Genomic DNA, 72,089 nt, shown 5'->3' on the forward strand with positions numbered 1-72,089 from the left:
CACAAAACGCATCTTTTGAGGCATTAGAGAACACTTTAGCTGCTGCCCCTGTGTTCACTGTGGCTGATTTCACTGATGATTTTGTTGTCCACACAGACGTCTTCATGTCAGGGTCGGCAGCCGTCGTTTTGCAGGAAGGAGAGACAGCCTATCGCATTCACTTCAGGTGACCTTCACTCCACTGGAAGCCAAGTATTGAGTATATGAGGTCTGGGCAGTAGTGTTCGGTTCTGAAAAAATTAAATTGTGTTTGGAGCAATTCAGTTCAGTTCGATTCGTTGCTACGAATTTTAGAGCAGTTATCTGAAAACTTTAAGCAGGTTGTACATATTCGTTAAGCCTGTTTTAATACATTGTTTTATATTATCTGTGTAGCAGTAAATCGTATTAAATACACCCAATGGTAATATTAATATAGAAATAAAATAGAACGATTTGAGAAATAAGAATTAATTTAATATCATATAAAATACGGGGAATTAGCTCAGGTTCCAAGTGAGTAACTTCTCTCTTAAGTTACTGGATATGTTACTGGTAGCCTCATAAGAACTCGAAATTTGCCGAGTAATTACATCTACACTCCTGGAAATGGAAAAAAGAACACATTGACACCGGTGTGTCAGACCCACCATACTTGCTCCGGACACTGCGAGAGGGCTGTACAAGCAATGATCACACGCACGGCACAGCGGACACACCAGGAACCGCGGTGTTGGCCGTCGAATGGCGCTAGCTGCGCAGCATCTGTGCACCGCCGCCGTCAGTGTCAGCCAGTTTGCCGTGGCATACGGAGCTCCATCGCAGTCTTTAACACTGGTAGCATGCCGCGACAGCGTGGACGTGAACCGTATGTGCAGTTGACGGACTTTGAGCGAGGGCGTATAGTGGGCACGCGGGAGGCCGGGTGGACGTACCGCCGAATTGCTCAACACGTGGGGCGTGAGGTCTCCACAGTACATCGATGTTGTCGCCAGTGGTCGGCGGAAGGTGCACGTGCCCGTCGACCTGGGACCGGACCGCAGCGACGCACGGATGCACGCCAAGACCGTAGGATCCTACGCAGTGCCGTAGGGGACCGCACCGCCACTTCCCAGCAAATTAGGGACACTGTTGCTCCTGGGGTATCGGCGAGGACCATTCGCAACCGTCTCCATGAAGCTGGGCTACGGTCCCGCACACCGTTAGGCCGTCTTCCGCTCACGCCCCAACATCGTGCAGCCCGCCTCCAGTGGTGTCGCGACAGGCGTGAATGGAGGGACGAATGGAGACGTGTCGTCTTCAGCGATGAGAGTCGCTTCTGCCTTGGTGCCAATGATGATCGTATGCGTGTTTGGCGCCGTGCAGGTGAGCGCCACAATCAGGACTGCATACGACCGAGGCACACAGGGCCAACACCCGGCATCATGGTGTGGGGAGCGATCTCCTACACTGGCCATACACCACTGGTGATCGTCGAGGGGACACTGAATAGTGCACGGTACATCCAAACCGTCATCGAACCCATCGTTCTACCATTCCTAGACCGGCAAGGGAACTTGCTGTTCCAACAGGACAATGCACGTCCGCATGTATCCCGTGCCACCCAACGTGCTCTAGAAGGTGTAAGTCAACTACCCTGGCCAGCAAGATCTCCGGATCTGTCCCCCATTGAGCATGTTTGGGACTGGATGAAGCGTCGTCTCACGCGGTCTGCACGTCCAGCACCAACGCTGGTCCAACTGAGGCGCCAGGTGGAAATGGCATGGCAAGCCGTTCCACAGGACTACATCCAGCATCTCTACGGTCGTCTCCATGGGAGAATAGCAGCCCGCATTGCTGCGAAAGGTGGATATACACTGTACTAGTGCCGACATTGTGCATGCTCTGTTGCCTGTGTCTATGTGCCTGTGGTTCTGTCAGTGTGATCATGTGATGTATCTGACCCCAGGAATGTGTCAATAAAGTTTCCCCTTCCTGGGACAATGAATTCACGGTGTTCTTATTTCAATTTCCAGGAGTGTACTTCTAAACCCGTTGTTGCTACAATATTCTGCATCACCCACACTGGCACGTGCGTACCGCGGCAGACCTCGAGTCTACACATTCCCATGAGCGTAGGCATAGCATTCCTTCTCTTCCTTTTATTTTAATTTTTCATTTTTTATTATATACATGAGAAGCTTCTCTTAATTAAATTTATATGTGCCTATCATTACCTACACTTCTTGCGGCGTGCTGACATTGTTTTGATACGTAGATCTTGCACTTGATATTCCAGACAGAAAGTTAAACAGTTGCCTGTCAGATATCCGATGTGCCATCATATTAACTTTAGCCCACAAGTTTTGGTTACTTACAATTGTTTGCAGATAGCAGTTTAGTTGTCTGTTGTCTCTTTCCACCTGAAAAAGGCGGAATCTGAGATCGACCTGATCCGCCGAAACTTCCTCTCTACATACACAGATCTGTCTGTTACTATATCCCATTCGGTGCTGATGCCTGGGATATGGACCGTGACCTATTAATAGATGCACCATACCTCTAGTAAGGGTAATTTCCCGCCATTTGAGCATGTTCCCGATACTTGGGAATATGCTTTAAACATGTCTTGCAGCGCTCCTGTTGTCTATCAGACTGCCATTCATCTAACTCCCTCTCTCATAAATCTCTTTTATCAATAATATGCGTTCCTGTGATCTCTTACACAAGATCATATTGTCCGCACGTCCCAAACAATATAGCGCTGCCCTGTAATGTACCACGATAACCATCAGACATTTCCGGAGGATTACCAGCAAGTCCTCTACAGCCGCAGCGTGGAAAGCACCGGTGAGCCTCAGAAGTGTTCTCCGCTGAATTCGTCGATGTATTGCTTTGTAGATACTTATTCCAAGGCGATGCGCCTAAACGCTGGCAGCGGAACCCACAGTGGCGTAGAAGATACCTTCGTGATATGACATGGAATGCCAGTTTATAGTCGGCAGTACTAGTATGTGCAATCTTATGCGTAATTTTCTCCACTTTCTGGATAATAGATTTTACGTGTTATATGAAATTCTATTCTAGATGAATGGCTAAATATCCACAAACAGTGCTGCGTTCCCGTCAAGCCACAAGGAAGGTATTTCTGGCAAGACAAAGCCTTCCCCTAGAAGTTTGTATGAATTGCTGTAATTAGTTCGTTAAATACCATTCAAAAGCCAAGACCGCATAAAATAATTTTTATTTAAGACAACCGGTTTCGGCAGTCTTAGCAGCCATCTTCAGGTCGTAAAACATGTTAATTTTACGTTGAACCTCATGCACAAGACGTCAAGTGGATTAAACTCAGCACATTACATTTGTTCGTCATCGCTAAACTATTTAGAAGCACATAGCACCATGTCCAGAAGGCCATGTCCATATAGGCTACATATTGCTCACAGATGCTTGTTACATGATATAAATACGGTACACAATAGCACATCTGTTTGCGTAAGAGTATGTGTCCAGAATGTGTAAAGATGTGTTCAAGATTTGAAGATTGCGGCTGAGATTGTGAAACCGGTTATCTTGAATAAAAAATACACTCCTGGAAATTGAAATAAGAACACCGTGAATTCATTGTCCCAGGAAGGGGAAACTTTATTGACACATTCCTGGGGTCAGATACATCACATGATCACACTGACAGAACCACAGGCACATAGACACAGGCAACAGAGCATGCACAATGTCGGCACTAGTACAGTGTATATCCACCTTTCGCAGCAATGCAGGCTGCTATTCTCCCATGGAGACGATCGTAGAGATGCTGGATGTAGTCCTGTGGAACGGCTTGCCATGCCATTTCCACCTGGCGCCTCAGTTGGACCAGCGTTCGTGCTGGACGTGCAGACCGCGTGAGACGACGCTTCATCCAGTCCCAAACATGCTCAATGGTGGACAGATCCGGAGATCTTGCTGGCCAGGGTAGTTGACTTACACCTTCTAGAGCACGTTGGGTGGCACAGGATACATGCAGACGTGCATTGTCCTGTTGGAACAGCAAGTTCCCTTGCCGGTCTAGGAATGGTAGAACGATGGGTTGGATGACGGTTTGGATGTACCATGCACTATTCAGTGTCCCCTCGACGATCACCAGTGGTGTACGGCCAGTGTAGGAGATCGCTCCCCACACCATGATGCCGGGTGTTGGCCCTGTGTGCCTCGGTCGTATACAGTCCTGATTGTGGCGCTCACCTGCACGGCGCCAAACACGCATACGACCATCATTGGCACCAAGGCAGAAGCGACTCTCATCGCTGAAGACGACACGTCTCCATTCGTCCCTCCATTCACGCCTGTCGCGACACCACTGGAGGCGGGCTGCACGATGTTGGGGCGTGAGCGGAAGACGGCCTAACGGTGTGCGGGACCGTAGCCCAGCTTCATGGAGACGGTTGCGAATGGTCCTCGCCGATACCCCAGGAGCAACAGTGTCCCTAATTTGCTGGGAAGTGGCGGTGCGGTCCCCTACGGCACTGCGTAGGATCCTACGGTCTTGGCGTGCATCCGTGCGTCGCTGCGGTCCGGTCCCAGGTCGACGGGCACGTGCACCTTCCGCCAACCACTGGCGACAACATCGATGTACTGTGGAGACCTCACGCCCCACGTGTTGAGCAATTCGGCGGTACGTCCACCCGGCCTCCCGCATGCCCACTATACGCCCTCGCTCAAAGTCCGTCAACTGCACATACGGTTCACGTCCACGCTGTCGCGGCATGCTACCAGTGTTAAAGACTGCGATGGAGCTCCGTATGCCACGGCAAACTGGCTGACACTGACGGCGGCGGTGCACAAATGCTGCGCAGCTAGCGCCATTCGACGGCCAACACCGCGGTTCCTGGTGTGTCCGCTGTGCCGTGCGTGTGATCATTGCTTGTACAGCCCTCTCGCAGTGTCCGGAGCAAGTATGGTGGGTCTGACACACCGGTGTCAATGTGTTCTTTTTTCCATTCCCAGGAGTGTATTTGTACTTTATCGGCTTTTAAATGGTTCTTAACAAGTAAAGCTCCATTCTATACTCTCATACTGATGTTGTTGCTCATGCACCACTGCTACATCTGAGCAAACACACCATTCGTCTTTTCCTCAAGTCTCGCCCTAGATCCGTAGACACAACTACTAGGATGTCATCGGCCTATGCGGCAACACCTTCAGTAGCTTCTTCCACGTCTGAAAGATGTAATACGGATTCAGTACTAAGATCCCAAAACTGTGGACCACTTATGGATCTCTAAGGACAGTCCTTCGTAACCGTTTTGATTACATTGCTTTGTTTAGTAAGCCACTGGACTCTAGGTCCACCACAATAGTCTACAGTTCTCGTAACCAGACACATGGGGACTTTGAGACCTCGAACGCGTGTGAACAACGCATGTCAGCAAAGATTATCGAATGCTCCTGCGATATCAATCATGAGCGCGACTGTATACTTCGTTGGCGAATTTTATACAATCTGGAGAGCTTTAAAAACCGCATTATCTACAGATTTCCTTTATTCAGACGCATCTCATTCAGCGATGTGACGAATTAAGTTGAGTCCTCCACGTGATGGGTGCAGCGTTCCAATATAGGTTTCAAGAGCAAAGTTAGATATTTCGACATTCCAGATATGGTAGCATTCCAGATATGGTAGCATTATCGGATGCAGTGAGACCACTCCTTTGTGCATCTTAGGCAGTCAATACAAGTGGTTTGAGCATTTGTGTTCAGCCACTTCACATCTTCTTTTAGATATCACTCGTGGAGCAAAGCTATTGTTTTTGTTGTAATCTTCAATGTTGGATCCTTCTTCAGATTCTTGTAGGCTAGATCCTGAAATAGAGTGATGACACACAATCGTCATATTCTTGGGAATGGGCAGGTGGTAGCTCATCTGCCGCCAACGGCGTACAAGGACGGGGTGCTAACGCCAGAAAACACGGATAATTCGACCTCAGATTAAGACCCAGTATGCCGATGATATGCAAACAAATGTCAACCTGACGAAGGAAGAACTCGATGCCACTACAACCTCTCCATAGAACTAAACTTCGCTCACCTCCTAAACACAATACCGAAACACGACGTTATTGGGGGTGTTGGAAAAGCCATCGGTGGCCTACCAGCGGAAAAGGCGAAAGAAATCAAGAGAGAAACATGCAGGATAACTGACAAATCACGGCTTCCGGAACCGCATATGACAACAGCAGAACTGAAAGTGCTAAGAGAAGTTGAAAAGACCACAGTTCTTCTTTCTGACAAACTCAGTGCTACAGTTCTATTGTGTCCTGAAGACTATCACCAGGAAATAAGTACCCTGCTGAAGGATCCGGCTTACAGGAAGCTGCAGAAGGATCTAACACCGAAGATGACAAAAAGATCGAAGAATTGGATCCAACGCACTGTATTACCTCACCTTGGTACTTAGGCTCTCTGCTGAAAATTACCGTAAGGGAGTTGCAGTTAATAACCGATATTGGACAACTCCGGTAGGTTGAACGAGGCATCAAAGGTGGAACAAGGCATGAGAGGTGGAATTGGTCATTGTTCCTGCTGATATGCAGTTGCCAAAAACAGTGTCTTGGTCGATTATGATGAAGAAATCGACAAATTTTACATCATTTAATTTTACGTCAATGGCTTACGTACATTGGCGATGTTACAATATCTCCTCATATTTAATGGAAGAAATATCATAAGATTCAAACCTAAGGTAGTAGCTCTTGAATATCTTGAAAGTATTCTCAATTTACGTTTAGATATATCCCTGTGTCTGGAAAAAATGAGCTACCATCAGCTAGAAAAAAGCAAATAAACTGATTCCGGCCTTAAGAAATATAAGTTCATCCATTACAGAACTTCGAAACAATGTTTCAAAAATGTTTTTGTATTAAAATAACTCACCAAAATTTATCGGTTAGCCAAGCTCCCTGAATGAAACCGTATGTTGAGATTAGGGGAGAAAACTTATTGAATGCATGCAATGAGTTTGAGAAGAATTTCTTCAACTTCATGAACAATGTCATTTCAGAAAAGACCATGCAAACTTCGCGGAAGATGCAGGACATTAAACTAGGAACATCGAGGGAGGGCAGATTCAGGGCAGCTGCAATAACTCCAAAAGCCCATTTTGTAGGGAGGGTCATATTAATGAAAATTTTGTCGCTATTTATTATAGCACATTAAGTGTTGTCTTCGATAAACCGATTGCATTGGGAATGGCGATAGCAGATACATTGAAAACGACACTCTTCGATTTCCATTGTGGGCATTTATGGAACAAGATGCGGGCCGAATTATAGAAACGTATGTTGCACAGACATTGATAGCCTCATATACACCTCAAAATTCCAAATATCTATGAGGATATCAGGGATAAGAGGTACGATGCTTCGGAATTATTAGCAAATAACCATGACAATATTCCTCTGGTCGATAAAAATTCGGTTGGATTATTGTAATACGGACTGACCTGGGGGTGTGGGTGGGTGGGTGGGGCTGGGGGCTATCACAGAATTTTTGAGCCTGTGCGCTTAAATGTACACTCTTGAGATGTAGTCTGGGGGGCATAATGCGCAGAGAAAAGGTATAAAATAGTCGTCTGAAAAACAGACTCATCATTGATGTTTATCAGCTGTATGTGCAGGATTCTGAGGTGGAAACCATTGAGCATGTCGTTTCAACTGTTTAACAACTTAAACTTTCTTTATTGTCTCCGAATAACCAGCGATATATACTTCCTGATGAAATAATTACACTGGTCTGGAGACATTACTGCATGAAAAATAATTAATATTATTGTAAGAAATGTTTTATATTCTAAAAATATAAATACTTGTACAAAATGAAAACTCTTGGTTGGGTTCTTATTGCAATAATGTAAATATTTACAAAATTTATAATCAATGTAAATACTTGAAAAATTTGTCATTGGATATAATGGAAACCCCTAATCAAATACTTAGAATAAAGTAATGTCATTATCACAAAAATGTAAATACATAAAAACATTGCATGTAATAAGAGTTGTATGAAATACCCGTTTGTTTTATATTGTACATGCAGGAATGTATTTTTGTGTTTGAGTTTTCTACAGTCTATTTGTGTCACGCAAGACAGTGTTAGCAAGTGTCCATCTGCCTTAGAGTTGCATTGCTTCTTATCAGGACAGCTGAGATGACGGACAACATTTGTCCCTCCTGCTTGGGCTTTTCCTTTTCCTCACAACAGCAAGAGTATACTGTAGTACCATGTGTATCCTACCCGTGTCTTTGATGAAAAGGCTTGAGAGACTGGAGAAATTGTAGTTTCTTTCTGACCATGACAAGAAATACTTCAGCTGTTTTTGTTTAAACGATTGTGAGAAATGGAATCACAAGTTCGTTTACAAATTGCGGTTTCGATCACAGTTCTGTACAGTATTTTTTATGCATAACATACAAGGAGAAACGATTACTTTGAATGAGAGAGACGTTTGTGGGATATAGTATTGCATATATAAAACAAAGAGGGACATCACAAATTTGTAAGGAGAACGTATTAGATGTCTTCAGTCCACAAAGATAGCCACTGATTAGTGATGGCCAAAGGACAATAATAGTCAGCGGACAATAATGGTCAACTGTATATTAATATTATATGGTGTGTGCCTGTGTGTGTGTGTTATTAATGTGAAGGTATGGAACTGTAAGTAAATAATATGTAGCTTTGATATTTGCTTCAAATTTGTAAGTCAAAAGTATGTGACTTCCACATACACAGTGAATATCTGTGGCCTTAAAATGAGGGTCCCGTAACGTTCATAAATCTTTTCGATATTTTGTTGCTCATCGATAAATTTCGATGTGTAAACTGGAAGCAGATATCTTTGTAACTTATGAAAGTAACAAGTTTATGAATATGTATTAGTTCATAAAGAGAAAGAGTTACAGTAATTAATTTAGTAGACGTAGCTTATACTCACCAGGTGGTTTGGAATAAATTTTAGTTCGCCTTTCTCATCTTTGAACTAATCCAGGCAGGGCACATCCACCTCAGCCGAAACGTGGCACAGTTGAAATGTTATTTGGAAGATATTAACAGCGTCGGTAGGCTACTGGGTGAAAGCAAAATTCCGACATATAATAATGGGACGCAGCACAGAGGAGGCCAAGGTAGCCCTCCACAGCAGCTTGGGCTGACAGTAGTGGAGACAAAAAGAAAAGAGTTCAGAGACCGGGTGGCGCAGAATGTGGCTTCTCGTTACAAAAAACACAAGCTTTAACGCGACTTGTTTAGTAAATACGAGATTACCTCGAGCAATGCACAAGATATACGATCTTTTGATCGACAATGAACAGTCATTGTACAACTGTTAAGGCAGGAATCTGATGCGATTTTTTACGCAGTTTGTCGCTTATTTAAAAGCACGGGTTGACGTGAAGTAAAATGATTATCAGAGTTCAGTTGCACACTGTTAAGAGCAGTGATGTTGCTGGTGACGAAGTCTACGTCTTAAGGTAAATGACGTCAGTGCGTCAGTCTCCAATATAAACTGTCCCATAGTTGCTATACGCACAGTATTGTAATTCTGTACATCCATTAGTTTAACTTTTTTGTAAACAAGAGCGATTTTTTGTCCTTTTCTCAAAAAATATCAAGTAAAAAAATGAACTAATTCTGAAGTGTATTGAATGTAAAATGTAAATGAAACTCAATTGGCGTTCAGAGCCCTGTTTGCTTGAAGAAATGTCGATTGTTTAATTGTGTATAGGGGGTACTAAACATCTTTCATTTCTGAGAATATGCGGTAGTATTTTACGGTAGCGTCCTCGAGTTAAATAACCGTTTATGTACGGTATTTACTTCTTCTGCTTTCTGCCTGCTCTTCAGTTTCAATACGAAGGCAACCTATGAGAGACTCAATGGGAAGGGTTGACCTGTTCACATATTAAAGACCACTCGGCGCTAGTTTAATAACAGGCGTTGCGCGAACGTCAATTGCACAACGGCTTCCCAGATATCGGCTCTGATTATCTCAAAAGGTAGTTTACGTGGTACTCGCTTATTTGATTGTGTTCTCAAGTATCTTGTACACGCAGCTGTTACATACCGATGTAATATCACATCACTTTAGAATGAACTACATTTCTGTGACAACCCTCTGCAACAAGTTTTGAATTGATGCTTTCACGATAGTATTCGAAGCCTGAAGCAAAACCAGCGATAAATTACATGAGAAGTATCTGGACCAGAGTGTTAATACCTTATTAACAGGGTTATCATTACATCACATGACAAACGTTATTAACTGTTTTAACATTCCAGGCTTGGGGGTAGATTTAGGGCTTGTCTTCGTCAAAGGCACCATCTCGCTTTTGAGTTAAAGGAAGCCACAGACGAAACATTGTTTTAACGACTGGTGTAAGAGTGGAACTGCAGGCCTCTTTGATGTAAAGCAGAGTGTACTAGTACTGCGCCATTTCGCTGCGTCTCAAAGAAGAGACTATACATCGTAGTCATTCCATGAAGTGGAAAATATAAACTGACGTTGCATGCTAATACAGCAGGTTTTACTTTCGATACCGGTTAAAATTAGTAAACCACTAAGAACATAATTAATATAGTAACGAAGTTATGGAAATATTTTCACACTTTGGAAAGAGGTGGAATTAAAGCTGTGAGGAGAGGTTGCGAGTTGTGTTTGGGTAGCTCAGATAGTAGAGCACTTAGCCCCGAAAGGCAAAGTCTCGAGTACGAGTCCCGGTCCGACACCCAGTTTTAATTAGCCAGGAAGCTCCATTTTCACAGTTGTGAATACTGGTATGTCTATTATTATACGTTTCCTTAACACTGCAATAACAGTACTCAATACGCGTATTCTAATTTTAACTTCTAAATGAAAACGATGCCGATATAATATGTGTAGCTCTTGTCATCGACTAGAAATCCTACTTCTGTAATGAACACACTTAAAACCGGCTTCGACATTTCTGATTTGTGAATCACCCAATTTTAACTGTGTCGTAACTGAATAATAAAATAAAACGGGTAATATTTGCAGAGAGAATATCGTCATCCTGCAGTCCGAAAATATTCTCGGAAATTACTCAACCATGAAAATTTGCTCTTCTGTCGCGTAATTTCCTAACCGACGATAAAACTTTGGTACGGGATACTGCATGGACATGGCTTACGACTGTGTCAACAGTCTAAATGCCACATATCGCAAGTAAAATAAAGACTGGCAAAGAACATGTTGCCCTATGTGACGCAACGTAATGCAGATGAGTCCATATTCAACCACTGTTGGTTTTATCCCTTATTAAAAATACGCGACATGCCATTGTCAAAAAGTACATTGTCCAAAATCTAATTCGTAAAAATAGTCAGTATCAGAATGAATAATTTACGGAAGTAAAATCAGTTACTGAAAAATACAATCATTAATGCGATATATCCCTTGTGATTTACTGCAGCTTTCAGTGTTTCTTCATTTTTTTGGCCATAGTGTCCGTAGTTGATTTATAATTCTTGAGGGAATTTTTGGTCTGTCGTTGGAACTACAAAAATGCGTGACAATTTTCCCCAGACTCGTTTCGCTTTATTGAGGTAAAGCATCGTCAGTGGTCTGTAACCAAGTTATTTACATTTTGATTTGCTTTTTAGAACGAAAAACAGTTTGTTAAGAACAGATTGATTTGTACTTACGGTAATTTTTCGGTCGATTTCTCGCTTTCATCGGAATATGCGGTCTGCTAGCACATCGATGCTTTTCTGTTTTCAACACTGATAATTTTCGTCAAATGTTTAGATGTTCTGCAGCCCTATGTATTTCTCACACCACACTTTCATGCACACCACTGTATTCTGTTTCTTTTTGTACTTCAAGTATGTGTTGTTACTTGTGTTTTGTAGTATTGCCAACAGAATCTTTCCGCTAAAAAAAATGTTGTCGGTCAGTGACAAAGTAGAAGAAAACGGAAATGTTAATTTGGCAACACTGCAAAACAAAAACAACAAAACATACTTGAAGTACAAAAAGAAACAGAATATGGTGGTGTGCATAAAAGTGTGGTGTGAGAAATGGATAGTGCTGCAGAAAGCGAGAAATCACCCGAAAAATCACCGTAAGTACAAATCAAACCATTCCTAACGAACTGTTTTTCGATCTAAAAGTCAAATCAAAATGTAAATAACTTAATTACAGACCATTGATGATCCTTTACCTCAGTAAAGCGAAACGAGTCTGGTCAAAAAATTACGCACTTTTGTTGTTGCAAAGACAGGCCAAAAATAACCTCAAGAATTTCAATGTTACATGTAATCTTCAGCGCATATTCGGTTCCATTGTTCCATATTGCCAAGTTTCACTAAACAAATTTAGTAAAACCAGCTATACCGTGTGTGGTACGTTATATGCTGTTAATGTCTAGGTATATGTTTCTTATAATACTTTATTGTATCAAAAATTATTAGCTGTGGAAGGTGATGGTAGAACAAATTATTTTTCCACGGATTACACATTGATCAGTTTTATTGTTGGTGTTTATTAGAAGCAATTGGTGGTGTGATGATTTTCGTGATGTCCTCAGTTAAAATACGAAGTTATATATAGGGAAGACCCATGAACGCATTTCGTCTTGACCTATCCCGATTCTACTAACGAAGTCTACGATTTTTCGTTATACTCGCAACATTATCCTCTATGGGACAGTTCTGTTAAACTATATTTATTATTTTATCATAGTTCCTTTGCTTGGTAAGGGATGAGCAATGTATTTTGTAAATCTGTTGAAGCACACAAAATTTACATGGGAACTTTTCATCGAAGCGGAAACACGGTCTTATGATAAACAGGGTTAACGAATAAATTTGCCTACGACTGTAAGACTGATCTCCAATTTCATGTTACTGAATTTTGACTTCTAGAGTGATTTTATTAACACTAGTTTTACAATGCAACCTATTATTGGACGGTAGTGACAGCAAGTTGTAGTCCTAAGAAAGACGGACTTTAAGCTCATTCGCTGTATATATACCTGGTAAAGATGTGGATGGGGCTGGTAGCCGAGAATATATAGTGACACGCCGTGAAAAACGCTGATGTCTTTCCAGTCACAGTATAATTTAGTTTCAATCCTAAATTTTTTATAAGTATTTCACTAGCTTTGGTCTTTATATCGTTTTTATTTTTCATTTGAGAAATATTACAAATCACTGGTAGTGTAGTCAGCGAACCATCCTTCATAACGAATGAATAGATTCCCGCAATACATTTAGTACATCCTACTCCCATCGCATAACTTATTTCGCAACACCTAGATGTATGGTGGGTGTTAATATCCTCACATATGAACGAATAGAGCTGTTCACGAAACGTAAATGATTTTGAAAGATTTATGATGGGCTATGAGCAAACTAGGTGAATGTTTTGGACTTTGGGACAATTTTCATTCATCTTCTGGTAAAATATTTATAGAAGTGTAATACATTTTCAAACTCCATTATTAAATCATGGCAATCATTTACATGTGCAGCAGTTTTTTTCTGAAATTACAGAATCTCAGGAAATTAAGGTTCTTCCAAATGTAAAATCATATTACAAGGTAGTCCACGTAATGGCCGTGTATGTAGTATCGCGGCCACATGTAGTACGCATTGCTTCACGCAGTGGAGAATGGAAAAACAGAGGCACGCTGGCAACTGAGGCGTTGCGAGGTAGGCAGGCACAGACAGCCTTGCTGACAGCACCAGTCTACCAGCAGGCTGACGCAAGAACGCACACAGACTGAGTGTCGAACGAAGCATGGAGAGTTCTGAGTAAGGGGAAGTGAGGCCAGCACATTAAGTTACGCTGCAATATACTGCGGGAGTAATAACAAAAAGCTACCACCTAGGGTATAAAACGTCCTCCTGCTGGATATAAATAGTGGAGCAACAGACAGAAGCCATTAGGAAGCAGTTTGTTTCTGAGGACGGACGTGGTCCGAATGTTCAATCTTCGTAGGTGACGATTCTGGAAGTCTGTTCCAGCTCGCAGGAGTCATCCGTTCGCCGCCAGATGTCAACTTCAGCTCTGGAGGTCGGCCCGAGTTCGGTCGGCACCATGGCTGACTAATCACAGCGAGAACTTCCAGCAGGACCAGCCGCAGCATGATCTTGGTCACAGATGCCGCCCAGACTTCACAGCAACCCGGCCCCACGGCGTGTGGTCCGTCAATGACGGCACCTCGCAAACTTCGCGACTGACGGTTTCCCAGCCGCCGGTGCAGCAGCATCAGCAGCTGACCTCACAGCTATGCAGCTCTGTGGGCGTGCTCGTACTGGGGCGACGAGCGGCGACGAGTTCATCTCAACCACAGGGCATCCTGGCTACAGCGGAGCACTGATGGCCTGAGGCTCCCAAGTGCGATCAGGGCACGAATTGCTCTCATTGTCGGAGAATCTATACAGCAGCAGCCAGGCAGAGGGATCCGCATGGCTGGGCAGCGATGATAAGGGAGAAATTGTAACTAAAGTTTAATAAAAAATTGTAAAACTCCACGCTGTCTCAGTCTTTGGCGCAGCCACTATGTGTGCTGCTAACAAATGGTGCAGATGTCGTAACAAGTGGTGTCAGGCGCATCCACGCCACGACTTTGGCTAGCACCATGCGAAGGAACCGAGAAACACCGAATAGGGTGAGACCAGCAACGGCCTTCTCTTTATGTTTTCTGTGTAGATAGACATGACGAGGGTAACGTTAAGAAATGTGAGAGTGTCATTTGAAAGTCCTAGCTGCCCTTTAGACTTTTTGCAGTTTCTTGGGAATGATAGTCACGTTAACTTAGTGTAGTGTGTCGATTAACAGGTCACGTCACTCCTTGCGATAAATTTGTACTAAACACTTGTGATGTGTGTGGCTTCTATGGTCATGTAACAGAGTAATGTGGTAAGTCTAGATGGCTTGCCATAAGACGTGCTAGGAATTAACTTGCTTCTGGGTAATACAATTTTATTTTTGTGGAGTGAGGTATACCACATGGAAAATACCAGATACTCGTGCAACCGGGACAAGTGACGCCGTAGTCGCATTGACAGAGCAAGTTAAGAAACTGATTGAAGAAAATAAGTTGCAAAAGGAGCACATCAGAGGATGGAGCAACAAATGTTGCAAAATACTCAATCAGACTTGGGAAGCGATTGTGTAGAATGCAAGGGTACTGTCTTTTCCAGTGTGGCAAATTGTTCAGCGGCTAATTTGATACCTTCCACCTCAGGTAAAACATCAGAGGATGTGAATGTTTTCATTGGTGACGTACGTAGTACGGCTACACTGTGAGGCTCATCAGATGAAATGTGTTTGCAAATGACGAGGTTATGGTTAGTAGGTGACTGAAAGACTTATGTGGCATACCGCGAAGGGTTAAAGGATGCTGCTACATTCACAGAGTTGGCTGAGGGATTATTGCAAAGGTTTAGGAAACAAATAGAGCCAGATTTTGTAGAGAAAAATTGGGGACGATGATGCAGAAAACGGGTGAAATGGTAAAAGAATTTTCAGACAGAAGTAGGAAAACGAATGCGCACACGTATGAGTTAACGCTAGATGTGAGTGCAAATGAAGTTCTATTGAGCTTTAGACGCATTTTTGTTAGGGGTCTCGCCCGATTTTTCACGCTGGATACGGATGGAAACTCCACGTGACTTAGCAGCAGCATTTCGCGTGGTTACACATTTGCAGGAAGTGGATAGTACCACTAGAAGTCGCAATGACAAGAAAATTTTTCGTCTTCCGAAGAGTGTTACCATTGTGGGAAGCAAGGTCATTTTAAGGGAGAATGTTGGGAACTGCAGTGTTTCAATTGTCAGAAAATAGGGCATAAGGCAAGGCAGTGTATAGGCAAGAAACGGGTTAGTTATACAGCAGGTGAAAAACTATTAAACGAAAAAGGGAGTGTTCCAGCCGTCGGGAGGCATTCCCAGTAAAAAGAGGTACTCAGAGAGTGCATGAAGAGGTGGATTGTAGTTTGATGGTTTGGATAAAAGATAAGTGGTGAAGAGTTTAAGTGGATACTGGAGCGCATGTATCAGTTGTCAGTGTGGACCTCGTGGGCAAGAAAGGATTGGAAGCTCCGAGATACAGATTGCACACAGTAGGAGATAAAAAATTCGATGCACTAGGGACAGCACAGCTCAAGTTTAAGATACGGAACGTGTGGTTCCGGGAGCAAATGGTCAACTGTGGGAAAGGGATTTTCAGCGATACTTGGGTTGGACTTTCTGATTAAACATCACGCCAAAATTGACCTTTCGCCACATACGGTGGAACTCGATGGGGACTTGTTCTCAATGGGTACAGCAATTGCAAATGTTTCAGAGTCGCAAGGTGCACCGATAGCTAAGGTGATACCAACTAAACTGTGTGCTAGTGCATTAAATGTGATTTCGTGTGACAAAGTACGAACAGGTTCAGGGAAGTTGATCTGGGTACCGGTGGATGTCGATGTTCCACAGCAGGGGTTATTCTTGGTAGAGCCGCTACCGAGTAATGAGGTTTTAGACGAAAAGCATTGCTTTATTCGTAGGAGTGTATCACGGGTAACGGACATAAATGGGCAGTTTATGGTTCCGGAGGGTTGGGTGGGATGATGTAGATCTGATGAAGGCATTAGTCATAGCCTCAATAGGGTTAATGGATGAAGAGGACATCGATAGTTCGAGGCTAGACAATGATGTAAAGCAAACCGTCAGCATGTCGGCACTTCATGACAAGGTAAATCATTTGAGAGGAAATGATTGTTCGGGTATGGAAGCATTATTACTGAACTATAAAGCATTGTTTGAAGCACAGGGTACGTTACCAGCTACACCGATAACACAGCATCGTATACCGATAGGGAATCACGTTCCGGTGTATCGTAAGCCATACAGACTACCGAAAAAATTACAGCCAGTAGTGGAGCAATTAATACAGCAACAGCTGGAAGATGGGGTAATCCAGCACAGTAATAGTCCTTGTTCAAGCAGCATGGTCCTAGTTCCGAAGAAGACACCGGATGGGTCGAAAAAATTTCGCTATTGTTGCGATTACAGACATTTGAATGAACAGACAGTGATGGACGTATACCCGATTCCGAATATCACAGAAACGTTAGACAACCTAGGGCAGTGTAAATTTTTCTCTACTATGGATTTGCGAAGCGGTTACCAAAAATGGCTCTGAGCACTATGAGACTTATCATCTATGTTCATCAGTCCCCTAGAACTTAGAACTACTTAAACCTAACTAACCTAAGGATGTCAAACAACACCCAATCATCACGAGGCAGAGAAAATCCCCGACCCCGCCGGGAATCGAACCCGGGAACCTGGGCGCGGGAAGCGAGAACACTACCGCACGACCACGAGCTGCGGACAAGCGGTTATCACCAGATTGACGTATGTCATGAGAAAATGCCAAAAACAGCATTTACGACGCATTGTGGTTACTTCGAGTATAAAAGAATGCCATTTGGACTAAAAAACGCTCCAGCAACATTTCAGAGGATGTTGGATGGAGTCCTTCGCGGGCTGAAATCGAAAAAATGCATGGTGTATCTGGATGACATTATAGTTTTTTTCAAGAGATATAGAGCAGCATATGGAACTGTTAGAGGAGGTGTTGAAGAGATTAGAGGCAGCACGGCTAACATTAAGTTTGGACAAATGCCATTTTGCGCAAGCACAAGTACATTATCTCAGGCATGTTATCAGTCAGGACGGGGTTCGGACAGATCCTCGTTTCACGTCTGCAGTACGAGATTTTCCGGTTCCGCAAACGGCTAAACAACTGCAATCGTATATTGGTCTTGCAAGCTATTACCGAAAATTCGTACAGGGGTAAGTTGCTAAGAAAAGGTGTTCCCTTCCAGTGGATGTCAGCGAGAAAGCATTTGAAGAGTTGAAACGGGGACTGACATCAGATACAGTTTTGAAGTTTCCAGACGTTTCGAAGGATTTTATACTACAATGTGACACATCTAATCACACTCTTGGGGCTGTAGTTGGGCAAGAAACTGATGGCAAAGAACATCCGATTGTGTTTACGTCTCATCAACTTCACAAGGCGGAACAAAATTACTCCAAAGGAGAAGGAACTGTTAGCAGTAATATACAGGATTTCGTACTTTTGATGTTATCTGTACGGTAGAAGGTTTAAGGTTGTGATGGATCATTCAACTCTGAAATGTTTATTAGGTCTGAAAGACCCAGCGAGTAGGCTAGTGAGATGGGCACTGAAACTCAGTGAGTTCCATTATGAGGTAATACACAAACCAGGTCTGAAACTCGCCAATGCTGACGCATTGAGCAGGAATGTGGCAGTATTACAAGTAACAGGTGTGACTAAAGGTGAGTGGAAATGGGCACAAGCTATGGATAGTGATTGCCAATTGTTCTGAAAGTAACCGCAGTTCCTAGTACAGGACGGGTTACTTTGCAGGTTGACGAAATGCGGCCCGCGCATCGTCGTACCAGCAGCGTTAAGATATGAAGTTCTGCAGCAGGCGCATGACCATTTTCTTTCAGGACATGGCAGGAGAAGAGCTACGGATAGGCGGATAGCGGAGAAGTTTTGGTATAGGACACAACGTCAAGACGTGGACGAGTACATCAGGAATTGTGTGCCACGCGCACAGCGTGCAGACTTGAGCCATCAAATGATTCAGCTTCAAAGATTACCAGAGGCAGACAGACCTTTCCAACAAATCGGAATTGATGTATTAGGCCAATTTAATAGGAGTGCAGCAGGGAATAAGTATGTGTTAACAGTGATTGACCGCTTTTCTAGGTATTTAGTCATGGTCGCATTACCAGATCAGAAAGCAAGTATGGTGGCACAAGCTTTAGTTAATAATTGGTTACCCAGGTAGGGGAAACCTCAGTCCTTAATCTCGGATCAAGGTACTAATTTCACGTCTGCTCTGATGAAGCAACTGTGTAAGTTGACCAGAAAGTGGGAGACGAGATACTGGCAGAAGTAAAGCTGTGGGGACGGGGCGTGAGTTGTGTTTGGGTAGCTCGGATGGCCGAGCACTTGCCCATGAAAGGCTAGGTCCCGAGTTCGAGTCTCGTTCCGGCACACAGTTTTTATCTGCCAGGAAGTTTCAACTGTGTAAGTTACTGAAGGTAAAGAAACTACAGACTAGTTGTAATATTAGTAATTTTCACCTCACAGACATTAATATACGCTCAATAGTAAATGCCTGATGGCCTAAAGTTATCGAACAATTGTAAAGTAAAAGAAATGAACCATCGCATAGCAGTGGCAGAGTCTATTATTCTTTATCTTTGCCGTTCTTGCGCGGTGCCTGTAAATCTCTATGTACATGTATCGATTAATGGTATAAAAAAGAATTCTGTTGTTTCAAGACAAATGAGGCTTTTGGCGCCTCACCTTTTACTGTCTGTATTCTACGAAAGGTGGACTCGGACTTGCTGCGTTACACAACTGTATTTTATATTTTATGTGAAAATATTGAGTGAATATGCTAATTGTTATTTTTTCCAATCAGAAAACTTGTAGTTTCTTGTAACTGATGTCAAACAGACAGCGTCAAGAGGACATTTTGGCTGTTATGTATAAAGTATTTAACCATAATGGTCATCTATTGTAATTTAATATGAAAAGATACGTAGCATTAAAAAAACGTGTGTTAAAGATAAGTGTGCTTGTTTTAGTAAATTAACCTTGATGATTCCATCTCCTTATTTGCCTGAATGATAATTATTTTGTGTTACTTCATCACCAGAAATTACGATCACGCTGATGGGCCGAACGCAGCATGAGGCAGAAGGAACATTATCGTTTTCCTATTATTTCTGAACCAACTTTTTTGTGTAGTGTTGCATTTCTTTTAAAGTCTATAAATCTTCTGGTGCCTTAGTGTTGATCCAGGTATGACTACATCGCGACAATAAAAATGCACAGAAATGATAATGTTTCTTCCGAACGATCTCAAATATATATATCAATATGCTGCTCTTATTCAGGTATTTAATGCTCAACATAGGTTATTATAATAGTGTAATCAATCCCTGATTCTGTTGCCAAGTGGCCCACCAAAATATTCACTTTTTCGACATTTTTCAAAAAAAAAAAAATAAAATAACAATTCTTTTTCATTTCGTCCCCCAAGAGCAACGCTACATAGTCCATTCCAACCACAAGCAAACGAACTAACAGAGAGAGTGCATCACACGATTGCTAAGATGTTGAGTCACTATGTAGTAGTCAACACACCAACTGGGGTGTGTACTTGCAATTCGTAACCAGTGCATATAATAGTAAGGTACATACGTGGACAGGATTGTTGCCGTACGAAGTGGTGTATGGGTGGGAGATGCCATCACCTTTTGACGTCCTTCGTCCATGGCTGGGAGCAGAGGGCGAGCCTGTAAGGCAATTTGCGAGAACCATTAAGGATGTATGACAGAGAGTTAGACGAGCTAACACGAAAGCATTGGAATGACAAGAACGGATGGGAAGTACAACGAGGAAGTTGCCACAGTACAGAGTGGGCCAATGGGTGCTACTAGCTACTCCGTATGTTCCGAAAGCGAGAACCAAGAAGTTCACAAACAAGTTAGAGGGACCGTACCATGTAGTGGAAATGACATCACCTGTCAATTTAAAATTACAATTGCCTACCAAGACAACGGTGGTTTACATTAGTAGAGTTAAGCCGTTCCAGGGGGTAGTAGATCCGTGTATATGTACTTATCCTTCTAGCAGAAAGCGAAAAGAAGCGCCAGAAGAATTATTTTTGTGCGCAGACTAGGGTTATTTTATTGGTATTAAGGGGTAGTGATGGGAGTTTTTTCTTTCTGTCTCCATTCTGTAGGTGCCGTAGGAAGTGGTACGGTCGCAAGTTCGAATCCTGCCTCGGGCATGGATGTGTGTGACGTTCTTAGGTTAGTTAGGTTTGAGCAGTTCTAAGTTGTAGGAGACTGATGACCTCAGAAGTTAAGTTCCATAGTGCTTAGAGCCATTTGAGACATTTGAAAAATACTGAAGTCCAGAAGAAAGGAAAAGCCTGTGTGCACAAAAATGTAGCAGGTAAAAGAAATAAAACTACCCATAACCAGAGGAAGAAAACCGCCAAAGAAGCATCTGTTTGAAGACACAATTTCAGAAGAAGGCGATGATGATAATATTTCTCTAGCCAAAGCTTCTCCGATGAATTAACAATAAACGTCGTCTACTTCTGTTTGTATTCAATGTGTAGGCTGTTATAACTGGCTCCATGAATTATGCACTCTCTGTGAGAAGATGTTTTGTTTGTGTGGACGATTAAAAAAATAAATGTGAAAACAAAAATCAAAGTGAATGGCATTTTCAGTGTCTTTTGCAACTGGCGATTTGCCCCTCCATTCTGGAGCAACTTGTCTTCCATTTCATATTTTCCTGAAATTTACAAGCCATTGTATCCCATAAGAACGTTCCTTTCATATGAAGTTTTTTGTAATACGATAATTTCTGGAACCAAATACAATGTTCAGATCACCAATCATGCCTAAGTTATTGCGATTTAAGTGTTAATATATTACTAAAAATTAATTTTAAAAATATGCAGCGCCTGTACCGCCTTTACGTTATAAATTTCTCGGGACCGACATTTGAGACGTTAGGGATTGGCAGATTTAGGTATGGAAGTTCTGCAAGAGCTCCATGTTCCATGCGGGGATGTGGAGTTACGTCAGTAGCTTCCTGAAAGTGTGTCTTACGAGGAGGAGTGGCCATAAGTCGCTTCCTGACACAATTGAAACTTCACTTGGTGAAAGAATGGCTAAAATAAATGGACACTTAAGTGGCAACACTCAATAGTTTCCAAGAAAGCGACCGTCAAAGTTTTGGCGATATTGGATCTGTTCGGACACATGGTGTTGTGGGTTGGCAGGAGAGCCAACACCGGGTACTAGAGGAGGCCGAAAGGCACGCGTTTTAGCTCGCGCAGGCTGGCGTGAGGTCTAGAACAGGACAAGGAAATTAGACTTTAGAAAAACGGACGTAGCTGGTGGAATACTTAACTTTAATCCATTAATGATGAGCGTCGCTCTTGACTGTACATGTTTTACAGTATCAACAGTAACTGGTAATGGCGCCTTGCTAGGTCGTAACAAATGACGTAGCTGAAGGCTATGCTAACTATCGTCTCAGCAAATGAGAGCGTATTCTGTCAGTGAACCATCGCTAGCAAAGTCGGTTGTACAACTGGGGCGAGTGCTAGGACGTCTCTCTAGACCTGCCGTGTGGCGGCGCTCGGTCTGCAATCACTGATAATGGCGACACGCGGGTCCAACGTATACTAACGGACCGCGGCCGATTTAAAGGCTACCACCTAGCAAGTGTGGTGTCTGGCGGTGACACCACACATGGTGTTATGTCAAGTGACGCGGGAGAGTTGTGGCTAACAGCACAGGTTGAAAATTTTGGCTCCTTATTGAAATCCAATCTTTCGATGTCAATGTTTCTCCTTTTGCCGTCGTTGAAGTATGTGAGATCAATGATATCAATGTTTTTGTGACATCGGGAAATACAATAGAATTATTTACAGAAAACTTCAAATATTATTCAAATTAGATTTTATCATCACCTACCTCATATCCATATGTAACTAAGAGTAACCGAAAATAAAAAAAAAACTATAAATTCTGGTATATCAAATTTCATTTTCATTTTAACTTTTTTACTTCAAGAGGACCAGTGTATTCCTCAGGGTGATATCTGTTAGAACAACGTTCAGAACATAGAAAATCAAAGCACCACCTGCACTGTGCTAAGGCACGCATGCCACGGTCAACTTCTTTAGCGTGAATGTCATTAGGAAAACAACTTCGTTACTGTTTTAAATACCTTGCAAACTGGCGTTCAATTTTCGGCAACCTAAACATATCGAAGCTTTACTAAACATATCGAAGCTTTACCTTGAAAGATGGAGCCAGCAAGTGATTACGAATCCCGGGAATACTTAATAAATTTCAACATTTGTGCATTGATTTCCGTTTGCTGTACAATGAGAACAGGGCATTTTTGTAACAGGCGAATGTAATTTATTACCTATCAGTAAAAGTATACGCCGTACGATTGACAGCATTGCATACACGTTGGCGGAATCATTTTTAATGAAAATGTCGATGTTCTGATTTTTTCGAAAGCCAGAAAATTGCCTAAGGTGGGACAGCTTCGCGAACGCCATGACTCAGTGATGTACAGAAACAGCTTCATTTTTATGTAAAGTGCTACTGCGTAAAGTCAAGCTCCGGCACTCCAGTCGGAAACGACAGGGAAGATAAGGCTGTGAGAAGAAGTAAGCCAATTGCACGCTGACCGCACCTCCGTCAAGGATGACAATGCGACAGAAGGGGCCCCTATGTGAAGAGGACATAAGCGCCGTGACCGACTGGTGAAGGCCCAGTTAAGTATCAGTTTCAAGACTAGTGACTTGGACAGCAACATCAACTCTAGTCACTTCGCTTGTACTCTCTATGTAGCATAGACTTGGTATTTTTTATACCGAAGAAAATTATTTTGTATGAAGCCCTTTGCTTGCGACATATCTGCATAACTGTCGAAGTTACGTTTGTGATAAAACTCATTGACTTGATTGTTTGTGAAGTGATCCAAGTTCGCGGGATTCCTAAACACCACATAATTGGCGATGAGGTATAAGAACGAATACTAACACAACAACCTGTCCACATTTCACACCTAGAGCCCAGCTGCCACAATTTCTTTTAGTCATGGATTTTTCTATCTTGCTGGAGCCTTAATTCTACCTTGTCTTTGCTTTGCAGGTTTACTTGTTTTATCAGTGCCTCTTATAGAATTTTATCTATTCAGTGTTTCGAGGTGGGCATTGCAGAAATTTCCTCTCCTTGTGTGCTTAGTTTTATTGCTTGCATTGTCCGGTTATTGTATATGCGTATTCCAGAATCAGCAACCCACTTCTCCCACCCCCTGCTCAGGCACCTTCGCTTCAAGTGATAGATGCAACACAGCTAACACAAATGTTTCAGTTTCAGACGCAGCAGGTAGCCACCCTGCTGAACACAATACAGCACCTACTAACCAATCAAGCGACGAACGCAGCGCAAGATACATCAACTGTAGCTCTGAGTGCCATACCGCCTTTTCACAAGTTTAATGAAAAGAACACATGTGGCTCAAATGGTTATAACAGTATGAAGCCCACATCATTGCTCACAACCTATAAAAAAAAGTTGTTCAAATGGCTCTGAGCACTATGCGACTTAACATATGAGATCATTAGTCCCCTAGAACTTAGAACTACTTAAACCCAACTAACCTAAGGATATCACACACATCCATGCCCGAGGCAGGATTCGAACCTGCGGCCGTAGCGGTCGCGTGGTTCCAGACTGAAGCGCCTAGAACCGCTCGGCCACACCGGCCAGCCACAACTTATCAGGTATTGTGAAACTACATTACCTTTTGTCAACGGTAGGTGGTGCAGTCTTAGGCCTCAGTCAGAAACTGTTCCCTAACGCCACAGACAGTGAAATTAACTATGCTTAGGTTGTAGCTTCTGTAATTAAATGGTATGACCAACAAGTGATTGTGGTGGCAGCTAGGTACCAATTCTGTCATTGCAAAAAAAAGGTCATAACAAACCTATCGCGAGTGGGTAACAGATTTTCAGGGTATGATGAGGAAATGCAAATTAAAATGTGCTTGTGGAGCTTTGTACACAGATTTTATGTTCCATGAAGTGATCGTGTACAATGTAACTGATGTCAGACTTAGAGAACAGACTTTGAAACAGTCAAATCCATAATTTCAGCACGTAGTGCGTACTCTAGATTAGTATGACTCAGATGCCGTAGCGGCTGATAAATTTGAGCAGCCACACTAATTTTTCAGGTTGAGTCGTCCCTTGCTCACGACCGGCCCAGTAGGCAGCAACAGCCAGCGCATGACTCACCACGTACAAAATTCTCTAAACAGGCGAATAGATTTAAGTCATGCATTCAGTGCTATTCATGGCACAAACACCAAAACTGTCTGTCCATACAAGCACAGTGTTACGCTTGTAGAAAGAAAGGTCATGCACAATCCGTATTTTTGAAACATATCAAAAATAAGAATTATGCCCACTCACAAAAATCTATTCACAAGACCCATGGAATCAGTGCAGTGTATTCAAAGCCTTCTGCAGGCATTTGCAAAACTAGCAAGCAAACAGTTTCTGCAATGCTATGCCAGTCAAACAAACATTTTGTTCATTTGCTTATTAGTGGAAAACTGCTGAAATTTCAGATGGACACGGGTGCCTCTGTTACATTGCTGAACCGTAACATCTATCAACTGTTAGGCTCCCCACACCTGTCTCAAACGCACCTGATGGCTTGTAATACACAAGAGATTCCCATTCTCGGAAAGTGTACTTTGCCTGCCATGTATCGCTTGCATACGCGAACTGTGACTTTCACTATGCTACAATCACACAATTGTGGGAACATATTTGGTTTTGATTAGTTTGATTTGTTTGGCTTTCAAATTCAGGACAATGTGTTTCAGTGATTGCGTTCAGTGCCAAAGACAGTTGCTGAAAGAATTCCCTGAATTCTTTTTCGACAGTTTAGGCAACGCTAACAATTTTGCTGGACATATTACACTAAAAGACAATGCTCAGCCGAAATTTTTCTGGGCCAGAAATGTTCCCATGGTATTACGGAACAAAGTGGCTATTGCACTTGAAGAATTGCAAGATAGCAGAACTATTGCTCCCAACAAGCTAGTCAATGGACAAGACCACTGGTTTTGCTCCCCAAACCTTCTTGTCACATTCGCTTCTGTGTTGACTGTAAGTCTACCGTCAACCCACAAGCTGTGATTGATACTTATCCACTGCCACGCCTAAAGGATCTCATTGACAGATTGGGCGTTGGTAGCTACTTTTCAAAAACTGATTTGCGCGACGCATATCTTCAAATACCACTAGATGAAGAATTGCAACCTTGTGTGTTGTGTACACTCATTTGGGCTTGGTTAAATATTTGCGTTTCCCTTTTGGCAGTGCTTCCGCACCCGCCATTTTCCAACAGTATTTGAAGCAGCTGACTGCTCAAGCACCAAACTGTTCAAACTATTTGGGCGATACTGCCGTTGCAGATCGTACGCCTGAAGAATACATTGAAAACTTGCGTGCTTTGTTTCGTGTGTTATCTGATGCAGGCTAAGGTGCACAGTGGACAAGTGTGTTGTTTTTAAACCTGAGTTGCAGTATCTTGGGCATGACATAAACAGTCAAGGTGTACGTCCTGTTGAGTCACATCTGTTAGCCATGGGTAACCTGCTAGTTCTAGGCACTTCAGTCTTGAACCGCGCGACCGCTACGGTCGCAGGTTCGAATCCTGCCTCAGGCATGGATGTGTGTGATCTCCTTAGGTTCGTTAGGTTTAAGTAGTTCTAAGTGCAAGGGGACTGATGACCTCAGAAGTTAAGTCCCATAGTGCTCAGAGCAATTTGAGCAATTTTGGAACCTCTAAATGTCACAGAACTGCAGTCAGCCTTAGGGAAAATGAACTACTGCATTATATTCGGTTGATACCGGATGCTGCATAAATCGCAGCTCCATTGCATAGCATGTGTCTCGAGAATGTCACCTTTATTTGGACAGATGAGTGCCAAGGAGCATTTGAAAAACTTAAAGATGAATTGCTCAGTGATCGATGCTTGGCTGACTTTGATCCTGACAAACCAGATGTATTGCAAGTTGAAGCTTCCTCTTACGGAATCAGTGCAGAGCTTCCGCACAGATCTGGTGATACAGACAGGCTTATTGCTTTCGCATCACAAGTGTTGTCCAAAGGTCAGTGTAACTATTCACAAATAGAGAAAGAGGCATTGACTATTGTGTATGGTTTCACCAAATTCCACCATTATTTTTATAACAGAAAATTCTGCTTGGATTACAAGCCACTGCAGACTTTGCTTCATCCGATGAAGGCGGTCTCTGTACGAACTGCCCAAAAATTGCAAAGATGAGCTTTGTTTTGTCTCAATACCAATACGAGATTGTATATCATTCGACAGCTCAACACGGTAATGCAGACTCACATTTACGTCTTCCATTTGTCCCTGATACAGAGTTTCACTTTGTGCTGCATCTTGTTGTCACATCGATGCTCAGGATTCAGAAGTACTGGAAAATGGCATAGGCCGCGGAAGCTGACTGAGATTTAAATTTTACTAAAATACATTCGCACATCTTGGCCTCGCTCATTGTGTAACATAAAGAACTCTGTAGTGCGTCGATACTTTGCACGTCGGCATAGCCTCGCTATACAGCAAGGTACGACTCTTGTTCAAATTGACAGTGGACAGTCACAGGTGTTGATCCCCATAGCTTTGCTAAAAGAAATGTTGGAGTTATTTCACCAGGGCCAAATGGGGATTGTTCATACGAAACAGTTGGCGCGTCGACACTGTACCGGGTAGGGTGTGGACACCCAAAGAGAACAAATGACCTCACAGTGTCACGCATGTGCGGCAAACCAGTCCGTTCCACCTAAAAAATTTTCTGCTTGGCCTAAATCGCAGTGACCATGGCAACATTTGCACTTAGACTTTGCGGGACCTTTCTGGAACACTCGTTGGTTGATTTGTGGTAGTTTCTTATAACAAGTTTCCTTTTGCGGTACCAATGAACTCGACAACGTCACGTACCACAGTTCAGGCTTTGCCTCTATTTTTTGGCCTCGAAGGTTTGCCTGAAGTCATAGTGTCGGGCAACGGCTCTCAGTTCACGTCAAATGAATTTTAAACATTCTGTGAAAGCAATGGTATAAGCATCTAACTAGTCCACAGTCAAACGGCGAAGCGAAACGTTTTCTCAGAACCTTGAAGCAGCAGATGGCAAAATTTCGCACCACACACAACAGGGATCGAGCACTGCAACCGTTTCTCGCCTCATTGTCCGCACCCACGAGATGGACCATCGCCGGTGGAACTGCTTCACAGCCCCCACCATCGGACACTGCTCCACCTGCTCCCCCTCCTCAGCTACCGGCGCCGAAGGAAGGTCGCAATTACCTTTACGCGCCGCATGATATTATGTTTTTCAGGGTTTTTAGCCGCAGCAGACGGTGGGCGCGAGGCGAGATCCTTCGTCGACTTGGCGCATGCATGTATGTCATCTCAGGCGCAGATGGATTGCAGCGCCGTTATCATAATCAAAATTCGCCACTGTCATGTGCACATTAATCTTTTTCTATTTCTTCCACCAGGTTCGCAGATCTCGAGGACAGTGCGGCATCAGCAGCCGCCAGAGGTGTCATCACGACACTGCGGGACGATTCCATGGGGACGGAGACTTCGTTTCTCCGCCTCCTCTCGTCCTACTGATGGAGATGGACCCGCCCAAGCCGTAGCAGCCGACACCTTCTACATCTTCTTTTGGGCCTCAGGAGGTAGACGTGTACCCTTCTGGGTTCTACCAGGGGACGTTTCCACCAGAGCGAAGACCGGATGGCGGCGTGTGACGGGAAGGCTGGGGTCGACGCTCCTGCCTCCCACGCCGTTGTCGTGCTCCATATACGAAGACGGTCCGTCGTTTTGGGGGGAAGGGAGGGGGAGGAGGAATGTTACCGTGTAAAGTCAAGCGCTGGCACGCCAGTTGGAAACGACAGGGAAGAGAAGGCTGTGAGAAGAAGTCAGCCAATTGCACGCTGACCGGACCTCTGTCCAGGATGACAGTGGGACAGCAGCGTCCCCTACGTGAAGAAGACTTAAGCGCCGCGACCTACTGGTGACGGCGCAGTTCAGTAGCAGCTTCAAGTCTAGTGACTTGGATAGCAGCGTCAACTCTAGTCACTTCGCATGTACTCCCTATGTAGCACGGGCTTATACTGAAGAAGATTATTTTTTATGTCACCCATTGCTGGCGACGTATCTGCGTAATTATCAAAGTTAAGTACTGTAATTTTATTTTTGTAATAAAACTCATTAATTCGTCTGGTTTGATTGTTTATCTATCGATCGGAGTATGCAGGTTTCCTAGACACCACGTAAAGGCGCGGTGAAATACTCGTCCTTCACACTGGAGTCTGCTTTAGTTTTCTGTTTTAATCTCGCTAGAGACAAAATTTTTCCCTCTTCTATGAAAGAGGCAGATTGACAATCGGTAAAGAAATTCTAAGACAACTCCTCCGTCATAAGTTTTGTCACTACCATGATTCTGCACAATGTAGATCTAAAAATGAAAAACTTGCTGTATTGCACACTTGTTAGTGTCTGATTCTTCCGCTTCTGTCAATTGTATGGACATAATTGTGGCACTGAATCACTTCTTAACTGGATCTTGTCATGTCTCTCCTGCTACGTTTGCATACTCTCATGGTAGTCTTGTGACGCTACTTCAGTATGACTGTGAACTGAAGGCAGAGACAGGCCGTTTCGAAGCGGAGACTGCGCATTACCCAACTAATTCGTAACAATTTTGGATACTTAGTTTTATCAAAAACAATATTTTTGTAATGTTATCGTTATAACTTGTAATTCATTTGTATTAGTACACTGTATGCTGATGGTATTTTTTCATTTGTCTCGTGACCACAACAGCTAAACGTAGGAAATAAATAAGTAGCAGCGAGGTCTCTTACATTACGTAAAACAGTTTGACAGTGTTCGGAAGATTTTTCGACTTCACGCCTGTTTACAGTTTGTTGACAGCACTTAGTCTTCTTGCAAGTAATGCTGTTTTTCACAGGCCGTAAAGCTATGCATTTCAGCACAACGATGAGGCGCGGGTTGTCGTAAATTCTGTCACCGAATGTACAAGATAGTGCACGACCTACGAATTGTGGGTGCATCATCCACTCATCATGTAACTTATATTAACGATAAATAAAATGTTATTTGCCAAAAAATTCTGTAACTGAAGAGTGAACAATATATTCAAAATTTCTTTAAGGTACCATATAGCTCTTAAGAGCGTACAAACCTAAATATTCAGAAATGATGCACAAAGAAAAACCTGATGTCTAATTATTACAAAACCTGTAGGTCATAGCGGAAACTGCTTGTGGTGGTCCCTTGTGCCCCTTTCTTCATATGATTCTAAAGTGGGTACAACACGGAAGTGCCAACTATCCTCTATGATTCTAAAGTGGGTACAACACAGAAGTGCCGACTATCCTCTAGGTACAACACTTTCCTCTACTCTGCTTGCAATCCGAGATGAGCAACCACTATTCGAAACATCCGAACACTTATAAAGCTATTTCTCCGGTCTTTAAATGTTATTTTTTTGTATCTATTTGAGTGGTGACTATTCTGTCGGTCATGTCCGTTAGAACAAACACCACTCAAGAAGAAAAATGTGTGTAAGAGCGCGACGGCTCCTTGACTTTCGTTTAGTGGCACATGAACTGTTGTTCGAAATTGTACGGAGATCAATAATTTGCGATCAGGGGATTATGGATTAGCGATGCTGCATTGGTAAGTTGGACATTTATGTCGCTCAGGGGCCGTGTCCGGATGGGAGAAGTGCTAAGGCAGTCCCCGATGACAAGCGGTAAATCCAGCTTCCGTAAGCGCAATGGCCTGGGCGGCTGGATGTCAGGAATTCTCTCCATCCCTTCCCCTTCTTTCCCATTCTTTATTTCATATAAATGTAATTATTTCCCTTCGAATCACCCAAACACATACAATTCATACTTTTCTGTCATGTTTCATTTACTACTCCGAACGTCAGGTGCGAAAGACTTCAGTTATCAGCACGATATTAAAATGTTTTCGTTCAACTATATTAACATCAACATGAAGAACGGCATACGTCATTCGGTACTATACACTCCGGAAAAAGTAAAATGACCCATATCACAACGGCTATTTTTTTGAGGCACTAACAATAGGACCACTAATATCTAACCTTGAAACTACTGTGTCTTTACATGTTGATTTAATAACGAACGAGGAATTCACGGAGCGTGTAACTTTCTTATTCACTGTCTTCACAATAAAATGGCCATTAAATACAAGTGTTTCTTATTGCAATTGACTGAGAAGTGTTTAGGAATCAATATTAGTGGAGACCGCAAACAACTTCACTGTTGTTAATTTTCCTTGGAGTGTGACATTCGTCGTTAAGCGTAGTGTTCATATTCTGTACGTACGTCTATATTGTGTCCAGTTATGGACGAATGCTTCCACTAACTTGTTTTAGACATCCCACCATTCGGCGGACTCCGACACACTCACATACCCGAAAAAATCTGGAGGTGATTTTATTTTGCGGTTATAACAGGTACACCTGGATACTGAGCTTACTGGTGAGGAGGACGACCCGTAAACTGAATGTCGATGACTATTACGAATATCATCAGATGTGTTAAGAAACTGACAGTTGCTTCTCTTGAAATATAACCCTGTTACTGATAGGCCGCTGAGATGCTTATAAGGCTTGTGACACAGCTATGACCTAATCTACAGCGGAAAATTTTAATTGTAGCTCGTCATGATAGTAATTCACTGTCTGCAGCAAAAGAAACATCAACGTCACGTATAACATAATCTGGTTGCCAACAATGAAACTGCAACTTGTGAATGGTTTTTATTGATTGTGTAGGAAGCCAATCCAAGCTATCTTGTATCATTTCACGACTGTAGAAGGGTGATTCCAATAATGTTGTTTTCATGCAATAGTCGGAGTGAAGTAGATCACAAATATTGCCAAACGATAACGAGACTGCGTCAGTAACTGGAGCCAAATTTCTCATCAACTGGGTTGTTTCTGTTCCACACGTCACAACAGACACGTCTGTGCTAACTTATAAGTACGTACGTGAAGTACGTACGTGAAGTACGTAAGTCTCGCCACCTCTGTATCTTTAGTGGCAGTAGAAAATCAGGAGGATCACTTCGATATTGTTGTCAGCTGTTGCTAGTCCATTTAGGAGTCTACCAGCTGTTGACAGCTGATCCATTTCTTCTTGCTGCTGCTGAATGCGTCTTAGTCCTTACAAAGCGTGAAATACGACAATCCCTCGTAGTCAGTAAATTGTTACTCTTCTGTGCCCATTTACACACTATCTCTCTGAAACGATGATGTAACACACAACCTGTGACCAAATCTTTGAATAAAGCGTGGTGTCGTTCCAAGAGCGAGGCGCCGAAGTAAGGTTGGGACCTCGCAATGCAACCGCAAGCCGCATCGACAAATGCGTGACACCGGCATAGCCACGCGTTTCGCTACACCACCGCAAACGGTTTTCCTACCTACGATTGAGCACAGTACAGCTCAGCCCAATTCGCAGTTATTGACTTAGATGGCAGTATTCTCTGTTAGTAGGCCAGCTGTTTCCTCAATGTACTGGGAAGAACTCAACGTGGAAGTAGTTGTTAAGTGTGGTCTCTGTGAGAGACTTGCAATTTTTCTTTCCCGAGTGAGAGATTAATGATCAGAGACAACTATAAATACTAATGATTACCGAGCGAGGTTGCTCAGTGGCTAACACACTGGGCTCACATTCGGGAGGACTACGGTTCAAACCCGCGTCCGACCTTGCTGATTTAGGTTTCCCGTGACCTCTCTAAGTCACTTCAGGCAAATGCCCGGATGGTTCCTTCGGAAGGACACGGTCGACTTCCTTTCCCAGCCGTCCCTAATTCTATGGGACAGATTACATCACTATTTGGTCCCCTCTCCCAAAATCGACCAACGAAATACTGGTGACATTCTTCTGAAAACGGTTTGCACAAAGTTAAGCCATCTGTGATGTAATAAAGTGATGTGATATTTTACATGTTACAGTCCCCACTCGGTCTCCTCTCAGGGTAAACCAAAGAACCCACTGTTGTGCAAGAGAGTGTATCTTCGTCCGGTACTTAAATAGTAAACTGGGGTCTAAAAACCAGGAATGATAGTTGAGTTTGTTAATAAATGAGGTTATAGCGTTAGTGGGCGATTCACCGACGAGTTGAACGGTACATAAACATGGTCGAACCCTATGTGTATCAGTCCTAAATAACTCAGTAGGTGAAATGGCGGACCATGTGTACTTTGCTGGCGACGTTAAATGCAGATATGCAAAAGGGACTGCCGTGAAGTGTTGGAAATGTCCCACAAAATGCGCTGACGCACACCCTGCTGTAGTGGCGGCTACATCTATAACACGCTAAAATATAGTGGGAAGGGACTGAATTCTGCCTGGTGTGATGCGACCCACCAAAACTTCCTCTCTCTGCCAACCTCTTCAAGTCATAGTAACAAACAGATGGTCTCCATATATCGAAATCTCTGTCCTTCCCGAACGTTTTTGTGCCCGACGGCTCCCTCTGCTATCACAAGACTATCTGATCTAACATTTGTCCTATCAGCGTGTCCCATCCAGTCATCGTTTTCTATGTAACTCTTCCCTGATCGATTCTGCGAAGGACATACGAGTACTTTCTTATGTGATCAGTCCACATTACTGACAGCCTCCTTCTGTAACAGCACATCTCAGACGCTTCGTTCTCTTACTTTCCGATATTTTCAGAAACCATGATGCACTTCTTAACAAGGCTGTGTTCAATTATTCTCAAAACTTTCTTTACCAAATTGCGGCATACGTTTGATAGTTATTTTACAGAGGATTTTTCTCTTCGATTGTGGTTACATCTAAACTTCTTGATTCTCCAGTCTTAAGGTATTATTATGCTAAAGAAACAATTTCCATCACCACGTCCACTATATGGTCTCCAATTTAATGTTAAGTATATCGCTAATCAAAATTCTACTACTTCCCATTAATTTCGCCTCTATCTGGTTTACACAAAGTCCTACTTCTCTCCTCATGAGGCTTCATTGAGTTTAAGGTATCCAATAAACTCTCTCCCATTCACTGAGGACAGACTATATACTTGCTTGTGGTCGGGCATTGCGTTCTTATTGTCCCTTCTTCGTTCTTGTTCTAACAGTATTGTATAATACTTGTATTTATCAGCAAATTATAAAAAACAGCTGTGAGGACCTTGAACATGTTGCACCATTTTATGCTGTCGGACGTCTTTTCTTAACCGAGAAACACAGTGATAGAGTCTCAATTTAAATAAGTCTTGTCACCATTACCAAATACCATATAGTACCTCCATATATAGGTACTCTTACCATTTATAAAACAAAACTGATAGTAACCTAACAAATTCTATATGTTATTACAACTTTTTCTATATATTCTTGCGATCAGCAACTAATATAAATGAGCTGTCAAGCTGACTGTGGATGAGTTGTGTAAGTTAATTTCTCTTTTCATCTCTAGGATTGTTTGGGTGTTTGATGTTATTCTTCGGAAAGTCCAGTGGTATGTCTTCAGTCACGTAGATTCTAACCACTGATCAGTACTCCTTTGGCAATTACAAATATTGAAAATCATGCTAAGTACTTACTAAAGCACATTCTATGACACTTGGCATTATAACTACAGTGAAGAAACCCTTTGTAACCCTAAAAGGCAACTGAGCCGTGTGTCGGCTCTCAACATATAACGCGCTGTAAAGATTGTTCTGAGTCCTTCCATTCCATCGTTAATTGACTCTTTCATATTTGTCGTTATGCTTCGTACGATTGTCTTGAGATTCCCCTCTGGTGGTGTGTCTGGTCTTATCGATCTTCGAGTCGTTGTTTCCTGTTAGCCTTGTGTAACGAAATAAGATCTTTGAGGGGGGGGGGGGGGGGGGGTTGGTGGCCGGTCGGTTGCCTACCGGTGACGAGTCGGTCGGACGATTTTTAAAATCGGGATTTAGAGAATGTCGTACGAGGAGACCGCGGCGTGGCGTGAGGTGGAGAGTTGGCTGTTGTTCCGAGAAGCCGCGTGGTCTATCCTGGAGGTGCGAGACGAGTGGGACGAGTCGATGGGACAAGGCTGTAAACTCTTGCTGTGAGCTCCCGGGGGCCACGGCTGTGGCTCCGAGTCACTACTTGGTGGGAGCGGCAACGGAAGTTTAAATTTTCCGTCTGGAGGCGGGAATGATGGACGAGTAGCTCGCCTAACCTGAGGAGTGGTATTTCGCCGCCGTGGGTGCAGAGAAGACGAGGGCTCCGGTGACAGAGCGCGTGGCTGCGTGACTGTGCCCAGTTGGGTACGCTGGCGACGTGGACACGGTCGGCTGTGAGGAACCTTTGCATCGGAGTTCACCTGCTGTTTCTCTGATAAACTGCAGGTTAAGTTGGTTAAAGGTTTAGATGTTAATTGAAGAATTTTGGTTGGTGCAACCAGCGTCTTTTCTGCCTTGTGGCCTCCTGCGTTCGGGTTTCCTGTCCCTATCGCCGGTGTATTTATAGACAGTGATCTTTTCCGCTTCTTATTAGTACTGCCCGGTAGGAAGTGTATTTTTGGGCAGTAATTATTGTATTAGATTACATTTTTTTCTGCCTTGTGGCCTCCTGCGCTCGGATATCCAGTCCCTGTCGCCGGTGTAGTTATAGACAGTGATCTTTTGGCTTCTTATTGGCACTGCCTGGGAGTAAGTGTATTTTTGGGCAGGGATTATAGTTCCTGATTTGATTCCTCCTCCTCCCCTGGCCTCGTGTGAGGTCGATGTGATTGCTGAATGTGAGGCGTTGTGGGTATGTTAGTCCGCTTCTAGCCTGAGCATCCTACGGGAGATAATTGTGGCCGCCCTTACACCCGGTCGGTTAATTATTTCTATCCCAGGACACTATGGTGGCAGGATATGGTATTAAAGATGTTAGTTATTGTAAAAAGTTAAATGATTGTATTTTACTCTGGCTGTTTTTGGCCCCTGTTTAAAAAGGTTAAGTTTGCCTTTCATTGCTGGGTTTTTAAGATTATGTGGCTTTAAAATTGTTAGTTATTGTAAAAGGTGAATGAATGTATCTTTATTTTGATTGTTTTAATCGACTTGGCATCTTTTGAAAATGCTAGTTCTGTCTTAGCGAGCCCTTGTAATTTAATATCTTGTTGTGCCAAAGTTTAAAAAAAGTTGGCTCCCTACCTTTTCGGTAGCGAAACTGTATGCAAATTGGTGTTTTTTGTTTCATTACTTGGGAAGTTTTAATTTTGTTATTAAATGCTTCATCAAAGTCAGTTTTAAGTAAAAGGCACCCATACCTACTAGTTTTTTTGGATCTGTTCCTGGTCAAGTGATAAAGAAATGACGTTTAATGGTTGAAGTAATCAATAAAGAAATTGTAAATCGCAACTCGACAGTAACCAACTAATTTTTGGCCCAGTTTCCCAACTGGGGGTTTTCCTTGATTAATCGTAACTCCCTTCTCAACAATATTCTGTAACAAAGAGAGAAGGAGCAACACTTTTAAGGTTCGTACAATAACAGTAATCCACCCGTCAACAACTACAGCTGCTACAATTCATGGCACACCACTCAGAAGTCTGACAAACCAAACACAGACAAAATCAATAAAAAGTAAGCATCCTGCCACTGGATGCCTCTTTCTCGTTATTTTATAATGGCATTCAAAATTTCTGTTGCTAATTAAGTGAATCGACATGACCCCTTCAACACCTTTTTAACTAAAATACTTGCATATAGGAACCTATATATACGTACAAGTATAAGACTGTTGGAAATGATTTCAAACATTTATTTTCTCTTTATATACTCTGCGTCAATATCACTCCATTTCCATATGAATTTTATGAAATACTCAAAGAATAAATTACTTCCCAATGTGCTCAACGTTAGCAGACTTCTCAAACTGGGGATACAACTTTAACATTGATCCGACGATAGTGAATATTATGAGTGCACAAAATATATGTCATCTCAGTAAATTAATAATTTAAACTCACTGAAAATAAGAGAAACAATGAAAATTAAAAAAAAATAACGTATCTCTGTTGATGCAGGTTCCATAGCTACTCAGTTCCCTGTTCTTCTGATATTACTAAGTGCTTCAAGCAAGCATTGTGTTCATGTAAGAAATCTGTAGATTATCAACGATTTGCCTACGGGAATTATACAATCTTTCCTCGATATTTTTGATGTATGTAATAGCAGTGGTGACTTCCTTCCTTCCTGACAGTTGCCTGACATCCAGCTAAGGCCAGGTTGGGATTGCTATGGTACTTCTATTCCACGGAGAACCGACCACACTCTTATTAAGGCTGGTATTACGATGGGGGTCATCACTAATAAAGATATTTTTAAAGCTAATGGCTCTTCACAAACAGTTGTGTCAAAATATACTCCAAAGTGTAGGTGGTATGCCTGTTCAGACTTCACAATTTAAAACTATCAATACTCCTCAACTCCATTTCCTGGGGACTTGTACTGGCCTTCAGTGGAATGATGTGTTCTTTCAAACATAGAAATCTCCACTTCATTTCACCTTATATTCTTCCACTTTATGATTTTCGTATATTCTTGTTTCCTATCATTTCCCTCCATGAGCAACTTTTGACAAATGTTAGAAATATCAATTCGGTCTATTGTATGCTGCTTATGTCTTCCTTTTTTCGTTTTCTTTTTTTTTTTCAATTCAATATTCACTGCCGTAGAGCAAGACATCCACACATAGACATTATTTTGTAAAACTTTAATTATGTTTTTTCCCTCTACGTGGTCTTGAAGGTTTGACTTATACTCACATTTTTGTTGACATTTATCGATTTTATTTTGTACATAACTGCCGTTAGTGAAGCTGTTATCGCACCCTAATTATTAAAATTGATAACTTGTTCCAGTTCCTGTCTTCATTAAGAATTTGATTTTTCATGTGTCATTAAGACTGTTGCAGAAATTGCTTCAGCAAATTCCACTTTGTTTGTTTGACTACTGTTCTCTATTTGTAACAGGCATGAATATGGCAATAGCCAAATCCGGTAATTGTGAATTGTACGATTTATGCCTTCAAGACGAACCTTTACAAAGTAAGTATCATAAAATTATCGCGGAATCATTTACAGATTTCATGTCTTCAGTTGACAAATCTGCATTGTGCTTCTGTTTTACGATCTTTTTGAGATGTGTGTTTTAGTCTTCTGGGGCATTTTAAACTGCTTTATGTTGTAGGGATTTTCTTTAACCGTTGTGTGTGACAAAGTATTGTGTGTTTGGAAACAAGTGTTAAGTTCATTTCTTAATGTTAAGTTTGCCTGTGAAGAATATTTTATGATGCTGAATTACATAAAGACTTAGAGTATTATTGTTGGGATAAGACTTATATAGGAAAGTTTCTTAGCACTAGTATTTCGTTCGCGTGTTTGGGTTGCAGAATCGAAATACATAATCACCCAAGCGGCTGCATGTGTAGGAAGAAATTAGATGCTGGGAATCAATAGACAGCACAAGAAGAAGGATTCATTGGTATGGAAAAAAATCTCATCAGCTTCAATGAAGAGAATCTTGATAGCAAAGCGGCATGTACTATCGATGCCAGGCGAGCAGTGGAGCGAATGACTGAGCCGGGTTTTACTGGTGTTGTGGAAATGTTTAATTTAGAGTATGGTCAGCGTGCTCCATTTACAGTTGCTTGAAGTTAACGCCACGTGCACAATTTTTTAAATGCGTGATGTCGAGGCTGAAACACCAATAAACGTGCAGAGTTTACCAGTAAGCTTGACTCAGAGTCATGAACGTTCGATGTCGGAAGATTTGTTTGAGATGATTGTAACCTCCCAACAGATAAATAAACAATAAAATCTGACTAATCTCCTAACAAAAGAAATGTGACTCATAGATAACCGTTTCAATAATTGACTGTGAATTTAAACTGATAAGTTATTATTAAGAGATTTTTTTAATTTACATGGGACTTGATATAAAATACTACATATGCGCGAGGCTGCTTTTACCTTGTATTATATCGCTCAGGCTCCACCATCGCTCCCCACGACCGGCCCAGCCAACTTCATACACACCACTGCAAGCTACTACTACTACAACTGCCACACAGTTCCTACTACTGACAACACTGCTCTCTGGTCTGAGATTCTCTTATAGCTTACATATTGCAGGCAGCGCATGAGCAATCCATCGAAATTACATCTGCTCGACTGCGCTAGCAACAAATTCCTTAATCATGGACCTCTTACATAACCCTCCAACTACGAGGCAAAAATTTGGCAGTGATGGTAAGTCAATTGGACTTGCCATGAGCAACAAATTTTTCTATAATCTATTTAGTTTACTGAGTCTACAGTCACAGAATATATATATATATATATATATATATATATATATATATATATATATATATATGTGTGTGTGTGTGTGTGTGTGTGTATGTATGTAACCTTATTGATAAATAATATAAGTACAGAACATATTACGAAATGAAATAGTGTATACGCAAAGAGTACAAAACATAATAACAAATGACATAAAGCGCACACGCACTGTATATGTCTTTAGCATATTTAGGAAAACTGATCATATTAACAAATGAAATGAAGTGCACAAGCACTTAATGAGTCTTTAGCATTTCTTACAAGAACTGAATACATTAAGAAATAAAATAAAGTGCACATGCACTGAAAAAGTCTTTAGCATTTTTTACAAGAACTGAATATATTAAGAGTTGAAATAAAGTGCACATGCACTGTATATGTCTTTAGCATGTTTAGGAGAACTGATCATATTAACAAACGAAATAAAGTGCACACACACTATAAAAGTCTTTAGCATTTTTTAGAAGAACTGAATACATTAAGAGATGAAATAAAGTGCACACGCACTGTAAAAGTCTTTAGCATTTTTTACAATAACTGAATACATTAAGAAATGAAATAAAGTGCACACACACTGTAAAAGTCTTTAGCTTTTTTTTACAAGAACTGAATACATTTAGAGATGAAATAAAGTGCACACACACTGTATAAGTCCTTAGAATATTTAGGAGAACTGATCATATTAACAAATCAAATGAATTGCACATGCACTTAATGAGTCCTTAGCATTTCTTACAGGAACTGAATACATTAAAAAATAAAGTAAAGTGCACATGCACTGAAAAAGTCTTTAGCATTTTTTACAAGAACTGAATACATTAAGAGTTGAAATAAAGTGCACACGCACTGTGAAAGTCTTTAGCATTTTTTACAAGAACTGAATACATTAAGAAATGAAATAAAGTGGACACACACTGTAAAAGGCTTTAGCTTTTTTTTTTACAAGAACTGAATACATTTAGAGATGAAATAAAATGCACACACACTGTATAATTCTTTAGCATATTTAGGAGAACTGATCATATTAACACATGAAATGAAGTGCACACGCACTGTGAAAGTCCTTATCATTTTTACAAGAACTGATCACATTAAGAGATGAAATAAAGTGCACATGCACTGTATAAGTCTCTAACATTTTACAAGAACTAGGAAAGGAATGGGAAGGATAGCATCATGGTTGTAGCACAGTGGGTTGCACATAGGTGCACCAAAAGTCCAAATGTTTCCACAGAAGCACGACAGCAAGTGAGACAATCTGAAGTTCTTTTCCCTGAAGTATTTATCAGTGTGGCCAATACACTGAAATGTTGTATTAATATTGTATGTTATCATTTTGGTAGTACATTAGGTACACCAAACAGTAGGACCATAATAATATCTCCAGCACTCAAGGTGGCGGACAGCTTGATATGTCAACACCACATTCTTGTAGAATCCATACTCTTACATCAACGTATAATTAGTACAATAACCAAATATAGTGCTCCATGATCATGAGGATGAACAGAACATAGGGATAATGCAGTAATTGCTGATAATTAGGTCAGAAGGTGAGGGACATTAAGTATTATGCTAGTCTTCATTCAGAATTACACTAGTGTATCAACTGATCTGATTAATTATTGGCACCCATTGGCTATTTACTAAACATTTATGTACTATGTACCGAGTATTGAAGAACATTAATCATAAGTCATCTTATTAGAGTAATTATTGGCATAGCATTTATGCATAAGTCATCTCATTACAGTAATCATTGGTATAGCACTTCTGCATAAGTCTTATCATTACAGTAATTATTGGCACAGCATTTATGCATAAGTCATCTCATTACAGTAATAATTGGCATTGCATTTATGCATAAGTCATCTCGTTACAGTAATCATTGGCATAGCATTTATAGAGTATAACAAAATATTATTTACAGAAATTATTGGCATAGCCTTTAATCATAAGTCATCTCATTAGAGTAATTATTACAGAACATTATTCATAAGTCATGTAATTACAGTAATTACTGGCATCATAAGTCTTCTCATTACAGTAATTATTGGCATAACATTTATGCATTATTACAAAACATCATTCAGTATTACTCAGAAGTCATCGTTCTTAACAAGAGTTATTGCGTGTAGCATCAAGTTGTTAGTGTTTATATATGATATCATGCAAGTGACATAAGACATATTTAAAATGTAACACATTGTAACTGTTACTCAAGGTCTGTAGTCCAATAATACATAGATATAATGGATTCAATACATCAGAGAAATTTGCATTATGTTTAGGACTAGAAATATATCTTAAACTGGTGGCATTGTTTAGTTGTATTCTGGTAACAGTGGGACTGGTAATAATTTTTTTGTGCTAGCAATGCATTGCGTTGGGATCGATAGTCAATTGCTGGGGCATGAAATATTTGCTTTTGACTTATTGCTCGAAATAAGGGTTAATAACGTCATTCGTTATGAGTCAGCTGTAACAAGGTTATGAAACAAGTACAGTATATGTAATCACATTCATAAATGATGGACACTACTGGGTAAAAAAACGCAAGTATTAGAACACGTTTAATAACTAACTGCTTATAGGATATTAATATCATGAAAAGCTTTTCCTGGAAACAATACAAAATGGGTTATTGACCTGAAAGAAAAAAAATGTTTATTATGCTGAAAAGTAGTAAACTTTGAATTATAAGGTAATGAAATGTGTACTCAGTATGTATGTACTCGAGACGCATTTCCCAAAACATTCAGTCATTATACTATGCGACATAATACATACTGTCAAAAGGAACTGCAACAAATACTTGAATAACTACATAGCATTTCTTAACTAATGGAAAATATATAAACTTCATTCTTATCATCATCTGCAAAGAAAAACTGCATTATTCATATTACCATAACTTAATCATTATCATCATCTGCAAAGAAAAACTTCATTATTCATTTTATTATATTCTTCATATAACTATTGATCATAATTTATTATCATCTAGAAAAAATTGACACTTCATTATTCATATTCGTACTACCATTTACTTCATACAACAATTCATTGTCATTCATTACTTCATATAGTATAGAGTTGCTAACTTCTATCATATTTCATCACTAAAATTAACATGTGTAGTTCTGTCTGACAGCCTGCATCAATCGCCTCGTATTCTGAAAGAAAAATAATTAGTCAAGACTGCTATTATACAGTGTGTATGGTATATTCTTATGAATGCTTGTTAATTTTGATCCATTTACTCTTCATAACAAGGTATTGTGTTATCTTTCGTTCACTCCGATGGTGATATTTCCATTTCATAGTAAACCACTGTGGTTTGTTTATTTTATTTCTTTTACACGGTATTACTTTCTGACAATGGTGACTATGGATTAATATCGTGCATTTAATTTATATATCCATTAAATGAAAACTTGTTTCTAGTGATATACCTAAGCATACAGCATAGCATGAACGAAAACGTATTAGGTCATAAACATAGACAGTTTTCAAGTACAAAAATGTACACACAATATCATAATGTAATAGGAAAAAATGTAGAATAGTCAAGATATTTGGATATCATAAGGAAAAACTTCGAATCCAACTGGTGTTTGTTACATCTTCAAGATTCCATAGTGTATACAGAGACAAATTCTACTTTCGATAGGAAAACAATCATACATACACAAAAAATGGAAAATGAGCACGGTCTTATATATAACGACAAGAAAAGCGACTTGCTAACCTTACGTTGCCGGGCATTTGCCAACAAAAAATATGATCATCATCAGTCAGTGGTCATATAAATATCTGGAAATGGCATTACACTGTGATAAATCATAAAGTATGTACACTCAATAAAGGGTTTAATATTGGAAATATGGTGATTGCCCTTGCTTTTTCTCGTTCTCAAAGTTTCGACATGTACTACATTCATCTACATCTACATCTACATGATTACTCTGCAATTCACGTTGAAGTGCTTGGCAGAGGGTTCATCGAACCACAATCATACCATCTCTCTACCATTCCACTCCTGAACAGCGTGCGGGACGGGAAAAACGAACACCTAAACCTTTCTGTTCGAGCTCTGATTCCTCTTATTTTATTTTGATGATCATTCCTACCTATGTAGGTTGGGCTCAACAAAATATTTTCGCATTCAGAAGAGAAAGTTGGTGACTAAAATTTCGTAAATAGATCTCGCAGCGACGAAAAACGTCTTTGCTTTAATGACTTCCATCCAAACTCGTGTATCATATCTGCCACACTCTCTCCCCTATTACGTGATAATACAAAATGAGCTGCCCTTTTTTGCACCATTTCGATGTCCTCCGTCAATCCCACCTGGTAAGGATCCCACACCGCGCAGCAATATTCTAACAGAGGACGAGCGAGTGTAGTGTAAGCTGTCTCTTTAGTGGACTTGTTGCATTTTCTAAATGTCCTGCCAATGAAACACAACCTTTGGCTCGCCTTCCCCGCAATATTACCTATGTGGTTTTCCCAGCTGAAGTTGTTCGTAATTTTAACATTCAGGCACATAGTTGAATTGACACCCTTGGGAATTGTACTATTTATCGAGTGATCGAATTCCAACGGATTTCTTTTGGAACTCATTTGGATCACCTCACACTTTTCGTTATTTAGCGTCAACTGCCACCTGCCACACCATACAGCAATCTTTTCTAAATCGATTTGCAACTGATACTGGTCTTTGGATGATCTTACTAGACGGTAAATTACAGCATCATCTGCGAACAACCTAAGAGAACTGCTCAGATTGTCACCCAGGTCATTTATATAGATCAGGAACAGCAGAGGTCCCAGGACGCTTCCCTGGGGAACACCTGATCTCACTTCAGTCTTACTCTATGACTTGCCGCCTATTGCTACGAACTGCGATCTTCCTGACAGGAAATCACGAATCCAGTCGCACAACTGAGACGATACCCCATAGGCCTGCAGCTTGATTAGAAGTCGCTTGTGAGGAACGGTGTCAAAAGCTTTCCGGAAATCTAGAAATACGGAATCAACTTGAGATCCCCTGTTGATAGGGGCCATTACTTCGTGCGAATGAAGAGCTAGCTGCGTTGCACAAGGACGATGTTTTCTGAAACCATGCTGATTACGTATCAATAGATCGTTCCCTTCGAGGTGATTCATAATGTTTGAATATAGTATCCGCTCCAAAACCCTACTGCAAACCGACGTCAATGATATAGGTCTGCAGTTCGATGGATTACTCCCACTACCCTTCTTAAACACTGATGTGACCTGCGCAATTTTCCAATCTGCAGGTACAGATCTATCGGTGAGCGAGCGGCTGTATATCATTTCTAAGTAGGGAGCTATTGCTATGGCCATATGTCTCAATTTAACGACTTAAATGGGATGTAACGGAGGAATATGTGATGTCGTGTCTGAATTAGCTTTCTGGCAGATTTTTTGGGTGAGGAATGCTGCGAATTCTATATGGACCTGCGTATAGAAGCTCAAATTTACTGCATCTACTTTTTTCCTCTGTTGGATATATGTAGTGTGTGGGTACTAACATTTTCTGTCCAATGTGAAAGTCACGGCGCGTACAAACCTGTTTTTGCTGTCCTCTCCGGCGCTCTGCGGCACGTTTGATGTTGTTGAGCGCAATGTAAATTATTTCATGGGGGCATAGTCGACGACATGTAGGAAAAGATACTAATTCTTTAATTTTGTTAGGTAGTTCAACATTTTTCAATATAACAGTCGGAGATAGCATAGTAGATTCATTTGGTATGGAGTTAATTACATCCTGGAATGAGAGTATGTATGTGCCCCAACCAATATGACTTTTGTGGCAGTATATTCTACATAGTTTACCAATTTCTGTCATTAGTCATTCACAAAGGTTCGAAGAAGCGTGATATTTGAATATATAGCTCGGAGAAATGTTTGTAGCCCGTAACATACGTGTCCATATCGCAGATCGAAATTGTGGTCCATTATCGGAAATTACTTTCAATACATACCCTACACCAAATAAAAAATGTTTTACAAATGCATTCGAAATAGATTTAGCAGTAGCTTTGCGTAACGGAGTGAAGGTAAGAAATTTCGAAGTGAGTTCAACAGCGACAAAGATGTAACAAAAACCTCTATTAGATCTGGGAATCGGTCCAAAAATGTCTACCGCGGCCATATGTCTCAATTTAACGAATACAATGGGATGTAACGGAGGAATATGTGAAGTCGTGTCTGATTTAGCTATCTGGAAGATTTTACATGACGCTATAACTTGTAACAACAACGACGCTGTACTATTGTACATATAAATAATATTTTTTCCATCTAATTTTTCGTTAAACTTGTGTAATTGATGTTCTGATTTCATTTCTTTTTTGTTTCATGCCAGTGTGTTAAGAAAACTGTAAACAAGTTTCAATGTGAATATTAATGTTTATGTCAATTGTCAAGCAATATTGTAATAGAATTGAAATGTAACAAATGTTGAGACTGTTGTAAGATGTTTAAAATTGTAAGTGTGCATCTGGTATATACGTAGGCAATGTGTTAGGATTCGTAGAATGCAAAACCTCGGGTGAATACTCTGTCTGTAAGGGAGCGGTAAAAGGTGGATGGCAGACGAGCGCGGGAAAATGCGCACGGGCACTGCACGGCACAATGGGCTCAGTAGTAGTAGTTGGAGTTTGGCATTGGTCTGAGCAACACCTTCTGGAGCGAGGAGGCTCTCCTGGAAGATGTAGTTTCACTGAGCCTCGGGTATGCCGTTCCAACGCCCACACAGCATGGCAAAATTCCATAGGCACTAAATGGAAAAGTATTGCGACTCTATGAAGAATTAAAGTGTCGATACGTCAAGAGCAATAGCTGTGGTTGTACGTGTGCTCTGTGCCTCGCCATCTCGCCGCCCGCCAACCGCCGCATCGATACAAGCAGGTTGAAACTTTTAGTACTGTATTCGTATGGATCAGAGAGTGAACTGTGCAATAATAACCTAAATTTTACCAGAACTTTCCCATCATTTAATTATCCTCACAACTTACATAGACAGGGTCCTTTCCAAATGTTGTGCAATCTGAGTGTTAATAATAATTACTTGCAGTCCTAGCTATGTTAGAATGGTGTTTAAGGAACTGTTTTGTTAATGAACCAGTAAATGAATAACGAAGGTCTAACTTTAATATTGATACAGTAATGATATTTAATTATTTCGAGACAGATATAAAGTTATTTAAATGAGCAGTAAATAAGATGAAAAGAGTAGTAACTTATTTACTGGAAATCTTGAACGCATAATAAATTCAGTAATCAATTTTTTTAATACGGTGATCATAACAGTTTTAGGAACCCCCCCCCCCTTTTATTCATTTGAATTCTGAAGTGTTCCACATTGGTTTGACCAGCAAAAGTTAAAATCAATATATAAGTCAAAATTTATCAATGTTTTATCTTTATCAAAATTGGCATTTTGTGTGTGGCTCGAAAGTGCTATTTCTATTGTAACCTATGCCCGATTTTAATCAGATTAATAACCAGTATAAAGTTTTGTAGTATAGATTGTAGTGTAGTGTTATGCATTTAGGATTTTTCCATATCAGTACAGAACGTGAAACTATCACTTCAATAGATTTTCTGGTTCTAAAATTCTACTATATTATGCAGTGTTACTACGTGTTGTTTTGCATGAATATACACCAACTTGCACAGGGAAGAAACTCAGTTAATGCCTAATTAGGCTGGCGGCCGTATTGTTATTAAATTGGTGGCATCTTCAGTGTTGCTTTTGGTCCACCCTGACGTGTAGTTGCATTTCGGACTTGCTTGACGGGTCATTGTTATTACAGAGTGTGTATAAGTCTGATTTGCCACCATTCAGGTACACGCGGTCGATATCTGCAAGAAAATCCTTTCTCATAAGGTGAACCCCGCTCAATTACCATAGCACAGGCTTTAATGAGTATTGTGTGCCCCACGCGCACATTACAAACTCGTCGAATACGTTTATCCATCTTGGCAAAATAACAGTTCTGTCTCAGTATAAGATAACATTTTCTGGCTCCATAATGTGCGTAATTTAAATGAGTATACCAAATTAATTTGTTAACAAGTTCGTCAGGAATGCATAATAACCAGTTGTTGCTGTGGGGGTGAGAGCGGCGAAACAGAATGTTCTTGCGTACAGTGTAATGGTTTCTAATGGTATTGTTATTCTTATCTTGCCAAAGGTCTTTAATTTCTTTCCACACGTTGTCTTTGCTCTGCTCTTGTGCCATGTCTCGTAACGACGACGAAATGAAATTTTCAAATGCAACTCGTTGCATATACATGACGCTAGAATTTGCTTGCTTGAAGTTGGTTGCGATGTCTTGCTGATTGTTGCTGAGAGAACGTGATAGTGCGTCTGCTACAATATTTTGTGTACGGATATACGGAGAAGGATAATGTTTGGCTTTAAATGTGTCATGCTGTTTAACTTGAAATTCATACATAAAACCGGACACAGTACCAGGGACGTTGTCAAAAACTGGAGCTTGTTGTAAAAGAATTTTACGTAGTTGAGTACGTTCGTCATCTGTTTTTGCGTTGCTCTGTTTTACTTTATCAGAAATCATTTGCATAACGTCATAACCAGCTTCGTCTGGTGTATTGTAGTTGTGTACGTACGTAATATGGAATGGTAGTCTGTGTTACGCGATGTCGAAATGACCTCTGTGCGATTAATTGCCTGGTCATCTGCAGGTAAAGCGTGCTGAAATTCTAATGCCAGTTGTACTTTTTCATCCTTTAACATTAAATAGGAATTTTGAAAGTCAATAATGGCGTCGTGTTGTACCAAAAAACTTGTACCAAAAATAACGTCTGTTGTCAATAAGGGAACAATCCAAAAATTTGAGTGGAACGTATGGCCTGCAATACAAAATGATAATTGTGTCTGTAATTTTAGATCTACTCCTTTACTAGGTACTGCTCCTTTCACTTTAGTTTTACCTAATGGTAAGGTAGGATAAATATTCTCTTTGTTACATTTGTTGAAAGTTTCTTCATTTATAACTGACATAGGTGATCCAGAATCGATTTCTGCTGAAAATGTGGATGATCCAATCTTTACTTCAATGACAGGGTGGGAAATGGTTTTTTGTATAACTGGTTTTTCACGTAAAAGTGTGTCTCGGATGTCGTCAAAAGTAATAACATTTTCGTGAACAAGATTCTGTGTGTCAAAAGTATTGCCTACGTCGCTGGAAGATGCAACCTGTACTGTATCTAGTCAAATTCTTTCTGACGTGCTGTTATTTGCGGGAGGATGTTGTAGCATTTCGACTATTTGTACTGTTCTGTTATTTTTCCTGACGTATTAGGTTCGGGATGATATCGACTGAAGGTTTCATTCATGATAATTTGTTGTTGCGGATGATTCTGCTGCTGGTAAGACCTACTGTTATTAAATGTACGCTGAAATCTGTGCTCATTACATTTACGTCGGTCATGATAGTCATTGCTATACAGCGCATTGCGATAGGAGTTGAAATGATGTGTATTCTGTACGTTGTGATTTCCTTGTTGCTGTGCGCTACTATTTGGTGGAGCCGACGCTATACTTGTAGGCGGCGAAACATTAAAGCCTGGTTGACCTTGTTCATTACATTCTTGGTTAGGTATGCTAACCGACTGGTTTTGTTGCTTTTGTGGGGAAAAAACCTCTGTTGTTACCAAAAAGGTCTTTTCTGTTGCTGATAATTTTGATGATACTAATAATCAAAATTTTGTCACTTATTAAAATTATACTGGTAGTTCGGAAGTGTCTAATGAAAATTGTCACTTTCAGGTAAAACTTGTCATATCAGGTTATCTTTACTCATTCCTAATTCTAGATAGATCGATAGTTGAAGGGTCGTTTTGATAGATATAAAGGATAGTAAAAGAGTAGGCAGCAGTGCAGAAAACTAAAGGAGAAATAGCTCTACTACGGCTCAGGGTCCTGTGCACGCTATGGCACATATTCATCGGAGTGTAATGAATCCCTTGAGGTCACTTACACGCTGCAAATAAATTTTAGTTTCTGCCTTACAGGCCAACCTGGTGGAAATGCAAATGCAAATCATTGTATCCAATTCAAAGGGTGTATTTGTGTTCTGTCATTTTTAAATACCTTAAATTTTCTCACAGATAAAATGTGCTTATAATCAAAATAATCGTGTCTGTATGTCTGAGCAGGTTCAGAATTGTATGATAATCTATTGGTCTGTGACTGTTCTGAATCTAAGTCACGTACTCTCTGTAAATTACCTAAATTATACTGGTTGTGTGACTGTGAGAAATGTTCGGAATGTGGAGTATGCTGCGTCGTTTTAAAGACTGAAACATTTTTCATTTCTGTCAATTCTTGCTGTATAGATGACAATTTTCTACGCAATGTATTATTAGACGAACCTATCTCATTGATTGTCTGCTGTAAATGTCGGAATTCGGGTGTTTGATTGAACGAAACTGGTGACGTATCGTCTGATTTAGTCTCATTGTTATTTTCCATAATGTCAATACGACTGGCCAATTCATCAAATTTTTCAGTCAGTGCTTTTACCTGATCGGCGTTTTTCGTATCACAAGCATTAATTTGTTTTTGCATTTTACATGTGGTGTTGTTCAATTTCTTGACGTCTGCTTTGATGGCATCAGGATCCTGTATTAATTCTAATTGTTCAAGTCTGTGGGTCACTGCCAGAAAGTCTACTGTGTGTGTATCTGTTATTGTTTTAAGATCGGAGATTTCATCATGCAATTCGGTGTTCGACTGTTTGATTTCGTCTGATACTGTAGCAATGTTGTTGTCTACGTATGTTTTTGCTTTCGTAACTAATTTACGATTATCTTCATGTCTCTGTGCAGTAATTGCTTCCATCACTTGTTTCTTTACTTTGTTCTGATCCTGTATGAATTTACGGTAACGCGTTTCACCGTTTTGTATGTGGTGATTAACACGTTCCTCAATTTGGCTGTTTTGTAGTTCAAATTTCTTGTCGACTTTCACATCCAGTGTGCGTGAAAGTTCTGCTGACATTAATTTAAACTCGTCGCGTAACTCTGTTGCGTTTTCAGAACATTGTTTAGCGACTGCACTAATTTCATATCTAAGTAATTTCGTTGTGGCTCCATGTGTATTATTTAATTCTTGTGCAACAGATCTAATTTCTTCACTACTGTTCCTAGTACAAGCCATAATTTCCTCATGTAATTGTTCTTTAGTACCATGACATTGCATGGCAACGGCTGTAATCTGTTCACTGAGTTGTTTGCTCTGTTCATTAAAGTTGTCGTGTTTTTCATTCAACTGTTTAAGATTTTCATTAAATTGTTTGAAATTGTTGTCTTTTTTTCAGTCGACTGTTTGAGATTTTCATTAAGTTGTTTCTTTGATTCATTAAGTTGTAGCAATAACGCCATTACTTGATCCATGCCAATATTACCTACTCTATTCTCTGTGCTGTTTGATGGCGTATCTGCAATTGTCACGTTTTGTGTAACGATTTGGTCATTCTCTGATTCTTGAAAAGGTTTGCCAATTGGATGTGTACTGTTGGTCACTACACCGGAATCAAATAAATCTGACATATTTTGAGTACATTGTTCACCTTCGTTAGAAACATTTCTCTGTTCACTGTGTAAATTTTGCCACTCATGTGTGTCAAACTGGATAGCGTTCATTGTAACGGAACGCGCCGCGTCATCAATTGCCGTTAAATTAAGTGTGGACATAACTGAATGCGTTTGTTCATCAGCTGGAATAAAATCATTACTAGTGATCGGCACGCACTGATTATCTGTAATTAGAGGACTATCACTATGACACTGAGTGTCGCTTCGCGATGTACTGTTAGCAATTTATCGCGGCAATTTCACAAATCAAAGTTAAGCACAAAATCAAACTAAGACAAAGCAAAAAAGGGAAAAATACTATAACAACATAGAGCAATAAATTGCCGATGATCTGACAAATTAGTAAATGTGTTGCGCCAGATGCAAACTACATTTAACATTAAGTAAATAAGAGCAGATATATGACTACTTCTCAGAAATTCACAAAGAAAGTACGATCCTGGCTGATTGTCGCCAAGTGTAACCTCCCAACAGATAAATTACGTAACCTTGGAATAATAAAATATGACTAATCTCCTAACAAAAAATGTGACTCATAGATAACCTTCTCTACTTGTCAGGAGTCAAAGCAGGAATAGCACAATGGGGTGTATGGCTTTACATCAGAAAAGAAATGTAACCCAGCGTAGTTGCAATAAGGTATGTAAACGAACGACTGATGTGGATAGATTTGACAGTGTCTAGCAAGAAAATTAGGATTGTGTCAGTATATTCGCATTGTGAAGGGACTGATCAAGATAAGATGGATAGATTTTATGAGGCACTCAGAGATGTAGTTGTTAGAGTAAAGGACAAGGACAGTGTTCCGCTCATGGGTGATTTTAACGCCAGGATTGGAAATCGAACAGAAGGGTATGAAAAGGTTATGGGTAAATTTGGAGAGGATATGGAGGCCAACAGGAACGGGCAGCAACTCTTGGATTTCTGTGGCAATATGGCCTTAGTAATCACAAACTCCTTTTTTAAACATAAGGACATTCACCGGTATACTTAGGAAAGCAGGGGAACCAGATCTGTCATTGACTATATAATAACAGATCAGGAATTCAGGAAGGCTGTGAGGGACACACGTGTATTCAGGGGATTCTTTGATGACACTGATCACTATTTAATCTGCAGTGAAATTGGTATTGTGAGGCCGAAAGTGCAGGAGGTTAGGTCCATATAGAGGAGGATAAGAGTGGAGAAACTTCAGGATAAGGAAATCAGGCACAAGTACATAACAGCGATCTCAGAAAGATACCAGTTAGTTGAATGTAGTCAATTACAGTCATTGGAAAAGGAATATACAAAGTACAGGGATACAGTACTAGAAGTGGCTAAAGAATGTCTTGGAACAGTAGTGTGTAAAAGTAGGAGGAAGCAAACAGCTTGGTGGAAAGACACAGTCAAGGCAGCCTGTAAAAGGAAAAAGAAGGCGTATAAAAAATGGCTACATACTAGAACTCAGGTAGACAGAGAAAGTTATGTTGAAGAAAGAAACAAAGCCAAACAGATAATTGCAGCATCCAAGAAGAAATCTTGGGAAGACTTTGGAAACAGGTTGGAGACATTGGGTCAAGCTGCTGGAAAACCATTCTGGAGTGTAATTAGCAGTCTTCGAAAGGGAGGTAAGAAGGAAATGACAAGTATTTTGGACAGGTCAGGAAAACTGCTGGTGAATCCTGTGGATGCCTTGGGCAGATGGAGGGAATATTTTGAAGAGTTGCTCAATGTGTGTAAAAATACGATCAGTAATGTTTCAGATTTCGAGGTAGAATGGGATAGGAATGATGATGGAAATAGGATCACGTTTGAGGAAGTGGAGAAAATGGTCTATAGATTGCAGTGCAATAAAGCAGCTGGGGTGGATGAAATTAAGTCGGAACTCATCAAGTACAGTGGAATGTCAGGTCTTAAATGGCTACACAGGATAATTGAAATGGCCTGGGAGTCGGGACAGGTTCCATCAGACTGGACAAAAGCAGTAATCACACCAATCTTTAAACATGGAAACAGAAAAGATTGTAACAACTACAGAAGTATCTCTTTAATCAGCGTTGTGGATACAATCTTCTCAGGTATTGTTGAAAGGAAAGTGCGAGTATTAGTTGAGGAGCAATTGGATGAAATTCAGTGTGGGTTTAGGCCTCTTAGAGGTTGTCAGGACCAGATCTTTAGCTTACGACAAATAATGGAGAAGTGTTATGAGTGGAACAGGGAATTGTATCTATGCTTTATAGATCTAGAGAAGGCATATGACCGGGTTCCTAGGAGGAAGTTATTGTCTGTTCTACGAGATTATGGAATAGGAGGCAAACTTTTGCAAGCAATTAAAGGTCTTTACATGGATAGTCAGGCAGCAGTTAGAGTTGACGGTAAACTGAGTTCATGGTTCAGAATAGTTTCAGGGGTAAGACAAGGCTGCAACCTCTCTCCACTGTTGTTCATATTATTTATGGATCATATGTTGAAAACAATAGACTGGCTGGGTGAGATTAAGATATGTGAACACAAAATAAGCAGTCTCACATATGCGGATGACTTAGTTGTGATGGCAGATTCGATTGAAAGTTTGCAGAGTAATATTTCAGAGCTAGATCAGAAATGTAAGGACTATGGTATGAAGATTAGCATCTCCAAAACGAAAGTAATGTCAGTGGGAAAGAAATATAAACGGATTGAGTGCCAAATAGGAGGAACAAAGTTAGAACAGGTGGACGGTTTCAAGTACTTAGGATGCATATTCTCACAGGATGGCAACATAGTGAAAGAACTGGAAGCGAGGTGTAGCAAGGCTAATGCAGTGAGCGCTCAGCTACGATCTACTCTCTTCTGCAAGAAGGAAGTCAGTACCGAGACTAAGTTATCTGTGCACCGTTCAATCTTTCGACCAACTTTGTTGTATGGGAGCGAAAGCTGGGTGGATTCAGGTTACCTTATCAATAAGGTTGAGGTTACGGATATGAAAGTAGCTAGGATGATTGCAGGTACTAGTAGATGGGAACAATGGCAGGAGGGTGTCCACAATGAGGAAATCAAAGAAAAACTGGGAATGAACTCTATAGACGTAGCAGTCAGGGCAAACAGGCTTAGATGGTGGGGTCATGTTACACGCATGGGAGAAGCAAGGTTACCGAAGAGACTCATAGGTTCAGCAGTAGAGGGTAGGAGGAGTCGGGGCAGACCAAGGAGAAGGTACCTGGATTCGGTTAAGAATGATTTTGAAGTAATAGGTTTAACATCAGAAGAGGCACCAATGTTAGCACTGAATTGGGGATCATGGAGGAATTTTATAAGGGGGGCTATGCTCCAGACTGAACGCTGAAAGGCATAATCAGTCTTAAATGATGATGATGATGATGATGATGATAGATAACCTTCCAATAATTGATTGTGAATTGAAACTGGTAAATTTTGGACGCCAGCAGTGCTGCGTCATGGCCCTGAAAGATCATACTGAATAAATTGAAAATTCTTACCTCAATGAAGTCACCGGATAACGCATATATATCTGCTCTTGTAATAAATTTTTCTGCACAGCCCAGTGCAATGCTGGCAGACAGATTTGTCGTGTATAAAAGGAAACAACTGATTTTTCTTTACAATGATCGGGATGACCATGGATTGGAGGAATTAGTAAATTCTTTAAATTGAGATGAATGACTGTCAAAAGTTAATTTTTATAAAAAAAGGTTATTATTAAGACATTTTTTTAAATTTACATGGGACTTGATATAAGAATACTACATATGCGCGAGGCTGCTCTTACCTTATATTATATCGCTCAGGCTCCGCCATCGCTCCCCATGACCGGCCCAGCCAACTTCATACACACGACTGCAAGCTATTACTACTACAACTGCGAAACAGTTCCTACTACTGACAACACTGCTCTCTGGTCTGAGATTCTCTTATAGCTTACATGTCGCACGCACCGCGCGTGCAATCCATCGAAATTACATCTGCTCGAGTGCGCTAGCATTAAATTCCTTAATCATGGACCTCTTACATGATATATGCACAACGGAGCGTCAAAAATGTTGCGATGTTTGCGGAACAGAGTGACAAAAATGCTGCGACGTAGGTGGTGAAGAGAGGGCTAATGGAGGAAAATACGAAGCTGGGAATGGAAATTAATCTCTGAATATGCGGAGCAGATAACAAGTTAGAAAATCATTTCATCCGACACACTGAAGGGAGATTTCAAAACTTGGAACTTGATATTAAGAAGACGATCGCTATGAAGACCTGGACAAAATTTCCACAGGTAGAAAACCGTTTAAGAGCGATGTAGGAGGATTAGAAGAGAGCGAGCGAAAATGGTACAGCACGAGGAGAGATTTTAGAGACGGAATGCAGCACGCCAAGTGAAAAGTGTGATCGCAAACGTGCAGAATTTTTTACTCAGATGCTGACCACCATGTCGGTGAAACTAGACGAATAGTACGAAACGATAAGGTTAATTGATAAGGAGGATGGTTTAAAGTTCAAGGAGTATCTGGAGACTCTCACAGAGAGCGTTGAGGCCTTATCGTTTCCAGAAATAGTTATAGGTCGGCAACCGTGATGATGCGGGAAGGTGAAGTGTTGGTCCTTGCTGAAGTTCCACGAAGGAATAAATGAAATAAACATAAGGCACCCTAAGTGCCACGAACGAGAACTGGACGACTGTGTGTATCAAGTGGAAGATCTCCTCGGACATGATGTTGAGGACAGAAGTGTGGGCAAGAAAATTCGCGATATGTAAGTCTTTAATTGGAATCATTTCGTCTCAGTATGGAAATATTGCGTATTTCGAAATTTCTCTAACGGTATACATCCCTGAGTCTGGCTCAAACAATCCCAATATTTCCTGCCACCTCCATCCCCCAGCTGCTATGAAATAGAATACATGTGTGGCTACCTGGAAAGTGAGCTAGCATCAAGAAAGAAATTGGTGGCAAAAATGTGGGTCACAGTGCATGACTTCTACAATGCATTTCTTTCGGAGTACTGCCGCTCAGGACAGAGTCGAGCATTGAATTATGATGTTGCCTAATCAGAATCAGTCCTGGTTCTCCGAGTTCCTGTCGCCTCTTTACGCATATGCTGCAGTGCTACAGCATCCCATACAACCCATACGGTCCGGCCGAGCTGATAAGGATTTTGTGTAATGAAGTTATCCATGCATTTTCGCCACGTAATTCTTACTTGATGATGTAATGAAAATGTGGAAATTTTTGAGTTGTTTCTCCAGGAGCTATAAATGGTTCAAATAGCTCTACGCACTATGGGACTTAACATCTGAGGTCATCAGTCCCCTTGACTTAGAACTACTTAAATCTAACTAACCTAAGGACATCACACACATCCATGCCCGAGACGGGATTCGAACCTGCCACTATAGCAGCCGCGTGGTTCCGGACTGAAGCCCTTAGAAACGCAGCCGACAAGATAGAGCGTGGTGCCATAGAGTGAATGCAAAATAATATACGGGCGGCACAAAGCTATTACGTTGTGCGGCAGCGAGATAACAGTCGCGGGCATAGTACAAACAGGCGACGCGAACCTACAGGAGACGACGGGCGATCCAATAATCATCATCGGCCTTACTGAAATAAGTGAATAAATGGCAGAGGGATGGAAATGATAGGGGCGAGATGGGTAATCATTGGAATAGGCCGAACTGGCAGAGACATGATTATGGAATCGAAACACGACTATAACGGATGTAAACGTACTCATGAGAGTGTAGCAATTCCGAAAGAAGTGGGGATCAGATAAGCTAATCGCCTGAACAACCAACCATAAAACTATCACAATAGATAAAACTGTTACCGGCTGAAGAATGTCTTTATGAACAACGAACCTGAACAAGAGCACACAGTATACCGTAAACTGACCAGTAAGATGCTAGAGAGGCACTGTTGTTGAAGCCCACAAACAATAAAATTTTATCCATTACCCAGTTGTTACAATTCGTATTAGGAATCTATCACTGTCGTGTATTCTCGACACTAGTAGTCCTTCTCTGTGACCAGTGAGACTGCGTTTCAGAAATATGAAGAGATGGGAGCTTGGCCCACTTTGTTATTGCGAGGTGAAGCCAACAATTTCAGGAAACAATGTTGAGGTGAAGTGGCCGACTTGAGTATCTTTTAAGTGCTGGGGACGTGTTTTGAAGTGAATTTTTTACCGTCCCGCTGATAAATGGTGAGGTGATATTGGGGACCAGCTTCATGAGTATCTACCATGCGATATAGATTTAGGTGAAGATGTCATGACGTGAAATGTCGAGAAAAGTCCTCTTGATTTGAGTTTTGGTGTTCAGAAATGAGTCAGGCTTTTGTTTGTTTTGTTAGAACAGCTCAGTGTCAGTTAGACTGTCACTGAGAGAGCACTTCGATTTCCCATTAAGGAGAGAGTACACCATTCGTTTGTAGCAAGTTTTTACAAGCTTAAACAGGAGTGACCGCAGTAATGGATAAGAACTGTGATTGTTGTGTACGGACGAGAGCTGAGTTGGCGACCCCTCGCTCATGGCTCCAGGCTGCGTTGGCTTCCGTCACACAGCTTGAGGCTGCTGCCAAGGGGCGTCACTCTCGGGGATCGAACACGGAGATGCGAGGGATGTCGAGCACTTCCCACGTTTCCTCTAATCAGTCCACTGCTGTGACCGCCCTGGGTACTGCCTGCACTGAGGTTTACCCCTCACCCGTTGTCGAATGTGAGATCATTCCGAAGTCTGGCAGGCAGCAAACAACTTTTCGAGGGGCCGATCGTAGGTCCTCCTCGGTTCGTTTGACGAACAGGATTTGGGCGTTATCTGTGGCTGACCATATCTCTGAGATGTATGCAATCGTCCACCCTTTTCCAGAGCAAGCCTCTCGGCCTGCAAGGTCTGGGCATTCACAGAGAGTGGTTTGGGAGCTCCAACATTAGGTGCGTGATGGGGCCACTGAGGAACATGGCTGCCAAGGAGGGGAAGAAAGCCAGTGTGAACTCCGTGTGCATTCAGGAGGGGGGGGGGGAGTCATTCTGGATGTGAAAAGGGTGCTTCCAGATAACATGAAGAGTACAGGGTGCAGCCAACTGCAGGTGGTAGCTCATGTCGGTACCAATGACGTGCGTCGCTTTGGTTCGGAGCAGATTCTGTCTGGTTTCGGGCGGCTAGCGGAAATGGTAAAGACTGCCAGTATTGCTTCCGAGATTAAGGCGGTGCTCACAATCTGCAGCACCATCGATAGAACCGACTCTGGTCCTTTGGTGCAGAGCCGAGTGGAGGGTCTGAATCAGAGGCTCAGGCGGTTCTGTGACCGTATGGGCTGCAGATGCCTTGACTTGCGCCATCGGGTGGTGGGTTTCAGGGTTCCGCTTAGTAGGTAAGGAGTCCACTACACACAGCAGGCGGATACACGGGTAACGGGGGCTGTGTGGATGGGATTGGGCGGTTTTTTAGGTTAGAGGGGGTCAGGGAACCACAGAAGGGGCGTCCGTCTAAAAGGGGACAGGTAAAACACAGTAAGGTAGTTGTAATAACTGTAAATTGTCGTAGCTGTGTTAGAGAAAGAACCAGAGCTCCAAGCCCTAACAGAAAGCACGGAAGCTGAAATAATTCTAGGTACAGAGAGCTGGCTAAAGCCGGAAATAAGTTCAGCCGAAATTTTTTCAAATGATCTAACAGTGTTAAGAAAGGATAGATTAAATACAGTTGGTGGTGGAGTATTTATTGCTGTCAGAGGTCGTTTGCCTTGTAGCGAAATTGAAGTAGATAGTTCGTGTGAAATAGTAAGTGTACAGGTTATACCTGACAATCGGACTAAACTATCAATTGGATCGTTTACCGACCCACCGACTCAGAGAATATAGTTGTTGAACAGTTCAAAGAAAACCTGAGTCTCATTTCAAATAAGTACCCTGCTCATACAATTATAGTCGGCGGTGACTTCAATCTACCCTCGATATGCTGGAAAAATTGAAAGTTTGAAGGCGGTGGCAGGCATAAAACGTTATCCGAAATTGTACTGAATGCTTCCTCAGAAAATTATTTTGAACAGTTAGTTCATGAGCCGACTCGAAGCGTAAGTGGTTGCGAAAGCATACTTGACCTTTTAGCAACAAATAATCCTGGACAAATAGTGAGTATTGTGTCGAATACAGGGATTAGCGACCACAGGGCAGTTGATGCTAGGCTGAATACCGTAACACCTACATCCATCAAAAAGAAACGTAAAGTATATCTATTTAAAAAAAAGTTGATAAAGATGCTCTTAACCCCTTTTTAAGAGAGTCTTCACTCCTTCCGATCATGTAAATACAGAAAAGTTGTGGAATGTTCTCAAAGAGCTAGTATCGACAGCAGTTGAGAGATATATACCACATAAATTAATAAGTTATGATACTGATCCCCCATGGTACACAAAATGGGTCAGATCGTCGTTGCAGAAGCAACGAAAAAAGGAGGCCAAATTTAAAAGAACGCAAAATCCCCAACATTGGCAAAGTTTTACCGAAGTTAGAAATATAGCGCGTACTTCAATACGAGATGCTTTTAATAATTTCCACAACGTAATTGTGTCTCGAAATCTGGCAGAAAACCCAAAGAGATTCTGGTCATACATAAAGCACACCTGTGGCAAGACGCAATCGATACTTTCACTGCGCGATAACAACGGTGAAGTCACTGATGGCAGTGCCACTAAAGCAGAGTTATTAAACAGGGTTATCCGAAACTCCTTCACCAAAGAAGACGAAGTAAATATTCCTGAATTCCAATCAAGAACAACTGCCAAGATGAGAAACATAGAAGTAGAAATCCTCGGTGTAACAAAGCAGCTTAAATCATTCAATAAAGGCAAGGCCTCCGATCCAGATTTTATACCAGTCAGGTTCCTCTCAGAGTATGCTGATAAAATATCTCCACATTTAGCAATTATATACAACCATTCGCTCACAGAAAGTTCCGTACCTAAAGACTGAATAATTTCTCAAGACACACTAATACCCAAAAAAGGGAAGTAGGAGTAACCCGCGAAATTTCAGGCCTATATCACTAACCTTGATTTGCAGTAAGGTTTTGGAACATGTACTGTATTCGAACATTATGAAGTACCTCGAAGAAAACGTTTTATTGACACATAGTCTGCACGGATTCCGAGAATATCGTTCTTGTGAAACACAACTAGCTCTTTATACCGATGAAGTGCTATCGACAGGGGATATCAAATTGATTCCATATTTTTAGATTTCCAGAACTTTCGACACCGTTCCTCACAAGCGTCTTCTAACCAAACTGCGTGACTACGGAGTATCGCCTTAGTTGTGTGACTGGATTCGTGATTTCTTAGTAATAGACGGAAGTCATCGAGTAAAACAAGTTATATCCGGCGTTCCTGATCTACAGGGTGTTACAAAAAGGTACGGCCAAACTTTCAGGAAACATTCCTCACACACAAATAAAGAAAAGATGTTATGTGGACACATGATTTCATACGGGATACTCTACCTGCGCTGCTAGAACATGTGCCTTTACAAGTACGACACAACACGTGGTTCATGCACGATGGAGCTCCTGCACATTTCAGTCGAAGTGTTCGTACGGTTCTCAACAACAGATTCGGTAACCGATGGATTGGTAGAGGCGGACCAATTTCATGGCCTCCACGCTCTCCTGACCTCAACCCTCTTCACTTTCATTTATGGGGGCATTTGGAAGCTCTTGTCTACGCAACCTCGGTACCAAATGTGGAGACTCTTCGTGCTCGTATTGTGGACGGCTGCGATACAATACGCCATTCTCTAGGGCTGCATCAGCGCATCAGGGATTCCATGCGACGGAGGATGGATGCATGTATCCTCGCTAACGGAAGACATTTTGAACATTTCCTGTAACAAAGTGTTTGAAGTCACGCTGGTACGTTCTGTTGCTGTGTGTTTCCATTCCATGATTAATTTGATTTGGAGAGAAGTAATAAAATGAGCTCTAACATGGAAAGCAAGCGTTTCCGGACACATGTCCACATATCATATTTTCTTTCTTTGTGTGTGAGGAATGTTTCCTGAAAGTTTGGTCGTACCTTTTTGTAACACCCTGTATATTAACGACATAGGAGACAATCTGAGTAGCCGTCTTAGATTGTTTGCAGATGATGCTGTCATTTACCGTCTTGTAAAGTCATCAGATGATCAAAACGACTTGCAAAATGATTTAGATATTAGTGTAGTGAGAAAAGTGGCAATTGACCCTGAATAAGGAAAAGTGTGAAGTTATTCACATGTGTACTAAAAGAAATCGGCTAAATTTCGATCACGCGGTAAGCCACACAAATCTGAAGGCTGTCAATTCAACTAAATAGTTAGGGATTACAATTACAAATAATCTAAATTGGAACGATCACATAGATAATATTGTGGGTAGAGCAAACCAAAGACTGCGACTCATTGGCAGAACACTTAGAAGGTGCAACAGGTCTACTAAACAGACTGCTTACACCAGGCTTATCCGACCTATTCTGGAGTATTGCTGTGCTGTGTGGGATCAACATCAGGTGGGACTGATGTATGACATCGAAAAAGTACAAATAAGGGCAGCTCGTTCTGTATTATCCCGAAATAGGAGAGAGAGTGTCACAGACATGATACGTGAATTGGAGTGGCAATCGTTAAAACAAAGGCGTTTTTCGTTGCGACGGGATCTTCTCATGAAGTTTTAACCACCAGTTTTCTCCTCCGATTGCGAAAACATTCTGTTGGCACCCACCTACGTAGGGAGACATGATCATCACGATAAAATAAGAGAAATTTAGTTGCGACGGGATCTTCTCATGAAATTTCAATCACCACTTTTCTCCTCCGATTGCGAAAACATTCTGTTGGCACACACCTACATAGGGAGAAATGATCATCACGATAAAATAAGAGAAATCAGGGTTCGCACAGATAAATTTTAGTGCTCGTTTTTCCCGCGTGCCGTTCGAGAGTGGAACGTTAAAGATACAGCTTCAAGGTGATTCATTGAACCCTCTGCCAGACACTTTATTGTGAATATCAGTGTAATCACGTAGATGTAGATGTAGAAGTGAGCTGTCTGAGTTTTCGCGCTCGATATGATCTGCTACTGCATCTGTAGATGAATGACAGTACCAGTACAGTAAGGTAGATTTTCCGAGCATGTATGAAACCAAGTTTTTGCAAAACCTTGTGGAGAGAAGCATTGCTATTTTTTGGGATGCCTCAGAGATAAAACAAACGAGATACTACCATTTACTGATCAACATCGCTCAGATATTTTCTGATGCGCCTGGTGGAATTACAGATTTTGTTTAGCAGTTCCTAGTACGGCAACACCAGAAGTTTTTCTAAAACTGTATCCTGCTAACATACAAGGAGAAGGTGGAAGCAGAAATGGCAAATATGTTACAATAAGGCGTCATTGGGCGACTCTTGAGTTCACATGATTCTCTTCGTTTTTCTGTCCCAAAATTTGAGTAATTTATGAGTATAGTGTTGCCTTCAAGACAAATACATACAGTCATTATTTCAGGCAGACAGACCGGAGAGCCTGGATGAATTACTGCAGCTGTCCCCACGTCATCCAGTTCCTGTCGTTGTAGATTTGGCAAGAAGAGCATGTTGCCTCCTCGGCAGATGATATGCAACCCAATCTTGACAAAACTGTAGCCACTGCGGAATTTTCAATGCCCCCCCTTCAAAAAAAAGAAGCATCTTAGGGATTTCTATGTCTCAAGAATGTCCATAAAAGGTTCGAGTATTTGAAAGTGTTGTCCACACTAGTTTATGTTTAGTGATGGAGCAGAAGGAGGTTTGTAACTGGCACCGGAAAGTGCAGGAAGAATACTTGAATCTTAAGAATGTGTTAATAAACGTGCCCCTTCTTGCACACCCAAATCTGTACCATGAGTTTTATTTGATGGTGGACTGCTCATTGAACTGGCTTGATGCTGTTTTCTTCTATGCGCCAGAGGAAAGTGATTACTCCACATGGGTAACCATATTATTCGTAAGTCGTTTTCTATACTGGTGAGAATGGAGTTATTAGGTGACTGAGCTTCAGGCTCTCAAGACATTATCAGGTTTCACCATGTTCATGCACTTCTTAAATGGGGCGTTACTAAGATATTCACAGATCACCGTGCCGTGCAATTATTGATAACACATGGAAGATTGGTGTGCTGGGCTTTATATCTGCAGGAGTACTAGTTCACAATCATACCATTCTGGGGGAAGCGAATACACTTGCGTATGCACTATCATGGGGTTCCGCTGGACAGATAAACGGAGATGATGGAAACTTGGGGGAAAATAATTTCAACATTCTCTTTTTTAGGATGTTGCATTCGAGAACCCTATCAGTACATGTTTGTGAAATATTGCCCACAAGTAAGAGAAAGATCCAATTATGAGAGAGACAAAAGAGACATTGAGCGACAGGAGGCAAGCGACTCTATGGAAATATTATTTGGTCACGGATTATACTTGTTTCAGATGGCGAGAAATTAAGGGTCCGTGGTGGTTACTGTAGATGCTGGAAGAGGTTGTAAATATACTAATGCGGGAGATCCATTTGAGCTGTGATCATTCTGGGGAAAGAAAGTGCTTCTGAAACCTACACGAGACCTGTTAGTTAAATGGCATGCTGAAGAGGATCCAACACATCATCAGAGTATTCAAACTCAGCTAGAAGGCTAAGCCACCCACTGTTTGTTTTGCCATACCAATGCATTCAATTGTTCCCAAAAGGAGGTGTGAGACTGCCAAGGTTGACTTTTTAGCCTGTTAGTATACAGAAGGTCAGGTTTCCTGTGTTTTTGTTGCGGTGGGACTGACGTGGAAGTTCGTGTGTTTCATTCCAGTCAGGAAGGTGAATCCAAAGAAATGCTGCAGCACTAACTTTTGCAACGAAGTAGGGCCAGTTAAGTAGGTAATTTCCGATAACAGCCCACACTTCTGGTCGCGACATTGGCTGAGGATGCTGAGAAAAAGAAAGGTGTAGCCAAACTTCATTTCGTTATGACACCCCACACCTCACAACGCCTATTAAAAGAATTAGGCAAACTGCGCAGGCTGTGTTATCATCCCAAGCACCACACATGACATGTGCACCTCGAGGCTTTCCAGGAATTCTCAGTAAGTTGTCAAATGCATCAATGATGTAGCCACCCATCTTTGTGTTGAAAAATAAGGAGCCTCCAAGTAAGGTGAGAGAGACTGTGCTTTGACCCGCAGAGCCGAGACTCTAACACAGCGCCACCATTGACACTGCAGTAACTAATATGAAATGAACAGGCAAAATGAGGCAAAAAACTTACCAGAAGAAAGTGAGGAATTCTGAGATTTTTGTCCGACAAAAGGTCCTTGTCCGCTCTTATAAACTGTCAGATAAGCAGGCAAGACTTAGTAAAGAGTTTTTCAGCATTTTCAGAGGACTGCACCCCAGTGCACTAAAATTGCAGACTCTGCTTCACGTCTCTGATGTCAAGCTACTCTCCGAGTAAGGGAGGTTCCGGCAGCATAGGATGGCAGTAGAAGGTATCATAAGGTATTTGTGAAGTTCCGTTGTTCCTGCTTTTTTAGTAAGAATAAGTTAGGATAAATAATATAAATATTATGACAACATATATGTGCACTTACAATGAAGTGTTTTGGGTTTCTCAGGAATATGTTTTTTTTACTTTCTTGACGTTTAGCGCAATCTGATGTCAAAACAGTGGCATAGTAGAGACTGTAATATAGTGATGGTTTCATATTGGTGATGTAATTAGGACTGTAAATAGCTTCTGAGTGCAGTTGAAACTAACCCACCTATTCCGTGTAGGAATGGTGCCAGGATGCTGTGTGAATATATGTAACAGTTTAATATAAAGAAAGAGCTCTTAATATTTAGTTTGCTATCATTATTCTGTTGTCATCTACAATGAAGCGTCAAAAAAACTGGTAAAGGTATGTGTATTCAAATACAGAGATAGGTAGAATACGACGCTGCGGTCGGCAACGCCTATATCAGACAACAAGTGTCTGGTGAAGTTCTTAGAGAGGTTACTGCTGCTAGAATCACGGATTATCAAGATTTAACTGAATTAGAACGTGGTGCTATAGTATGCGCACGAGCGATAGAACACAACATCTCCGAGGTAGCCATGAAGTGGGGATTTTCCTGTAGGACCATTGCACGAGTGTACCGTGAATATCAGGAATCCGGTAAAACATCAAGTTTCCGACATCGTTGCGGCCGGAAAAACATCCTGCGAGAACACGACCAATGACGACTGAGAAGAATCGTTCAACGTTACAGAAATGTAACCTTCTCGCAAACTGCTGCAGATGTCAATGCTGGACCATCAACATGTGTCAGCGTGCGAACCGTTCAACAAAACGTCATCGATATGGGCTTTCGGAGCCGAAGGCCCACTCGTGTACCCTTTATGACTGCACGACACAAAGCTTTATGCCTCGCCTAGGCTTACTAAAACCGACACTGGACTGTGGATGACTGGAAGGATGTTGTCCAGTCAGTCGAGTCTCTTTTCAAATTGTATCGAGCGGATGGACGTGTACGGGTATGGAGACAACCTCATTAATCCATGGACCCTTCGTGTCAGCAAGGGACTCTCGAAGTTGGTGGCGGCTCTGTAATGGTGTGGGGAGTGTGCAGTTGGAATGATATGGGACCCCTGATACGTATAGATACGACTCTGACAGGTGACATGTACATAAGCACCCTCTCTGAACACTTGGATCCATTCATGTCCATTGTGAATTCTGACGGATTTGGGCTATTCCAGTAGGACAATGCGACATCCCACACATCCAGAATTACTATAGAGTGCATCCAGGAATATCCTTAAACACTTCCGGTGGCCACCAAACTCTCCATACATAGACATTATTGAGCATATGTGAGACACCTTGCAACGTACTGTTCAGAAGAGATCTCCACCCGTCGACCTCTTACGGATTTATGGACAACCCTGAATATTTCATGGTGTCATTCATTCCAGCACTACTTCAGAAATTAATCGCGTCCATGACACGTCGTGTGGCGGCACTTCTGCGTGCTAGGAGGGGCCCTGCACGATATTAGGCAGGTGTATCAGTTTCTTTGGTTCGTCAGTTTATTTTATCGTATAAAGCATAACCGATTATTAATTTTGAAACATATTACACATCCAGTGAAGTAAAGTACAATTTTTGGTGCGAATCATTTTTATATTTATCTCCGTAATACTAATTTTGTTTGGAAATTCGCACCTCATGAAGCACTTTTGGGGAAAATATTGGATTTTGTAAGTATTACTTGAGCATCGCTCACGTTGTAAGTGAGGGTGACGCCACATTAGCCACAGAGGAATGTGGGCATTGCGGGTCTATTCACAGAACCGGCGAGTAACTCTGAAGGTCATGGGAGTACTCCATCCCGAACCTCCCCAGATGTCGTAACGACAGCTACCTGAGTTCGGCTGCAGGTCGCCACGACTATGGTGCAGACGGCCTTCAAGTGATTGTCTATCCGGTGAGCCCAGGCGGTTCCCCGCCTACTTATCCACTGAGCGTGTAAAGAGTAGCTGTCAGATATCGTAGGCAGAGCGTAGCACGACCCAGAGACCGAGAACAGCTGTCAAGCACCATGGGCAGTGCGTAAGCAAGACACACCAGGCGCTGCACAGCACAATGACAAGTCATATATGTCACTCTACAAATGAGTCGTGCATTGTTCTGATGTCAAAGAAGAAATCTGTGGAAGAAAGCGGAGTTTGATATGTCTAGGGGGTGAGCCACCCCTGGTGGTTGTCATTGCCCAACAGACTGACTATGCCACACTATGACGAGATGCACAGACCGCCCACTACAGCAATCTCAACAGGCGTGTTAGGCTCTCTCTGCTACAAAGTCATATATTGTGGCGCTGTTGAAGATGGAAGAAGATGAAAAACAATCCCCCCAGTGCCTGTGTCTTCTACGGTGTCTGTCAGTGTCACACTAGCTAATGGCGACATGCAAAAAGATGCCAATATGGCGACACAACACTCTCACATCAACCCAGCTGCCCACTGTATCGTGACATTTTGCTTGATATTACAAGAGGAACGGTAGATATTCGCTACGGTCCAATGTGGTACGACAGAGAACTAGTGCATGTTACTCTTCAGCACGTGATAGTTGCGAAATACGATTATCTGGTACATGATACCGCCACCAACTACCTGTTACCTGTAAGTGCCGCCGTGTCCTGCGGTGTGGTTGTGAATGCAAGATAATGGGTGTACGCTCAAGCCACGTCGAGGTTCCTCAGGTTAACATCGGATTCAGGAATGCTTCTTGGGTCTCAGATGAAGTCTTTGGTCACTGAAACTTTAACATGGAGCCCTCTCCAAATAATCTCCACGAAGTTTTGCATGTTGAGTTGTTTGAAAGGGTACGACTAATTTATCGTTCAGGTTATGAACAGAGCTGCTATCAGGAAGAAACATGAAGCAGACCTCAGAAGAGCTACACGTGTCAAGAAATTTCTACAGTCCATTAAAGTGAGAGATGATGAAAATCAAGTATGAAATGAACAGTGTCTTTTTGATTAACTCCTTGTCTAATTTTTTGGTTTATATTTTTGAAAGCTGTATGACAGTAACCAAAAAAATGGATATATATCGTTTTATTGCAATTGCTCACAAATAGAAACGCCTGTAATATTTATAACTCTTCATTAAACACACTGTACAGTACAACTGTGCCAGAGATGGACGGCCGGCCGGAGTGGCCGAGCGGTTCTAGGCACTTCAGTCTGGAACCACGCGACCGCTACGGTCGCAGGTTCGAATCCTGCTTCGGGCATAGATATGTGTGATGTCCTTAGGTGAGTTAGGTTTAAGTAGTTCTAAGTTCTAGGGGACTGATGACCTCGGATCTTATCTCCCATAGTGCTCAGAGCTATTTTTTGTATCAGTTGTGAGTAAATAGTTGCCACTGTTTAAGTTCCAACCCCCGCGTATTATGCGGTGCCCACATAATGTCCTGAAGCTATTGGCCTCCTTGACATTTGTTTGGAATTACCTATGCAGACTGTTTAGTAAGCACTGTACTTAAAGACTGTTAAGTCTCTCCAGTGTGAGCTCGCCAGGAATCCAGTTTCTTTATGCGTGGAGGTTTCTGTATGCTCCAAGCTACTATTTTGCAATGTTAATCTGACTCATGGTTTGTTATTATTGAGTATTTGATACGGCTGACTGTAATTTGTGTTTGTTGTATATGTCATTGCCCTTCCTGGGGCGAGTTATGGGATTTCGCCTGTAACTAAAGTTGTGTGCACTTAGCCTAAAGGTGCACAGGCGTAGGCCATGTGTGTATTCGTGCTTGTATTTGCAAACTCTCTTACTCAGTGCTGAGGTGACCTTCGGATTACAAGTGTACAGTACAACAGGTCATCTGCCATTTGCTGCGTATCCCAGTTACAGTGCCCATGAGCCCGTAAGAAGCCCCAATGAAGGTGTACCTTGACCTTATAAATCTAGTTTGTGTTACTATGTAATTATTCTTCTAAATAACGGTGTACATTGCTGCTTCTTATAGCTAGAAGTTTAACTTGTAGTGTTATGCGCGGGCCGCTCCCGTACGGAAGTTTTCATAGTTCAGTCAAGCATTACTGTGAATGTTAATTTTTATCAAACTTCTTTTGATGTTTGTAGTTTGGTACATATTGATAGCGCCGGTTGACGCGTTGCTGTTCTGCTGTTCCGCGTCAGGGAAACGTTTTACTGCTGCCTCGGCGACTTTCCCGTCATAGCAGGGAGCCTAAGTGTTGGCGCGTCACATGTGATTCTGCGAAACTCCCGTTTCAGTTTCAAGTTGAGCGTTCTAATTCTTTTGATATAGTGCCACGATGGGGTGTCGCCGGATTTGGAAGTAAGTTATTGGAAGGCCAACGTGGGCGCGTGATGAAAGTCTTTTGGCAAACTGAGCATTAAGTGTTTAAGATGTCATTATCATTTTAATTGTGATTCAGGGGCTCGACGGTTTAGTTAAGTACTTAACGTGTTTTGTGTGATACAGGCTCGTGGCCAATCAATAAAGTACTACAGTTGCCCCGGTCTTACATGTGGGTAACCATTTTCTATATGAGAGGTGATAACCCAGTGGAGATCTATGCATTTTAATGTCTTTTATTTAGTGTTTGTTGAACTTGTATTCAAGTCCTGTTGTGGAATTATCTCACAGTTGTGTTCTAGTTGCGGAGACAGAGTGCCGCTACAGGTTTATTTAATTGATTAACTTTTGGTAACTGGACCACCATTGTGTTGCGCAGTTGGCATTTCAGACTACTACATGTATTTTTAAGTGCTAAGCAAATAGTTTTACACTTTCTGAATTTAATTTAAAATTCTTGACTGTTTGTAGGTATTTCCTAAGAATTTACGTAACGGTCAGTTAGCTCATAGTAGAACTGTTATTAAATGAAAGTATTTGTTTGGGAATGATAAAAGAGCATCAAGTTGGGCAACCCTTCCACGTGTTTTCCTTGAATTACCCCAGATTCTCGTTCTCGGTCTGACGCACAAGCACAACATGTAGCGGTAATTTACAGTCGGCAGTGCGAGCACGAGTCATCTTATCCATATAATTTATATGTATTTGGAGGTGGGGATATGTAGCCGCCAAATAATTGTTAAAATTGATGGTGAATCTTCAGCTGTCCTTTTTTTTTTTTTTTTTTTTTTTTTGCATAATTCGCTTCGCTACTAGTTTCGGTCAAATGACCGTTATTAAGCACAAGCCTAAAACGAATAATGAAATCAATAGATATCACACAGTTTACATTAAAAGCTATGCGCAATATTTTTCGTGAAGTAGCAAAGTTAACAAGAACGGTTAATAACACACTAACAGATGTAATGAGGCAACAAATTCAAGGATACAATCAAAGGCAATCCCATATCAAAGATTTGTACCTGCTAGAAATAGCAGTAGCAACTTAACAAGAGGTACAGTGTAACCTTTGTTTCCATGTAAGCACTGTACATTAGTGAGATAAATCGTGCAACTACATACGTACAAACGAAGCACATCAAGTAATGCCACACTAGCGACTGAAAATACGTCGTAACTGCCGAAAATAAGTCGTCTTAAATCACAGAAACCCATTTACTGACATCAGATAAAGCCACACAGGCGAATTTTGTATATTCCACAACATTGTAACTGCCGAAAAATAAATATCTAGGACCTATTACTGGGTTAGGATGCTGATAAGTTAACACATACAAACCAAAACAGCATATAGTACCAAGTAATCATAAGTTCAAAAATGATGCATTGCAAAATTACATGTACTGTATGAACAACAACAAAGCTAAACTCACACAGTATCCTATGCCAAAATACTTTATGACAGTAACCTGCATTCTTCTTAGAGTATCTCACTTTTAATTCCACACACGGAGTGGTAGGTGTAGGGGGAGGCTTTTGTAAACATTTGTTTATTACTATTTTATATACACACACACACATATATATGTATATATATATATATATATATATATATATATAATTTTTATTTTCTTTCTTTATTTTTAACAAAATTACAGAACACCTCTAAGAACTGTCGTCTATAATAAAACCTTACAAGATATAGGATATTAAAAGATGTGCTGGGTCGGAAATGGATCTCAGGGTTCATGCCTAACTATCAGAACTGGATGTGAAATAAAAAAAATAAAATATTACCATAGGACATATGTTAATCAGTCAGATGTCACTTATACAATCTTAAAAATTCCTAACATTAGGCATCTGCTGAAGGAATGTACTGTAACCAGTATTTGTTATGTTCAAGAAATAAACACAAAAAATTATTGACAGGAATTAATCAAAATATTGTTTTTAACATTTAAATATTTGTTATTGGGAAACACTCTGTTTTCAAAAAAGAAGTGAAAGAACTTACAATGGAAAACACATACTACGCTCAAAAAAGTTAAAACACAGTTTTGCTCAAAGGGTGTAAAATATGGCTAAGATGAGGACTATAAATATGACTAACACTAATTTTCGATAGTGGACTCTAAAAGGAGAAGCCCCAATCACAAACGTCCCCATAATCACAGCAAAAACGTTCGTTCTGTAATTACAAAACGTTCACATATAATAGACTTCTCATACGTAACATTAACAAATCATCTCAGAGATGATTTGGTACATTAGAGGCCATATTGCCATATTACAGAAGAATCTACAGCATCAAATACCCGAACTTTATATTTGCATTGTCACTCTTTTGCATGTAGAAGGGGGAGGCATCACCACTAGAGAGAAATGCATCTAAGATTATGAAAAATAATTATGGAAGACTAGAATATTTAGAAACATACACGACAATTTGTAGGAAAAACTGACTGGTATTTTATGTGTACATAAAAACTTGTGTTCAATAAAGCTGCCCACAAAGAGCCCCGTATCCAAACAATTCTCTCCTTACAGGAAAAGTCCAAAGGTCCAGTCATTGCACCTAGATTAACTTTATCTAGTGTGCCCAATACAAAATCATATCGGAAATAAGATAATGACTGCTAATTATAAGAACCTAGTAATTTAAAGCAAACATGACAATTCCATAAAACTGACAGGTATTGAAGTATATATAAAAAGTTATATTCATTAACATCCTCAGGAGGAGACCACCAATCTCGAAACCTCCCAAACTGCAGGAGAAAATCTAGCATATCATCTAAACGTAACCGCTGCCACGTAAACACTCACTTTAAGTGAAGCTTACAAATTCATATCTCATATGATTTGGTACACTAGCACTCAACGTATAGAATTACTAAAGGAATATACAATAAGACATGTTTAACCATTATCTTTGCTTTGTCATTAATATTAATCTGCGTGGATGGAAGAAGAGGTGGAAGAGCCTTGTGTATGGCCCAGGGGCAATTCGTATTAAAATAATATACAAGACACATGAAAAATATAAAGCAACCTAATGTCTCTTTCATAAACAACTGAGAGGTATTCAAGTAAAAAAAAAACCTACCTTGTTTACGATGGCTCAATGATAAGGATATATTTCATAACATTGTATCTCCACCTGGTACAAAATTGTAGGCTACTTGAGACGGTAAAGTAAAACCTAGTATTTAGAACTGGGCACATACACACATCAAAAAAGGTTTTGCATCACCTCTGTTCCGAGTTTTCCGGAATCTGTATAGAAAATTGGAATGGAGGTCAACATAAACATCAAATTCCGCCCTTTATATTGCTCATGGAAACCACACATTGCATGTTATAAGACCACACAGCGAGACCTTTAC

Source organism: Schistocerca piceifrons, chromosome 3 (assembly GCF_021461385.2).
Source record: "Schistocerca piceifrons isolate TAMUIC-IGC-003096 chromosome 3, iqSchPice1.1, whole genome shotgun sequence".
NCBI classification, from domain to species: Eukaryota; Metazoa; Arthropoda; class Insecta; order Orthoptera; family Acrididae; genus Schistocerca; species Schistocerca piceifrons.